This window comes from Delphinapterus leucas, chromosome 6, assembly GCF_059928025.1.
Source record: "Delphinapterus leucas isolate spDelLeu-1000000601 "Yukka" chromosome 6, BTC_Dleu_Yukka2, whole genome shotgun sequence".
In the NCBI taxonomy this organism is placed as follows: domain Eukaryota; kingdom Metazoa; phylum Chordata; class Mammalia; order Artiodactyla; family Monodontidae; genus Delphinapterus; species Delphinapterus leucas.
This window is the reverse complement of record NC_143134.1, coordinates 123,092,527-123,158,555: the sequence shown is the minus strand read 5'-3', so window position 1 is coordinate 123,158,555 and position 66,029 is coordinate 123,092,527. Positions and strand designations below refer to the sequence as shown.

At 56.4% G+C, this 66,029-nt stretch overlaps 6 protein-coding genes and 5 non-coding genes across 16 annotated transcripts; 7 read left to right on the top strand and 4 right to left on the bottom strand.

Moving 5' to 3' along the window:
- Positions 1–19,127: 19,127 nt before the first annotated feature.
- SURF6 (surfeit 6) lies at positions 19,128–30,955 on the bottom strand. The gene is made up of 5 exons (XM_022578241.3): positions 30,646–30,955; positions 29,104–29,301; positions 28,459–28,547; positions 27,202–27,405; positions 19,128–27,099 (listed from the first exon to the last, which is right to left on the bottom strand). Exons 1-5 carry the CDS (start codon positions 30,737–30,739, stop codon positions 26,620–26,622), a joined length of 1,065 nt encoding a protein of 354 aa, XP_022433949.2. The 5' UTR covers positions 30,740–30,955; the 3' UTR covers positions 19,128–26,619.
- Positions 30,956–31,885: 930 nt separating this feature from the next.
- On the bottom strand, positions 31,886–39,123 carry MED22 (mediator complex subunit 22). 3 transcript variants are annotated; one of them, XM_089913997.1, is made up of 5 exons: positions 39,000–39,122; positions 38,228–38,380; positions 36,685–36,765; positions 35,482–35,690; positions 31,886–32,667 (listed from the first exon to the last, which is right to left on the bottom strand). In XM_089913997.1, exons 2-5 carry the CDS (start codon positions 38,348–38,350, stop codon positions 32,478–32,480), a joined length of 603 nt encoding a protein of 200 aa, XP_089770123.1. In that variant the 5' UTR covers positions 38,351–38,380; positions 39,000–39,122; the 3' UTR covers positions 31,886–32,477. The 3 variants fall into 3 exon arrangements, with proteins under 3 accessions (XP_089770123.1, XP_089770124.1, XP_089770125.1); XM_089913998.1 differs by having other exon boundaries at positions 38,969–39,111; XM_089913999.1 differs by having other exon boundaries at positions 32,550–35,690; positions 39,000–39,123.
- Positions 38,349–42,748, top strand: RPL7A (ribosomal protein L7a). Its single transcript, XM_089912662.1, has 9 exons — positions 38,349–39,160; positions 39,325–39,442; positions 39,843–39,963; positions 40,534–40,683; positions 40,983–41,123; positions 41,322–41,401; positions 41,719–41,849; positions 42,346–42,415; positions 42,588–42,748. The coding sequence occupies exons 1-9, from the start codon at positions 38,349–38,351 to the stop codon at positions 42,690–42,692; spliced, it is 1,728 nt and encodes a 575-aa protein (XP_089768788.1). The 3' UTR covers positions 42,693–42,748.
- Positions 39,619–39,693, top strand: LOC115802739 (small nucleolar RNA SNORD24). Its single transcript, XR_004023269.1, has one exon. It is a non-coding gene; the product is annotated as a small nucleolar RNA SNORD24 (small nucleolar RNA).
- On the top strand, positions 40,385–40,455 carry LOC115802740 (small nucleolar RNA SNORD24). Its single transcript, XR_004023270.1, has one exon. It is a non-coding gene; the product is annotated as a small nucleolar RNA SNORD24 (small nucleolar RNA).
- LOC115802735 (small nucleolar RNA SNORD36) lies at positions 41,170–41,244 on the top strand. The gene has a single exon (XR_004023266.1). It is a non-coding gene; the product is annotated as a small nucleolar RNA SNORD36 (small nucleolar RNA).
- On the top strand, positions 41,576–41,648 carry LOC115802736 (small nucleolar RNA SNORD36). The gene has a single exon (XR_004023267.1). It is a non-coding gene; the product is annotated as a small nucleolar RNA SNORD36 (small nucleolar RNA).
- Positions 42,184–42,251, top strand: LOC115802737 (small nucleolar RNA SNORD36). The gene has a single exon (XR_004023268.1). It is a non-coding gene; the product is annotated as a small nucleolar RNA SNORD36 (small nucleolar RNA).
- Positions 42,749–42,944: 196 nt separating the features above from the next.
- SURF1 (SURF1 cytochrome c oxidase assembly factor) lies at positions 42,945–47,168 on the bottom strand. 3 transcript variants are annotated; one of them, XM_089913995.1, is made up of 8 exons: positions 46,963–47,168; positions 45,904–46,037; positions 45,739–45,821; positions 44,679–44,870; positions 43,740–43,812; positions 43,484–43,653; positions 43,200–43,281; positions 42,945–43,120 (listed from the first exon to the last, which is right to left on the bottom strand). In XM_089913995.1, the coding sequence occupies exons 1-7, from the start codon at positions 47,165–47,167 to the stop codon at positions 43,224–43,226; spliced, it is 915 nt and encodes a 304-aa protein (XP_089770121.1). In that variant the 5' UTR covers position 47,168; the 3' UTR covers positions 42,945–43,120; positions 43,200–43,223. The 3 variants fall into 3 exon arrangements, with proteins under 3 accessions (XP_089770121.1, XP_089770120.1, XP_022433962.1); XM_089913994.1 differs by having other exon boundaries at positions 43,491–43,653; XM_022578254.3 differs by lacking the exons at positions 45,739–45,821; positions 45,904–46,037; positions 46,963–47,168 and adding an exon at positions 45,419–45,530 and having other exon boundaries at positions 43,491–43,653.
- A 24-nt stretch (positions 47,169–47,192) lies between these two features.
- On the top strand, positions 47,193–53,393 carry SURF2 (surfeit 2). Of its 2 annotated transcripts, none has more exons than XM_089913993.1 (6): positions 47,193–47,368; positions 47,457–47,611; positions 48,344–48,447; positions 50,527–50,715; positions 50,899–51,059; positions 51,348–53,393. In XM_089913993.1, exons 1-6 carry the CDS (start codon positions 47,291–47,293, stop codon positions 51,426–51,428), a joined length of 768 nt encoding a protein of 255 aa, XP_089770119.1. In that variant the 5' UTR covers positions 47,193–47,290; the 3' UTR covers positions 51,429–53,393. The 2 variants fall into 2 exon arrangements, with proteins under 2 accessions (XP_089770119.1, XP_022433958.1); XM_022578250.2 differs by having other exon boundaries at positions 47,197–47,368; positions 51,345–53,393.
- SURF4 (surfeit 4) lies at positions 51,713–64,001 on the bottom strand. Its single transcript, XM_022578248.3, has 6 exons — positions 63,810–64,001; positions 56,761–56,947; positions 56,051–56,127; positions 55,370–55,413; positions 54,739–54,925; positions 51,713–54,047 (listed from the first exon to the last, which is right to left on the bottom strand). Exons 1-6 carry the CDS (start codon positions 63,855–63,857, stop codon positions 53,781–53,783), a joined length of 810 nt encoding a protein of 269 aa, XP_022433956.1. The 5' UTR covers positions 63,858–64,001; the 3' UTR covers positions 51,713–53,780.
- Between the last annotated feature and the right edge of the window lie 2,028 nt (positions 64,002–66,029).

Here is a 66,029-nt window from a genome sequence, read left to right as displayed (position 1 = left end):
CTGTGTTGGGTCTTCATTGCTGCGTGCAGGCTTTCCCTAGTTGTGGCGAGCGGGGGCTACTCTTCCTTGTGGAGCACGGGATCTAGGCACACGGGCCTCAGTAGTTGTGGGACACGGGCTCAGTAGTTGTGGCTCATAGGCCCTAGAGCAGAGGCTCAGGAGTTGTGGCCCACGGGCTTAGTTGCTCCATGGAACATGGGATCTTCCCAGACCAGGGCTTGAACCCGTGTCCCCTGCATTGGCAGGCGGATTCTTAACCACTGCGCCACAGGGAAGCCCCAATCAATGTTTTCTAAACTGACAAAGAACAAACACATGCAATTCCAATGAGAGGAGATACACATGGTCAGTATATGTCAGAGATGCTTTACCTCCCAATGAAGACACACGCAAATGTGTGTCACAGCCATTTGTACCGATGGGTTCCCCCAGAGCACCCTCTCTCCCAGTGGGTGTGACCACTGCAAAGCTGGCCCTGCCCTCCAGCCACCAGGCCCCAACACAGACTCCAGCACCAGCGACAGCTCCCCTTCCAGGTGCTGTGACCAGCTCAGGTGGGGCCCTGACCTCGGCAGTGGGGACACCAGCCTGAAGTGGGGAGATGAGCTTTACCCAGAAAGAAGGGGCCTTCCCAGTGCTCCCTGACAGCCCTTCCCAGCCCTTCCCTTCTTGGGGCCAGTGTTCCTCACTCCACACCCTCAGAAAGGCCAAGAAGCCCAGGAGCTGGATGCTGGCTCAGGGAGCTCTGCAGGGTCAGAGAGTCTGCAGATCGCGCCACACCCCACAGTCAAGGAAGTTGACCTCCCCGAGGTCCCCAAAGATCTCTGGCATCGGCTCGGCCTCCAGCAGCACCTCGTCTTCAGCATCAGGAAGCCCGTGGAGCCTCGGGCACACGCGGGCTGTGTCTCAGGATCTGCAACATAGACCATCACTGTCTCGCTCCATCCAGCAGGTGGACGATGCTACCGCCCACATGTCAGCCTGGACATGAGAACAGCGACACGCACAAGAGCTCCATGCTGAGCTGGGTGGGCGGGCGTCCCCTTGGTCCCCTTGGTCCCTCACTCACGGCCTCTGGGTACAGAACCCTCCTGAACGGCTACTTGGACAAGAGGCCGTCTGCGGACCCTCCAGGCCGCGTGCCCAGCCCTGGGAGGAGGCAGATGACCCCACGGCCCCACTGTGTGCAGGAGGAAACTGAGGCAGCCTCCTCACTCCTGGTCCCCCCGGGCTCAGTGAGGGTGAAGAGCAATGATTCTGAGCCCCCGTTCGCGGCTGGACTTGGTCACTCAGAGCTGAGTGACCTTCAGTGCTGGGGCCGCTGCTCCCCTACAAAGTGGGGCGAAATCACTGAGTGCCCAGAGGGCTCCCTAATAACAGTAAGTGCCCCCAACACTCGCCCATCGGGGTAGTGGGCCCCCGCCAGCCCCTCCTCCTCCAGCCAGGACCGCAGCCAGTGACAGGCTGGACCTTGTGTCCTGAGGTCCTCTGATGCCTCCAGTTCCCTCTGCCCTGTTTATGGGCCGAGCTGGACCCTGGGATGGAATCTGGGGACCAGGAGAGCGGGTGGGGGTATATTCAGTAACCCTCGTGTCCCCAGATGTCCAACCACCTAGCCGTGTGTCCCGAAGCCCACTTATCTGGATGTGGTGGTCCAAGGGCTGAGGACACGGGGGTCATAGAGCAGCTGGTAGGGTTTGGGACACGGGCGCCCGCCACGTGGGAAGCCGTTGGTGCTGCGCCTGCGCGCTGTGGGGCCGGGTCATGTGCTCGCGCGGTCTGGGGGCCTGTGTGCGCGCCCCGCAGGGAACGTGAGGTCAGACCGCCCCGCAGGAGGGAGGCATCTGTGGCCTCAAGTTCATCCTCGCCCCAATCATCCAGGGCGGAGAGCCTGGACCATCACCGGGCTGGGCTGGACTGATCCCGTTTCATACCCAACTCCTCATATTACCAAAACGCAAGTCCGTGTGCCCGACGCACGGTGAGGCCAAACAATACCAAAACGCCAGAATTTGGAACAGAGAAAGGTTTATTGCAGGGCCATGCAAGGCGACGGGTGGCTCATGCCTTAAAAACCCCAAACTCCCTGAAAGCTGTCAGCAAAGCCCTTTAATAGGAAAGGTGAGGGAGCAGCCTGCTTAGTTGCTGCAGACTTCTTGGTGTCAGATCCCTTGTTCTTGAGGTCAGGTCCAAGTCAGGTAATGATGCTCCTATAAATCTCCACCAAACAAATGTTACTCTCAGAAAAGGGAAGGTCCCAGGGCGCAACTTTCACTCTTTGAGGTCCAGGCCCGGCTGAGAGAAGGGGGTCCCTGCGGGGTGGGAGGATACCCTGCCCCAGAGCGTTCGTCCAGCACCCAGTCTGGGTCCTCCCGCCAGTGCCCAGGCCCGGCTGAAGAGGCAGATCTCAGTTGGCGGCTCCCTCAGGGCCGGGTCCCCAGACCCCGCCCAGCTGTCACCGCTGAGGGAGCCAGGCACCCAGGACCCAACTGGCCCTCAGGCTCCTCAGGCCGCTTAAACGGTGGGGGCCGGGTCCCCCAGACTGTGTCCCATGCAAACTGCCTCTGCCATTAGGTCGCAGAGGCAGGGATGGGGGAGAGGGTCCCTGCCGCCTCAGGGCCTGGGACCCCCCAGTGGGCGACCTTGGCGAGGGCTCTGGAGCCCTGCAGGACGCACCCCCAGCCTGTTCGCTGGGCCCCCCAGCTGACCTGCCAGCCCAGGGCCGCGTGAGCTGGAGGGCCCCGGGGAGGAGGCCGGGATCTGTTTCTTACCTCACTCTCCACCTGACGACCACCGCTCCCCCGACCATTGGCTCAGTGCCCCGCTAAGTGTCGCTCCTTGACAGTTGCTTGCTTGGGGGCGGGGCCACTGCGGCGCTAACCAATGGCTGAGCAGGACCTTTAACCCCGCTTTAACCGGCGTTCGTGGTCTCCCGGTAACCGTTGCCTGGTAACGGGGTGGGTAGCTGTGCACAGCGATGGCGGAGTGCTAAGGGCTGCGCATTGCAGCGCTCTGTTACACTCATGGGACAGTGGGAAACTGAGGCCGGGAGAGGCAGGACCGTTCCGGGACCCAGGAGGTGGGCAGAGTCCACAGGAGCAGGGAGGGTTCCCGCCTCCCCGGCCAGCCTCAATCTCCCATGGGGTTTGCACTGGGATGAGAGGCCCTCAGATCCTGGAGGACCACTGCCCACCCCTCCCACGTGGGGCCCATTCCTCTGGGCCTCCCCACAATAGCGTGCGCGCGCGCGCACACACACACACACACACACACACACACACACACACACACACACATACTCTGACTGCCCTGCCGGGGATCAGAAGGGGAGTACATACAGGGGAGGTGAGGGGGTGAGAAGAAGGAGGTTGGGGGCAGCTCTGCCACGGGGCAGGGGTATCCAGTATCCTAGCAACATGCCCGGGCCTATAGCATGGGAAGGGGAGAGATGCCAGGGCAGGGGGTCCCCAGGGTGCCCAAGGGGCCGCCTGGCCTCGCCACCCCTGGAGCTGCCTGGAGAAGACAGGGTCTGGGGCCCTGTGTCCACTACTATGGGCACCGTGAAGTACGACGAGACCCCCTCCCTACTGTGGAAGGGCTGCAGGAGAGGAGGCCTCAGCCTACTTCTCTGTAAAGTGGGTGCACAGACGGGGTGATCCCTAGGGTCCATAAGCTTGCAGAGGCGTCTGCGGGCCTTGGTTCTCCATCCCTGACCCACTCTGCTCCAAGTCCTTGGAAAATGCTTTCTACCCCCTGAGGCCCTTCGGAGCAGGGGACAGACCTGGGGGACAGGGGACCTGGGGTGCAGAAGGTGGCAGAGACTGGACCACTCGTCGGGGACCAGGGACAAGACTCTCCTTGTTGGCGCCTGGGGGTCCGCATTTGGAAGTGGGTGGAGTCACTGCCCTGGTTGGAGTGAGGAGGCCTCCGGAGTGAACTGGACACCAGGACAGTGGAGGGAAGGAGGGGAGCAAGAGGGGCTCTGAGGTCCCTCTCATCCCCCAGGAGCCGGCAGGTCCCGCTCGTTTGCCCCCTCGGCCCTGGTGGAACCACCGCTTTGAGGACCCCCAACAAGTTCTGTGGTTAGTTTTCTGGTCTCCTGTCTGGGGCTGCAGTTCCGAGGCTGACCACCAGGGGGCGGGCTGTGCGCACTCTACTGGATGGAGCAACTGGAGCAGGGAAGGGACACCCGGGGTCATTCTGGGCGTCCCCCTGCCGCGGACCCAACAGGCACCTTTTATTGTTAGCTTCCAGGCCCACAGTGGGAGCTGCTCAGAGGCGGGAGGGGGCTCTGAGACCCTCTATAGATCATTCAGCTGCCGTCCCCCCTGCGCTCACCCTGAGCAGGGGCCCTGTTAGCCCTGGGGCGGTGCTGACATGACGGATGGTCCCTGCCCTGCAGGAGCTCACAGCCTGGAGGGGCAGATGGACAAGAGCAGGAAAGCAAATCCACGTGGGAGAGAAGAGCAAGTGCTCTAGGGAATGAGTCAGGGTCCTGGAAGGAGGGCCAGGAGCCCCTGGGGGTCTAAAAGGCTCCCTGGTGACATTGATGCCGGGACCAGAAAGACAAGAGCAGCCAGCCCTGCACACTCTGTGACAGTGAGCTGGGGTGGGGTGGGGGGGGGCGGAGCTCAAAGGTGCAGAGACTCGGAGGCAGAAGAGAATCTGGCCGGAGAGCAGGCGAGACAGGAGCCAGTGTGGCTGGAGAGAGCTGGGAGGAGAGGAGGTGGGGGGATGGGGGAGGCAGGGCCAGACCCGGGGCCGGAAGGACGTCCCGGTGTCTGTGCCATGCGACAGCATCCCCTAACGTAGCGCGTACAAGGACAAACACTGACCCTCTCAGTGTCTGTGACCAGGAGGCAGGCTCAGCTCAGCTGGGAGCCTCCGCCCCGAGGTCCCCCAGGAGGCTGGGCTGTGGCCTCAGCTGAGGCTCAGTCAGGGAGGGGTCTGTGTCTGAGATCATTCTCGGGTTACTGGCGGGATTCAGTTTGGACGGGGGCTCGGGTCTTTCCTGTCTGTGGGCCGGGACCCAGTGTCGGTTCTTTGCACTGGAGCCTCTTAGGGCAGCTCGTTAATACCTGATTGCTTCTCTAGAACATTGGACCAGAGACAGAGAGACAGAGACAGGGAGAGAGAATGAACACAGGAGGGAGGGAACCAAGCAGAAAGTCACAGACTTTTCATAAACCAGTCTTGGAAACAACCTCCCATCCCTTTTGCCCAATTCTGTTAGTTTGAACCCAGTCCCAAAGCCCATCCACCCTCAGGGGAGGGATGACACAGGCATGTGTGACAGAGGCAGGGACTCTGGGAGCCGTCGTGGGGCGGCCCACCCACAGGCCGAGGTGAGACGCCTGGACCTGAGTTTAAACATGACAGGAGGACCTGGAAGGTTGCTGCTAGAGGGGGATGATGTCAGGGTGTCTTTACTTTCACCCCTCCCGGGGGGTACTGAGAAAGAGATAGGAGGGGAAGCGACTGTCCCTAGACCCCCGGGCAGACGCAGGCCTGTGTGAGGTGTGCTCTGTGCTACACCAGCCCTTCCTGTGGGCCTCCCACTGCCAAGCCTGTGATGAGCCCTGTGTGATCCCAGCCCAGGTGTTCATAGGTGTCTACGCCTGATGACGTTTCTAGGAAGTAGACGTTAGAATGACCCCACTGTGCAGGTGGGGAGACCGGTGAGGCCCTGAGAGGCACACAGCCTGTCCAGGGTCACATCACTGGTGACAAGGGGGAGCCGGGTCTGAACCCAGCTGTGTCCCCAGAGCTGGGGTCCTGGAGGCACCCAGGCCTCCCTGTTGGTGTCACCGTGCAGGGACACAGCATGGGGTGGGGGTGAGCAGTCAGCAGCCCAGAAGGGCCCTTGGGGAGCTCATGTCTGAGCAGGAAGCCCGAGTATGGGGACCCCAGGAAGTGACCTCACTCCCCCGTCGACAGAGCCCCACAGAACTTGGAACCCGGTCACCAGGCACCACGTTCTAGAGAAGCCCCTGGCCAGCTCGCTCGGCCAGAGCCCTGGAATGAGCAGCGTGTCCTCCTGCTGCGTCCTGATGTCCTGAGGCCGTGGTCACAGACGCGTCTGGCCATTTGCCTGGAGGCACCCTTAGGTGACACAGGTAGGCCCAGGGCAGCCCAGTCCCAACCAGGCCGCCTCTGGGGTCCCACCTGGGGAGCTCTGTGTCCCCTCCCCATGTGCACGGAAGGGAGGGTTCGTGTCAAGTTGGCCTGCCCCGATGAGGAGCCAGAAGTCTGGTGGGCCTGTCGTGTTGACCCCCCAGGTCAAGGTGACTGGGTGGGATGTGCGGAGCTGGGGCGGCGCCCTTCTGCCCGAGGTCTATCCCCAGTCCTGGATGTGGGTCTCACTTCGTCCTGGGCAGAGGTGCAGAAACTCTCTGCTCTGAGAGGAGAAGTTCCAGTGGGCGGAGAAACATCAACTGTCCTCGCAGGAGAATCCACGCAGGAGATCAGCTGGGGTCTGTGGTCGTCGGGGACACACACTCCATTTTTCTGATCGAGGGTAAGTCGCCACACCACCATGAAGGGCCAGCACAGACAGGCTGGGAGTGAGGGCCCGGCAGTGGCCTGGGTGGCCACCCACACCAGGTCCTGCAGGAGACCCAGAGCCGGCTCAGGACCCACCACCCCTGCAGGGGGAACCGTCACCTGCACTGACGCCTGTAGGAGACCTGAAGATGGCGGAGACCTACCAGGCCTACGGAGAGAGCCATCACCTGCACCTGTACCTGCTCCTCTAAGTAACCCAGAGCCAGCCTAGGACCGGCCACCCCTGCAGCTCTGGCACTACCCTTAGTGCCGGTTCCCAACCCACTCCCCCACCAGAACTTTCCTTCTCCTCCCCCGTTATTGTCTGAGTTTTTTTTTCCTAATCTGTTTTTTCATTTTACATTTTATCAATATACAGTGTCAGTTTTAGGCTTTAAATTTAAAAGAATAAAATCTAAGCTTTCACCATTTAAAATTTAACGATCTATGAGCACTAAGTACTTTCACAGCTCTGTGCAACCTTCACCACTCTCGAGGTGCAGAATATTTCATCCAAAGGAAACCCTGTACCAAAAGCACTCACTCCCCGTCCCTCCTTCCTCAGACCCTGACAGCCCCTAATCTGGTTTCTCTCTCTCTTTCTTTACCTGTTCTTTTTTTAAAATTTTTATTTTAATTTATTTTTTTTTGCGGTATGCGGGCCTCTCACTGCTGTGGCCTCTCCCGTTGAGGAGCACAGGCTCCGGACGCGCAGGCTCAGCGGCCATGGCTCACGGGCCCAGCGGCTCCACGGCACGTGGGATCTTCCCGGACCGGGGCACAAACCCGCGTCCCCTGCATCGGCAGGCGGACTCTCAACCACTGCGCCACCAGGGAAGCCCTATCATGATTTTTTAAATAGTGAGTATATGATGTTTAAGAAATCTTTGCCTGTCCCAAGATCTTGAAAATATCCTAAGTTATACATTAGTAAGATTATTACTAATAAATTTAAGTTATATATTAGTAAGATTACTGCTTGAAATTTTCACACTTATATGTAAAATCCACCTGGTAGTGGTTTTTGTTTATGCTGTGAGGTAAGAGTAAAGATGAATTTTTCCAATATGGATAACAGGCGGACCCTGGGCCATTTATTATCTATACTTAGAAGTACCCTCTCCCACTGCTCTGAAACACCTTCAACGTAAAATGTCCACATGAGTGACTCTGTGTTGGACTTTATTTAAATGGAATCAAACAATGTACTCTTTCATTGTGGTAAAAAATCATAACATTTAATTTACCATTTTAATTGTAGAGATCAATAGTCTTAAGTGTATTTACACTGTTGTGAAACAAGTCTCCAGAGCATTTAATCTTGCAAACCTGAAACACTGTGCCCTAAACAACACTCCCCCTTCTCCCCTGCCCCGAGCTCCTGGTAACCACCGTTCTAGCTTCCAGTTCCATGAATAAGGCTACTTTATGTAACACCTAGAAGTGGCTTCAAACAGTGTTTGCCTTTTGGGCACTGGGTTATTTCATTTAGCATAATGTCCTCAAGGCTCGTCTATGATGTATGCATATGTCAGGATTTCCTTCCTTTTTAAGGTTGAATAATATTCCATTATATAGATATACCACATTTTCTTTATTCAGTCACGTGTTGGTGGACATCCGGGATGCTTCTACCACTTGGCTGTTGTGAATAGTGCTGCTGTGAACTTGGGTGTGCAAATTACTCTTCCAGACCCTGCTTTCAATTCTTCTGAATATATGCACAGAGGTGGGATTGCTGGATTATATGGTAGCTGCATTTTGAATTTCTTGAGATGCCTCCGCACTGTTTTCCACAGGTGTTCCAACTTCTCCATATCTTTGCCAACATTTTTCTTTCTTTTTAAATTAATTAGCCATCCTAATGAGGGTGAGATTATATCTGCTTGTGTCTTGGGTTTATATCTCTCTAATGATTAGGGATATTGAGCATATTTTCAAATGCTTGTTGGCCATCTGTATGTCATCTTTGGAGAAATGTCTATTCAAGTCCTTTGCCCATTTTTAATAAGGTTGTTTTTGTTATTGCACCGTAGGAGTATTTGTTCCTCCTGGATGTTAACCCATTATTAGATACATGATTTGCAAATATTCTCTCCCACTCTGTGGGTTGCCGTTTCACCTGTTGTGCCCTTTGATGCACAATGGTTTTGACTTTGACGTGGTCCTCTTCGACTATTTCGTTGTTGATGTTGTTTTCTGTGACTTTGCTGTCGTATCCAGGAAATCCTTATCAATCTAATGTCATGAAGCATTTCCCTTCTGTTTTCTTTTGGGAGTTTCACAACTTTTGGACTTTCACTTAGGACTTTAATCCGTTTTGAGTCAATTTTTGTATGGTATACTATAAAGATCCAACTTCATTTTCTGCACGTAGACATCCAGTTTTCCCAGCATCATTTGTTGAAGAGACTGTCCTTTCCCCATTGTGTGCCTTGGTTCCCTTATTGAAGGTCACTTGAACGTATACACAAGGCTTCATCTACGGGACATCTGTGCTACCTTTTAGCCTATTTGCCTTTCTGCCAGTACCACATGGTCTTAATTAATGAAGATCTGTAATGTGTCTTGAAGTCAGGAAGTGTGTATTCTCCTGTGTTGTTCTTTTAAACTTTGTTTTGGCTACTCAGGTTCCCTTGAGCCTGCATATGAATTTTAGATAAATATTTCCATTTCTGAAAAAAAAGTCATGGGGATTGTTATGGGTTGTATTGAATCTGTAGATCATTTTGGTAGTATGAACAATATTGTCTTCCAGTCTGTGCACAGGTGTCTTTCCAATTATGGATCTTTAATTTCTTTCCACAATGTTATGTAATTCTCATTGTACAAGGCTTTCATCTCCTTGGTTGGGTTTATTCCTAAGTATTTTATTCTTTTTGATGCTATTGTAAATGGAATTGTTTTCTTAATTTCTTTTTTGGATCGTTGTTAGTATATAGAAATGTCGCTAATTGTTGTGGGGTGAATTTGTGTCCTACAACTTTGCTGAATTACTTTATTAGTTCTACAGGGTTTTGTTTGGTGGAATCTTTAAGAGTTCCCACATACAAGAGCAGGTTATCTGTGCACAGATATGATTAACTTCTTCCTTTCCAATTTGGATGCCTTTTCTTTTTCTTGCTTAACTGCCCTTGCTGGGACCTTCCAATACTTTGTTCAATAGAAATGGCAAAAGCAGGCATCATTGCCTTGTTCTTGATTTTAGAGGAAAATATTCCAATCTTTCACCGTTCACTATTATGTTAAATGTGGCTTTTTCAGAAATGGTCTTTATTATGTTGAGGTAGTTTCCTTCTATTCCTAGTTTGTTGAGTATTTTTATCATTAAAAGGTATTGACGGCTTCCCTGGTGGCGCAGTGGTTGAGAGTCCGCCTGCCGACGCAGGGGACGCGGGTTCGTGCCCCGGTCCGGAAAGATCCCACATGCCGCGGAGCGGCTGGGCCCGTGAGCCATGGCCGCTGAGCCTGCGCGTCCGGAGCCTGTGCTCCGCAACGGGAGAGGCCACAACAGTGAGAGGCCCGCGTACCGCAAAAAAAAAAAAAAAAAGGTATTGAATCTTGTCAAATCCCTTTTCCACATCAGTTGAGGTGATCATTTGGATTGTGTCCATCTGTGAACGAGCTGCAGTGTACTGATTATTTTTTGTATTCTCAGCCATCCTCACAATGTACTCTTTTATGTCTGGCTTCCATCAACATGCTTGTAAGATTCATAAATGTCTGGATGCCTGAGTTGGAGATGGACTCCGCACTCTTCTGTTGTTCTGTCGTCTGTCCTCACACCACTGCCTCACTGCCTTCATTACTGTACCCGAACACAAGTCTGGCTGTCTGGTGGCATAACTGTGTTCTTCTTCAAGATTATCCTGAGTACTCTTGCTCCTTTGTATTCCGTATAAATTGTGAGATCACCTCATCGGTTTCCACAAAGAGATAACTGCTGAGCTATTTCGTAGAAATTGTATTTCTAGTGATCAAACTGGGGAGAACTGACAACTTAACCATACACAGTCTGCGGGGAGACGCCGTAACTTTAGAAAAAGGTCGTGATAACCCACATGTCAGGCAAAGGGGCTAACAATCCCCGCATCTAAAGAGTTTCATGAAGTCGATAAAAAAAAGAGCAACGAATGTTGAAAAGTGGGCAAGAAACATTACCGGACACAGTGTTAAACACGTGAAAATGTCCTCAGTCTTAGTCATGATATGGCAAAATTTCAAATCTAAATGTTCGAAAATACATCCTGAAGCTGTGTAGAATGGGAAGTTGACTCATTGCTGGTGGGCGTATAAGTTACCTTCCAATGGAGGCAGTTTGGTCACGTCTGTCAGAATTACAAATGCATTTACCCTCTGACTCAGCAATTCCAGTGCAGGGAGTTCATCCCGTAGAAGCACCTCTACACTTGCCATGTGTACACGTTATTCACTGCACCTTCCTCACAGGAGCAAAAGATTGGAAATGTCCCAGTTCCCTCCAGTAGGAGAGGGGATAAATAACGAACATGCACACGATGAAATACGATGTAGCTGGGGAAGAAAGTAGGAAGAAGAGTGAGGGGAGGAAGATCTTTAAGGAGCCATTTGGAGGGATGTCCCTCTGGTTCGGAGTGCAGGCGGCACTGACCCTCACTGGACAGTCCCTCAGACTCTGAGCTGCCTTTTTCAAGTACCTTGAGGAGTACACCTTGACCTGTGTGTCATCAATGCCCTGATCTTTATGTCCACTGGGGGTCAGAGCTGAAAGCTTCTGGCCCAGCTCTGCCACTGACCAAAAGGGGACCTCTAACCAGTCCCCTATAATAACATTGTCTAGTGCCCCTGGAAAACTCAACCCCCAGCCCTACGGGATTCCAGCAAGAAGACAGATAATGGGGAGTTCTTCCTTGTGCGTCTCAGAGGGTTAGGATCAACTTCATGGAGGAACCTAGGGACAAAGATATTCACAAGCCCATTTATGGATGGAAAAACTGGGGACAGTGAAGGGAGCAGTACATGAGCAGCATGGATGCTCAGACCAAGGATCTCACATCCCCTCCGCCACAGTCCCTACCCAGGTTGGTCCTGAGCTGCTGGACAGGGACGCCTACAGAACCTGCTGCTCCCAACTGAGCTGGGACACTTGACCCGAATTCCTCATCTAACCCCTGCTCCAGTCAGCTCCGTGCTTGTTCAGTTCTGTATTATCAGGCCTCCAGGAGAATGCCTGGTGTATAGTAGGCGCTTAAAGCTTTAATGATGCAATGTAATCCTTCCAACAGCACTGCGAGGTAGATGAGGACACTGAGGCATAAAGATGTCTTGTGTTCATTTACTCTTGCATGCATTCGGCACCTGTGCACTGCTCCCTGCTGTGTGCAGGCACCTGGAATATCATAGTATTTTATATCCTAGACACCATCCTGCCCTCGGAGCTCACAGCATAACAGGTGGGACAGCATCTCACCCACAGCAACTAAAAGGGGGGCTACAAAGCTAGAGCATCTCTAGCACAAGATCTTGCACCAGCTGTGGAGCTAGAGCTAGCTCTGGTATCAGCTGCAGAGCTAGAGCCACTTAAGCACTAGAACTTGCACCCTCTGTACACCGGTGCCCGCTCTGGTACCAACTATTGAGCTAGAGCTTGTGCCAGCTCCAGACTAGAGCAACATCCAGCTCAAACACTTGGACCAGCTCCAGAATAAGAGTGAGCTCTGGTTTTAACTCCAGAGCTAAGGCCATCTCCATCACCCAGTCTCCCACCAATTCTGGCACCATTGCCAGAGTTAGAGCCATCCCCAGTATTAGAGCCAATTCTAGAAGCAGCTCTAGCGCTACTGTGAAAGGCTGTGAGATATTTCTTCCTTTGGGAGGTCACATGGAAAGGCAGTCAGGTTGGTCATCTTTTCTCTTCCTGTTCCTTCAGTGCCATCTCAAAATCTAGAGCTGATCTGGCTCCAGCACCAGGCCTATTACAATCTGAGATCTAGATCCAGCTGCAGAAACAGCTACGGAACTAAAAGCAGCTCTAGAGCCAGAGTCATTTGTGTCATTGTCTGTAGCGCCACCTTCAGCAGCAGCCCTGGAGCCGGCACCTACTGCACAGTCGTTAGAGCAGCAACTTGGAGCTACGGCCAGCTTGTGCACCAGGTCCAGGAGGAGAGCTAGTGCCATCGCAGGACTGCTTGCCACCTGTGTAACTAAAGCTAGGTCTGATACATGCAGCAAAGCTAGTGTCACCTCGACCTACAAAGCTAGAGCTACTGAAAGCACCACAGTGCGCACCAACTGTGGACTAATGTCAGCTCTGCCACCAGCTACAGAACTAAAGCCCCTTCCACCCAAACACTTGGACTCGCCCCGTAGTGGAAGCCTTTACAGTTTCTGGTTCTTGCACCAAATCTGGAAACGGTGCCAGAGAGTAGAGTCAGCTCAGAACTAGAGCCAATTCTAGAAGCAGCTCCAGCACCACGACCCGAGGCAGAGCCTGCTCCAACCCCAGCTGGGGCACAGCTCCTGGGCCAGGTCCACAGCCAGAGCCGGCAGCATCTCCAACCCCAGCTGAAGCACCAGCTCCAGTGCCAGCGCCACCTCTGCAACACCTTCAACACCAGCAACACCAGCTCCGGCAGCAGAGCTCACTCACCTCGCCCACGAAGGCAATTTTTTCTTACTTTTCTCTTTTATGTGATCTTTGGGGTTTTTTTTTATATTTCATGTTAAAATTCAATTAAAATTAGCCTTGTTATTATTTTAAATCGTACAATTCAGCAGCATTAACCGTTCTGTGCACCATCACCCTCTCGTTCCAGACATTTTCATCACCCCAATGGGAACCCTGTACCCATCAGGCAGTCACGGCCCAAGCCCCACTCTCTCAACCCCTGACAGCCACTAATCTGCTTCCTGTCTCTGTGCGTTTCCCTCTCCCTGCCCTGCAGCCCCCTCCTGAGTTCAACTGCCCCTCCCATAACCCTCCCCAACAGAGGTGAAGACCCTTGGGAATGCCAACACGTTCTATGCTATGCGCTCTACCATTGACTCCGACTGTGTCCTGACAAAGACGACCTCCAGCAAAGGGGTGAAGGTCAGGCTTGGAGCCAACTCAACCCTCCTCCACCTGAAGCAGAAGGGACTCGAGATTGCAAAGGGCGTCTTCTAATTGGTCCTTAGCACTGGCCAGTCACATGGCTGCCCTCCCCAGCAACTGTCGGGCTAGATAACTAACCACTTACCAACTGGAGTGACAAAGGTCAGGTGGATACCTTCCCACTGACCTGCCAGTCCCGGTCACCCCCCAGGCCCAGTTTCACCCTGAACTTCTCCTGCTGCCGGCAGGCTGGCATGACCTCCAGTAGACCACATGTGGCCTCAGGTGCCTCCTGATCTCCGGGATCCAAAGGACGAGCTGACTTTGCCAAGGAGCGCTACCCATGGGCACTGAGCCCCGTGCACCCCCCAGGCACTGCCCGCTGTGCACTTTCCTCACAAGTTCCTAGTACGGGTCGCTGCCACTTGTGACCACGAGTCCCACAGAGCACCCACTCACCCTGTGGATCTAGCCACTGCAAAGCCGGCCCCGCCACCCAGTCACCAGGTCCCCAGCCCAGAGTTCAGAACCAGGGACAGCTCCCGCCCAGCGACCTCTGCAGCAGGGCCTTTGCCCATGTGCTCACTGCACACTCGGCTAGCTCCTCCAAATTCAAAGCGGAGGAGATAATATGAGCTTTGACACAGAGTCCCCTGATGCCCAGGAAAAGAAGATCACTGCCCCTCCCCTTCTCCCTGACAGCCCTTCCCAGCCCCTCCGTTCCTGGTACCAGAGTTCCCCACTCTACACTCACAAAAGGGGCCAGGAAGCCCCAGCTCCTGAACAGAGCTTCTAGAAGCTCATGAGCTGCTCGCTAGCCTGGGGTGCCCTGCAGGGTCCAGAGAATCGGCTGACCATGCTTCCCACCACAATTACAGAAAAGACCTGGTATCGGCTTGGTCCCCGGCATCACCTCCCGCTTTTGAGCCTCAACCACACACCCACAAACTCTCTGTCTCAGGGGTCTGCAACCACAGGTCCTCACTGCAGCTCTCCATCCAGCACGTGGGCAACACTGCATCACCCACATCAGCCTGCACATGGACAATGGCAACATGTACTAGAGCATCCTTGCGAGCTTGGCAACGCCCAGCCTGCGGGCGTTGAAGAGGATACAGACCTCTTCCGAATGGCTGCTTTGACAATGAGCCCAACTGGGCCTTCCTGGCAGCATGCCCATCCCTGAGAGAGGGGATGCCATAGCCCCACATAGTACACAGGAGCAAACTGAGGCAGGCCTCATCTAGAACCAGGACCAGCTCCAACAACAACTGCAAGAGTCAGAGGCAATGCCAGGTTCAGAGGACGAACCACTGGCTCTAGCATGAGCCCCAGTGTTAAAGCCCAGGCTGGCACCAGCTCTTGAAGCAGCTCCAGAGCTACAGCAGCTCTGGCACCACCGCCAGGGGTAGAGACAGCTCCAGCATCCACTCTAGCACCGAAACTAGATGTAGAAAAACCTCTGTACCAGTCTGAACACAAACTACAGAGATAGAGGCAGTTTTATTATGAACTCCTGTGAAAACTCCAGCGATAGTTCTAGCACCAGACCTAGAAATAGAACCAGCTCAAATCAGAGTCTGCTCCAGAGCCAGCTCTAGCACTAGTTCCATGCTAGAGCCTGTGTAAGCCCCAGAGCCAACAGCGGCTGTAACAGCAGCTCTAGTTCCAACACCAAAGCTAGGAGTAGCTCAGGCACCAGCATTACCAGCATCCAGAGATAGGGACTGCTCCATCACCAGCTCTGGTGTCAGCTCCATTGCCAGCTCTAGAGCCGGAACCTGCTCCAACAGCAATTCCAGAGGTAGCACGAGTATAAGTCTCAGAACTAAAACCAGCTCCAGGTCCAGCTCTCGCACCACCTCCTGCCCTAGAGCCAGCCCTGGAACCCATTGCAGAGCTACGGCTGGTGCAGTCTACACAGCAAGAGTCAACACTAGCACCAGCTCTGGAGCTTCAGCCTGTGCCAGTCACCGACCCACAGTGACAGTAAGCTCTGTACCCACCTCCAGTAACGGCTCATAAAATACAGCCAGTGCCACCTCCAGAACCAGAGTCTTCCTGTCCTCACCTGTGAGGGCATCCTTTTCCTGCTTTTCTGTCTTTTTTTTCTTTTCATATACTGTATGGTTACCTGTATTTTGTGTGTTAACTTTCATATAAAAGTTCATATTACATGTACCCCTACGTTCACGGCAGCACTGTTCACAGTAGCCAAGACATGGAAACAACCTAAATGTCCATCGACAGAGGAATGGATAAAGAAGATGTGGTACATGTATACAATGGAATATTACTCAGCCATAAGAAAAGAATGAAATCATGCCATTTGCAGCAACATGGATGGACCTAGAGATTGCCTTACTAAGTGAAGTAAGTCGGAAAGAGAAAAACACCATATGGTATCATTTCTACATGGAATCTAAAATACGGCACAAGTTAACTTATCTACAAAACAGAAACAGACTCACAGACACAGAGGAAAGACTTGTGGTTGCCAAGGGGGAGGGGGGAGGGGGAGGATTGGGTTGGGAGTTGGGGCTGAGCAGATGCGAGCTGTTATGTGTAGAATGGATAGACGACAAGGTCCTATTTATAGCACAGGGAACCGTATTCAGTATCCTGGGATAAAGCATAAGGGAAAAGCATAAGTGTATTTACAGCAGAAACTAACACAACACCGTACGTGAACTACACTTCCATAAAAATAAATAAATAAGTTTATCTTTTCAAACATAGTTAGCTGTACGATTCGGTGGCATTAACTACATTTCATTTACTATGCTGTGCACCTTCACCCCTATCTAGTTCCACATTTTCCTCACCCCCAAAAGAAACCCCATACCCATGAAGCATTCCCTGCCTGTTCCCCACTCCCGCTACTCCACGGCAGCCCCGCCCCAGCAATGTATGAGGATTCCAATTTCCCAAAATTCTCTCCAACGTTTGTTATTTTCTGCTTTTCAATTCTAGCTGTCCCAGTGGGTGTGACGCGGTGTCATTGTGGTGTTTGCATTTCCCTCATATCTAGTGATGTTGCGCATCCTTCCATGTGCCTAATGGGCCATTTGTGTATCTTCTTTGGAGAAATGTCTATTATTTTTAATTAAGTTGTGTTTATGCCCTTGAGTATAGGAGTCTTTATATATATTCTGGATACAAGATCTTTATCAGATTTATTATTTTCAAATATTTTAATCCATTATATGGGTTCTCTTTATACGCTCGACATTGTCCTTTCACTCACAAAAGTTTTTCATTTTGATAAAGTCCAACTTAATCTGTTTTTTCTTTTGTCTCTCATACAATTGGTATCATATTAAATATACCATTGCCGAATCCAAGGGTATGAAATTTAGCTCTATGTTTTCTTCTAAGATGCTTTAGTTTTAGGTCTTAAATTTAGGTCATTGATCCATCTGGAGTGAATTTTTTATATGATGCAAGGTAAGGCTCCAGCTTTACTCTACTGCGTGTGGGCATTCAGTTTCCTATCACCATTTGTTGAAGAAACTGTTTCTCTTTCATTGAATGACCTTGATATCCACATTCAAAACCAATTGCTTGGGTTCATTTCTTGATTCTTAATTCTATTTTATTGATATATGTCTTGCCTAGTTGCTTTTGCCAAATTTCCATTACAATATTGAAATGAAAAGCAAACGTGGGCATCACTGACTGACTCCGGTTCTTAGGGAGAAAGCCTTCAATCTTTCTCCGCTGAGTAGAATGTACACGTGAGATTTTCATAAACAGTCTATATCATGTGAAGGAAATGTTTTCTAGTTCCATTTTATTGAGATCACTTATTATAAAAAGGTTTGGGTTCCTTCAAATGCTTGAATGTTTTCTTTACATCAATTGAAATGATCGTGTGTTTTTTCTGATGTGTCGTGTGACACTGATTAATTTAGCTATGTTAAACAGCCCTTTGTTCCAGGGATAAATCATGCTTGGTCATGATGACAGTCCTTTCAATATGCTGACAGGTTTTGTTTGCCAGTATTTTACTGAGGATTTTTGCATCTCTATTCATAATGGATTTTGGCCTGTAGACGTCTTTTCTTGTGATGCCTTTGGAATCAAGTTAATGCTGGCATCACAGTGAATTTAAGTGTTCCTTCCTCCTGTTTTTTTGTTTGCTTGTTTTGTTTTGTCTTTAAGAGTTTGGGAAGAATTGGTGTTATATCTTTAAGTGTTTGAGACAAAACACCAATGAAGGCATCAGGTTCTGGGCTTTTCTTTGTTGGGAAGTTCTTATCACTGCTTCAGTCTACTCACTTATTATAGGTCTACTCAGGTTTTCTATTTCTTCTTGAGTCAGTTTTGGTAGTTTGTGTGTTTCTAGGAATTTTTCCGTCTCATCTAGGTTAAGCGACTTGTTCCATAAAATTGTCCCGTATGTGTCAAATTTTGTAAATCTTTAAAAGAAAGAACTGTTGGTTTCATTGACTATCTCAAGTGCTCCTCTGTTCTGTTTATCTCTGCTCTAAGTTTCATTATTTCCTTTGTTCTGCTAACTTTAGGTTTACTTGGCTCTTCTTTGCCTAGCTAATCAAAGGCGTTTTCTCACCAGCCCCAAACAACAGCCGGTCACAGGGCCTCTCCCCAGGTCTGCATTGTTGGGTAGATAATTACAGACTGGAGTGGACCAGGCTACCAGGCACTCTCCACCCCAACTGGCAGTCCAGGCCACTCCCAGACTACAGTTTCACCCTGAATCTCTCCTGCCCCCATGCTTTGATGCCTGCCCATCGACAGGCTGACCTGGCCTCTCACAGACCACAGCCTTAGGTGTTCTCTGTGCTCTGGGAACAAGAGGACTTGCTGAATTTTGCAAAGGAACACTGCCCACGGGCACAGAGCCCTATCCGCCACCACCAGGCACTGCTTCTGTGCACTTCCCTCACACCTTCCTATGTTTGGGTCACTGGTACCTATGCCCACGGGCACCCAAGAGCATCCATCACCCAGTAGATCTGACAACAGATCTTTCAGTCCAGCCACCAGTCCCCAACATGGAGCCCAGGACCAGCAGAAGCTCCTATTCCAGGTTCTGGCATCAGCTAAGGAGATGCCCTGAACTGAACCGTTGGGACGTTGGGACGTTGTTCACACGCTCAGTGTGCACTCCAGCCCCAGGCAGAGAGGATCAACCTGAGCTTTTCCACGAGTCCCCTGGTGGCCAGGAGAGGATGACTTCCCCACCCCTTCTCCCTGACAGGCCTTCCCAGTTCCCGTGTATCTCAATGCATACCCAAAGGGGACGAAGCCGGGTTGGAGAAGACGCCCCAGTTCCTAGAAGCCCCTGAAGTTGGATGTTTCAATCCGGGCGGACTGTGGCCTCTCACCGTCTACCTGGAGAATAGGCCTCACCAGCCTCGCCGGACTCTGCTCCAGCACGAGAGAGGCACGTCGGCGAAAACCTGGCAAAGTGCTCGATAGTGGGAGCGTCTGCCATCCCCCTCTTCGTTTTGACTACTATTGTCAACCGTGCGCTCTCAGCTAAATCAAAGCTCTCCTTTAAACTAAAGGTGACAAAGCACAAGGGCTCCAATCCTCTTGTCATCGGCAGGCGGACTCTCAACCACTGCGCCACCAGGGAAGCCCTAAACTTTTCTTTCTTGAGAGCAGTTTCAGGTTCATAGAAAAGCTGAGTGGAAAGTACAAAGAGTTCCCATAGAACCTCTTGACTCCACACACAAAACCTCGCCCACTACTGGCATCCTGAACCATAGAATATGATCAATGAACCTACACGGACACATCATTATCACCCAAAGCCCACAGTTTACATCAGGACTCACGCTTGGTGCTGTACCTTCTATGGGCTTTGACAAATGTATAATGACACGTACCCACCATTACAGTATCATACAGAATTGTTTCACTGCCCTAAACGTCCTCTATGCTCTGCCTGTTCATCCCTCCACCTCCCCTTAACCCCTGGCAACCACTGATCTTTCTACTGTCTGCATAGTTTTGCCTTTTCCAGAATGTCGTAAATACCTGGAATCATTCCGTCTGTAGCCTTTTCAGACTGGCTTCCTTCACTTACTGTTATGTACTTAGGGTTCCCCCCTGTCTTTTTCTTAACTTGATAGCTCACTTCCTTTCAGGGCTGAATAATATTCCACTGTGTGCATGAACCAACAGCTATCTGTCCGTTCACCTACTGAAGGTCATCTTAGTTGCTAAGTTCTGGCAATTATAAATAAAGCTGTTATAAACATCCCTGTGTAGGATTTTGTACGGATATAAATTTTCACTTCATTTGGGTGAATACTAAGGAGTATGATTGCTGGGTCATATGGTAAGAGTCTGTTTTTTTGTTTTGTAAAAAACTGCCACACTGTCTTCCAAAGTGGCCGCACCGCTGTGCGTTCCCACCGGCGATGAGTGAGAGCTCCCGTTGCGCCGCAGCCTCACAGCATTTGGTGGTGTCAGCGTCCTGCATTTTGGTCATTCTAATAGGTGTGTTAGTGATATCTAGTTGTTGTTCTTAATTTGCATTTCCCTAACGATATATGATGCTGAGCATCTTTTCATATGCTCATTTGCCATCTGAATCTCTTCTCTGGTGAGCTAGCTGTTATGTCTTTTGCCCATTTTGAATCAGGTTGCTCATTTTGTGATTGCCGAGTTTTAAGAGGATTTTGTTTTGTTTTGTTTTTTGTGTATTCTGGATAACGGTCCTTTATCAGATGTATCTTTTGCAAGTATTTTCTCCCAGTCTATGGCTTCCACAGAGCAGAAATTTTTAATGAAGTCTAGCTTATCAATTACTTCTTTCATGTATCATGCCTTTGAGGTTGTACCTAAAAAGTCATCACCATACCCAAGATCATTTAACTTGTCTACTGTTACTTTCTAGGAGTTTTATAGTTTTGAATTTTACGTTTAGATCTATGATCCATTTTGAGTTAATTCTTGTGTAAGACGTAAGGTCTGTACATCTAGGTTCTTTTTTTGCAAGTGGATGTCCAGTTTTTCCTACACCATTTGTTGAAAAGACTATCTTTCTTCCATTGTATTTCTTTTGCTCCTTTTTCAAAGATTAGTTGACTATATTTTTGCGGGTGTATTTCTTTGCCCTCTACTATATTGATCTATTTGTCTATTCTTTCACCAATACCATGCTGTCTTGATTACTGCAGCCTCACTATAGTCTTGAAGTTGGGTGGTGTCAGTCCTCCAACTGTGTCCTTCTCTTTTAATATTGAGTGGCTATTCTGGGTCTTTTGCCTCTCCACATAAACTTCAGAATCAGTCTGTCAATGTCCAAAAACTAACTTGCTGGGAATGCGCTGAATCTGGGAAGAATTGACATCTTGACAACACTGAGTCTTCTGATCCATGAACACAGAATCTCTATTTATTTAGTTCTTCCTCGGTAACTTTCATCAGAGTTTTGATATATAGATCAAATATACAGTTTGTTAGACTTATACCTAATTACTTCATTTCGGGGGTGCTAACTGCTAACCTAAAGGAATAAGACAGCCAGTTATTTTACCAACAAAAAGAGCTTATTCAGGAGCAGCAAAGACTTGTAATTCAGGACATGTAACTATGGTGAACCACATGCAAGTCTGGTAAAGCAAAGGAGAAGAAGTTTTATGGAGCAGAAGGGCACGTTGGAAAGGGCTACTACAAATAAAAAGTCCAATGGAGTAAACTGGGGTTTGAAGTATAGTGGCCTTTCAGTAGCTGAGTTGTGACGGTCTGACACTGAGCTATTGCCAGGCAAGGAGAAATCCCCTCTTCCCCCTGCTGGCAGTAGTGGTATCGCTTCCTGCCCGAGACGCAAGGTACATCTCTTCCTGTTGGCATCTGTATTGATGTTGAGTGACGTGTGCACGACAGCTCCCTATTCTGGCCTCCCAACTCCATGTTAGTGAGGTTTCCCTTTACAGGCACACCTCCTCTTACTGCACTTCCCTTTATTGAACTTCACAGACGCTGCATTTCTTACAAATTGAAGGTTGGTGGCAACCCTGCATCAAGCACGTCTATTGGCACCATTTCTCCAACAGCATTGGCTTACTTCATGTCTCTGTGTCACATTTTGGTAATTCTCACAATATTTAAAAAACGTTCACTGTTATATTTGTTACGGTTTGTGGTCAGTGATCTTTTACAACTCGCTGAAGGCTCAGAGGGTGGTTAGCATTTTTTAGCAATATTTTAAATTAAGGCTGCACATTTTTTTAGATATAATGCTATTGCACATTTAACAATTGGCTACGGTATAGTGTAAACATAACTTTTACATGCACTGGGAAACTGTTAATTTTCACATAGTGTAAATGGCAATGTATTTTTTTGTTTGTTTTGCTTTGTTGGCCGTGTGGCATGTGGGAATCTTAGTTCCCCAACCAGGGATCGAAACCACGCTCCCTGCCGTGGAAGCACAGTCTTAACCACTCGACAGCCAGGGAAGTCCCAATGGTAATGTATTTTTAATTTCAAAGTCCACTTGTTCACAGGAACACTTGTTAGATAAGAAAGCAATTTGGTTTTTTACAATATTTACGTTGTATCCTGCAACCTTGATACAATCATTTGTTTCAGGTTTTTCTGTCAATTCTTCTGGACGTTTACATAGACGATCATGTCATTTGCAAAGACAGTTTGATTTCTTCCTTCCCAATCTGCATGTATTTTTCTTTTTCTTGTCCTGTCGCATGTGCTAGGACTTCTCTATTATGACACTGAAAAGCAGTGATGAGAAGGGACATTTTTGCCTTGTTCCTGATCTTAGCAGGAAAACTTCTGAGTTTTTCGCTGTTAAGTATGATGCTATCTGTACGTTTGGGGTAAATGTTATTTATCCAGTTGAGGAAGTTTTTCTCTATTCCTAGTTGCTAAGACATATCCAGTGATCAGTCTGGCTTTAAACTACTGGTCTTATTTGTTAAAAAGTACTTTTCTTAATGCAACATAACATGACCTCTCATGAGTGACTTAGGGAAAATCTGGGATTTGTTATCTGGCTGGAGTTTAGCTGACGGTAGTAGAAACTTGGTTAGTACCAGGGGATGGGACCCTGGATATATTGGCACACAGCTGCAAAACAACTTATCTGGAGATGTGGTCACCTGAGACAAATATCTTTTGAAGGCGAGACTTTGAGAGACTAGCTGAACACCACCTTGAGAAATGAGAAAGGCTTGAGAAACTCCAGGACTGCAGGGGGGGGGGGCGGCTCCTTTAACAGTGCTGGGTAGTCAACAGAAAGACAGGGATAGGCTCAAAGTCCTCAATTTTTAGCTTAAGACATGGACTGCGAATCAGGGACTTCCTATTACTCTGCAGAAAAACCTCTCATATGGTTTTCAGCTGCAAGATTGAGTTACCTGAACACCCAAGTTTTAGCTAGCCCATCAGCAAATCCTACCAACAGGCGAATTCACCACCTTACCAGGTCTCTCATGGAAAAGCTGGAGTACTGACCAGCCCTCAGAATTGAAATGGGGATATTTGGGGCAACGTTGGATGCCTCAGGTACCCTGAATACCCAACCTCACCAAGGCTCACTTTGAGAAATCAGTCCCTCCTCCCTCGGCTGACAAGGCTGTGCCTTGCTTGAACTCTTATCTGAGGAAGTTACCTCCAAGGAGAAGCCAGTCTCCTCAAACTCACTCCCATCTCACCTCGTCTCTAGACTGCAAAGTACAGTCGGATCTCAGCAGGTCCCAAGTGGCCAGTTACAAAGTCCAACCCAGAAGCAGCTTTGAACAAGTACCTGCTGCTTTACATTGGAAAAAAATCAGGGAAGCGTGTGGGAGCTGATTCTAGAAGTGCTTGGCCAAGAAAGGCGGGGTGCAGTTTCAGAGGGGGCTCCACCCATAAGCAGGACTCAGAGTGGGCTAGCTAGGGAACTGGAAAGGATCCGATCATTTCCTTTGTTGCTTGAGCAAAACCTGGAGCCCACAGTGGCCCATGCTGAGGTGAGTGAACCTTCCAGAAATCCCTTGGAATGACACAGAGGTAAGAACTCTTTCTTCTACGCTACTCTCTACCAGGAGCGAGGCAGGCTTGTTGGAAGGTCTTAACAATGTTACCTGCTATCCACCCCACAGGTGGTCTGGGGAGGGTACAGAAGACTCATCCTTTGAGGAGGTACTAGAAAAGCACTGTGAACAGAGTAGAGAAGCACCACGGTGGCCCTTCCCTGAAGGCTGGATGGAATGCCACGGGAGATGCAGGGGTAGAACCATGCTCTTGGGCCAGCAGATCCTGGGACCTGAGGGTGGCAGGGAACACCTTACTTCCACAGGCCATGTACGCGAGGTTCCCACAGTTGTCAGGCTAGTGCAATGGACTGGGTGCGCCAACCCACGGGGGGTCTGGAGACAGCTCTCTGCCCTCTGCACCCCGACGCAGGTCTGGTGAACAGAAGCTTCACTTGAGCTACTCAGTTGCATGTAGCCCCTCACTGAATTTCTAACCATGTGTTAGTTCAACTTCTGGAGCCCCTAAGTAGAAAGAAAGGTTGACTGGGAGCCTACTTCCCAGCCTCACCCAAAGGGGCCAGTGGCACAAAACTACCCTGGCCTTGCAGGACTGTTGGAACCCCAGTTCCTGGTGAACCATGGTTCCTGAGCACGTGTCCTGGTTACAGCTATCTCCATCTGATTCACTATGCAACAGGAGGGGGACCTTCTGACTTGGAGACTCTTGCCATTTGGTTCTGAAAATATTTGACATTAGGCCCTTGGAAGTTTTCTCCCATGACTCTGCATTTCATCTTCTGCGCTTGAGGCGCACGGCACCCAAGAGGTGTGCATCGGGCCTCCTAGACTCGTTCTGTAACGTTCTTAACCTCTTCTTCCCTGTTGTCCATATTCCATCGTCCACTACTGCCTCTGGCCATGAGGCGCTTCGGTTGCCACCAAAGTCATGTGCAGCATGTCCTTGCTTCTGTGCATCATCAGCTCCCAGCCCTGGCCAGGGAGGGACACGAGTGGCCAAGCCCAGGGAGGCTGGAGCATTTTCAGTGTTTCAACTTGGATACAGGCTCTGTATCCCACCAGGTGAAGAATTCTCTGTATTTCCTCAGCCTTTCTGCGCTGTATCTCCTATTGTCCAGTGCTGCTTCTAGAAATGGGGTGCTCCTGATGCCACCTGCCACCAAAATGCACCACCTGCTCACCCTGCACACCAGCTACATGAAGCTGGGGACACAGCAGCACTCCAGGCCGGAGGGGCGAGCTTCCTGGACTTCCAGGCTTCAGGGGGAGCACCCAATGATACATCCACCAGGCCTTTTGAGATGCTCCTGCGATTTCCACAGGGGGTTTATACTCTCCCAACTCTGACTGCAACATACGGACAATAATTCGGGAGTAACTGCTGGGTGCAGAGAATGGGACAACAGGATCCTGGAATGATGTGCTAGGTCAAGCAAGATGGCAGGAAATTGTGCTGCATGATGCAATCACTTCCTAAGATGTATAACCAGGAACAGATACACATAAGCACACTTTTAAGGCTACAAAGTGCTTTTGGCACTGCCTTCGCTGTGGCCCACAGATTTTAATGCACAGCACTTTCATTACCTTTCAGTCCTAAACTTTCTCTAACATCCACTAGGGATTACTCTTTGAATCACAGGTAATTTAGAAGTGTGTTTTTAAACTTCCAAACAGGAAATTTTAACAATTACCTCTGAAGTTTTTAAATTGTTCTACGGCCAGATACGATGCCGACGCTTTGAAATATGACTCGCTTTATGGACTAGGAGGTGGTCAGTTTTCACCACTGTTCCACGTGTGCTTGAGGTACATACTGTTTTGTTTTTAAATTTTTGCTGCATCCCGAGGCATGTGGGGTCTTAGTTCCCTGACCAGGGATCAAACCCACACCCCCTGCATTGGAAGCAGAGTCCTAACCACCGGACTACCAGGGAAGTCCCGGTACACACTGTTTTTAGAGGCACTATTCTGTGTCCATCAGATCAAGCTTACAAACGCTCTCGCTGAAACCTTCCCTATGCATCTGATTTTGTCTGCTTGGTGTATCAATTCCTAACGGAGATGTTAAAAATCTCCCACTTTGGTTTGTGAATTGATTTCTCCTTGTAGCGGGGTCAGTTTCTGCTAGACAGATTTGAAGCTGTTCCTGGTGCAGAACTGTTCTACCTTCCAGGTGACCTGCACCCCTTTCATTACGTGGCGACTTTCTTTTCTCTCTACTAGTGCCTTTTACCTTCAAATCTTCATCCTATAATACAGCCACACCAGCTTCCTTTTGGTTACCATCTGTTTCTTAACTGGAGTTTAGTCAAAAGAATTTTATTAACAGTTTTACTGAAATATAATCCACATACCATAAGATTCATTGAGTTTTGTCCCGTGCATTCATCCCGGCTGCCTGCGGGCTTGGACTTAACTGTGCCTCTGACTGTGCACCCTCCATTGGCCTCGCTCGGTTCTAAGTTTTACTCTTTCTCTCCCGCCTCCCCCCAGATCGATAACTGTCCACCCCACTCCGCTGTGCTTCCTGCTAGTTCAGTTTCTACCTTTTACTGGTTACCTTAGGATTTTTAATGTGCACGTCTACCTTAAATTCTAGGTTTCACCCACGTTAGAAATTAACTTCGAATAACTCAATTCCAGGCAGCCGGAGGACGGCCCCGCCGTCTCCCAGTTACCGAGCCCGTCAACTCCACTCCAACGCAGGTTACAGGAGCTGGCTGGTTTTTGTCCTTTTCCAAGTGAGTTTGGGGCAGACACAGCAGTTCCCGCTCCTGTAAACACGGGGGAGGAAGAGGGCGCCAGGGAAGCCCCCCCTCAAGACGCCCCCTCCCTCCTCGCTGCTCCCTCGCCCCCCACCCCGTAACTTTCAGGGAGCGTTCCGGCCTCACAAGAGGAGCCTAGAGCCCCGATTTGGGTCATCCCTCCCCTGGATCCAAAGGCTCTCAAGCACGTGGCGGCGTCCGCTCTCCGCTGGGACCCGGAGCCTGCAGCCACCCAGGTCGGCGTCGGGCATCCGGGCCCTCAGACGAGGCCGGCCCGCTCCAGGTCCTGGGGCAGGATGCGGCCCTTCTTGCGAGCCTTCTCCAGGCGCCGCTCGGCCCTGGCCGCCTTCTTCTTGCGCAGGTTCTGCCGCCGCCTGTCCTGCCGCTGCTGCATCTTCCCCAGCACGTGCGCCGTGCGCTTCTCCCACGCACGCTGCCGCTGCGCCCGCCGCTTCTCCTTGCGCTTCAGGGCCTCCTGCAGCAGGTGCTCGTCGTCGCGGATCTTCACGCCCTCGGCCTTGTACAGCAGGTTGGTCCACTGCATCTTGGCCTCGAGCTCCCGGGCCTGGCCCGCGTCCTGGTCCCGCAGCTCCTCCAGCCGGGCCCGCCGCGCCTGCAGGCGCTCCAACAGCTGCCGGTAGTTCCTGCCCGTCAGCGGCGTCAGGTTCCCCTTCAGCTTCTGCCTCTTCTCCTTCCTACGCTGGGCCTTGCTGCCCGGCTCCTCCTCGCTCACCTCCACCTCGGAGGAAGAGGGCGATGTGAGCTGCGCGCCGCTTCCCGCCCGCCTGGGGCCCACGCACTGCGCCCACCTCCACCTGCCCGACGGCCGCGCAGCGCTCACCTTGTTGAAGAGCAGCCCCGCCTGGACCTGCGCCTCCTCGTGGGGCGCCTCGGGTGGCGGCTTGGCGGCCTCCACCCCCTCGAGGGCCTCGGCCGCCTTCTCCTTTGCTCTCAGTTCCCTCCGCTTCCTCTTCTTCCGGTCGCGCTCCTGCTTCCTCCGGCGTCTTTTCTCCAAAGCAGCTGGAGACAACTCCTTGGCGCTGCCCTGCGGCGCAAGAAGGTGCTCACTCATCAGGTTCTCCCAACCGCGGGGCCCCCAGCCTGGCACATGGAATCAGGGCAGGAAAATGGGCCCGCCACGTGCAGCGTTCCACCCGGAGGTGACCTGGCACCCAAAGTGCACCCAAAACAAGGCCAAGGGGACCCCACGAGAACCGTGCCTTCCGGATCCCAGGCACCTACCATACCGGGGCACTTCCCAAACATGCTGCCTCTAAGTCTCCCCAGTGACCCAATAAGGGACATGTGGTCCTCCATCATTTCAGAGACAAGGACAGGGGGCTTAGCCAAGGCCACCACCCAGATCTTGGCATTGGGTCAGAACACTGCACCTGTGCAGACCACTGCACGATTCTGACCCCTGCGGGGCAGACAACAGTGCTCTGGACCACTGCAGGAAGGCAGGGCCCTCGGGCCTGTCCCAGGACAGTGCAGAAAGAAGCCAGGGGACTGTCCCCACACAGCAGGAGGCTTGGGGGAGGGCCCCAGGAAAACAGGGGGCGGGGGGTGGCGATGCCATCCACGCTGAGGCTGGTTGAGATCCTGGAGCGTCCGTCCCATGCCTGTCACCTTGGGCTGGTCACCTCATCTCAGGCCCTGGCTTACCTCACAGGGCTGTCGTGCATTTAGACGGACAAACGTGCAGGAATTGTCGCCCAGTGTGGGTGTGTTAGCAAAGGCAGCTTTCCCTGAAGGAAGAGGCTGAGCCTCTCTCCAAGGCCGCAGGACAGAAGAGCCTCTCTCCAAGGCCGCAGGACAGAAGAGCCAGAAGCTCAGCGTGGCCAGCAGGAGGGGGACCCTGGGGACCGAGCTCCCCAAGATGACAAGAACTACACCTGACCTCTTGCAAGACAGAGCTGCCGAGGCCCTGGCGGCACCCGCTGCAGGGGCGGGAACAGGGGCTGAGCCCCCCCACGCCTGCCCCGTCAGCCCCATAATAGCTGGCAGAGCTGGGGCTGACCTCAGCAAGCAGCTGAGCGTCTTCTCTCCAGGCAGGGTGCGGGAACCACCACAGGACCCAGAGGTCTCCTCCACCTACCTGGCCCCGCGCCTCCCGGATCTTCTCATGCAGGCGCTGCCGCAGAACGTCCAAGGCAAATAAAGAGCCAGGCTCACTGGCCAGGCCATCTGCAAAGAAGCAGTCAGAAGAACAAAAGGAGACTCCCCCACCCCCCGACCTTCCTGTGCCCTCCCCAAGGGCCCAGCTTCGAAGCCTGAGTCTCCATACACTGCCCCCCTCCAGTGACCACTCGTGGATCTGCAGGTCAGTTCCAGTAAATTCTACCCTACCTCTTCAAGCTGGACTGGCCTCCAGGGCAGGACATCCTCACGAAGTGCGGCCCAAACCCATCTCCCACTTCTTCCACCTTCTGCAGTGCCCCCCCAGAGCCAGAGACAGCTCTCACACCACTTCAGGGACGTGAGGGCAGTAAAGCTCTACAAGCCAAGCTGCTGCAGGACCTCAGTGGGACATGGCCTTGCCCCTCGCCATCCCAGTTACTACGCGGCCTGGAACTACTGTGCACTTCCTGAGATTCCCATCCACCCACAGGGGCCCCGTGATCTGTCCTCTGAAAACGCGCTCTTCGGGAAGTCTCACACGATCTGATCGTGCCGTTATGACCAGAGAGGCCCACTTTTGTATCTGTCCCAGACCCCAGTCGACCCTGCCCACCCCCCTCACCCGCAGGGGCCCCGGTCGAGCTGGGGGCCTCATCCTCCTTCTCCTTGGCTGCCACTGGCGTCCTGGCTTGAGACTTCTCCGCAGGGGCCTGGGCCTTGGGTTCTGCAGCCTTCTCCTCCCGCTCCCGGGACTTCTTCTGTGCTCTCTTCCTCTTCTTTTTGGGGGGCCTAGCAGCTTCTGAGACTTGAGTTTTGCCAGCTGAAACACAAAATGAGAAAGGGCTGCCACTCCAATCCCTGTGACCCATTCAATAGACAGGAAGGTCTTGCAGAGGCTTCGGTCCTAGAAGAATGCCAAAAGCCCATCAGGATGGGGGATATGGAGACCCTCATCCGTTGAGCTCAGAACCACAAACTTCCTAGAAAGCAGACTAGCCACACTCATCAAAACCCTGCAAAGCACCCACACGCTGCCCCAGCAGTCTGCTTGTGAGAACCCATTCTGGGTATGCAGAAAGATGTGGCCTCAGGATGTTCATCGTTACGTCCTTTTTTGAGCGAAAAACTGGTTAAACCTAGACATCCATCTACAACGACAGCGACGGCACCGCCACAAAACAAACTATGATGCACCCAACAAAAGAGAATGGCACAGGCTTTCACTGTAACAGACCGGGAGAGAATTCCCTGGCGGTCCAGGGGTTAAGCGCTCCGCACTGTCACTGCCGAGGGCCTGGATTCAATCCGTGGTCGGGGGCCTAAGACCCCACAAGTGTGTGTGTTGGGGAGGGCACAGAATATTTACATTCTACAAGGAAAATGAGAGTTGAGTACACAAGGTAGGAGCCAAATTGTTTCAGTGAGAAACGCTCAGAAAAAGTTTTAGAAAGACACAGATCTAACTAGTAACTGAGTGGTGAAAAAATTCACTTAACTTCATTTTTCTACGATGAACACATTTTCCTTGTATAAAAAGAAAAGGTCGTTTTCCCACTGGTAGGTCCACGGCAGACGTGCCCACTCTCCCCTCCTCTGCGCCAGGGCAGGCCAATTACTGTCTGTTTCACCTACTTGTGTACCTGCCTCCTGAGGGGACCCTTGTCACCACTGCCGTGTAAACTCCCGTTAGCAGGACCCATCTTCTTCTTCCTTCTCCCCACACCACCACCAGGCCCATAGTACTGGGCTGAAAAAGTAATTTTTTCATCATCACTCATACCTGTCTTCCCACCCGGCGTGGAGGGCTGGCTAAGCCTGTTCACGATGCCCAACGGCAGGGCAACCGTTCCACGGGGTCACCTCCTCCAAACCCCGGCCGAGCTTCCAGCCCGGAGGGCGCACAGCTGAATCCCTCAGACTCCCAGACGGACGCTCCCAACGAACAAGGGAAATGGCGTTGCCTTTAAGCATCCCTTACAACACTTCCCTCTAATATTTCACAGGCTTGTTTCACGCATCTACGTGCCTACTCCACCTGAAGGCTACTCAGGTGCGGTGTGGGGCACACACCGACCTCCGCCGCGGAGGGGAGTGGGGACGCTGGGGGGTGGAGGGGCGCCCCCTTCCGAAGCCCTCCCAGTCCCGGCCGGGGGCTGCGCTTTACCCGACTTGCGCTTCTGTGGCTCGGGGCTGGGCTGGGAGCAGATCTTCTTGGCCAGGCTCTGGAGGTAGGCGTCCTTCGCAAGCAGAGAAGCCATGGCTGGAGGTGCGGGGGTCGGGCGGGGCTCGCTCCGGGGTCCTACTCGCGGGGAGGAGAGCCGGGGTGCAGCGTCCCTCGCCGGCACCGGCAGCCACAGACATATACCCTGCTCCCGGCCGGCGCGACCCTCTCCCCTTCCGCTGCGCTCGCCGGAAACCAGCACGTGGGCAGGCGCGGCCAGCCGAGCGCCGAGCAGCCAGCGCGCGACGCTCGATTAACCAGGTGGCTCCAACGGAAGAGGCACGGGGGGCGGGGCGCAAAGCATTATGGGGCGGGGGCGGGGGCGGGGACCGCGCCCGGCACGGGGACCGCGCCCGGCACGGGGTAGGTGGTCGGTACCCATAAGGGGGGGACAGGAACAGATCCGCAGGAATTTAGTTCTCTGGGGACTCAGACCCCAAGTGGAAGCTGGCGAGATCGCGTTCGTTCAGAAAGGACTGCGCGCCGGGCAGGTTCCAAGGCCCCGGGGTACAAGCGTTGAAGAAAACACAGCAGCGTCCTCATCGAGTTTATGTTTCAGTGGTGATTGCTAATAAATTCAGAGTGACGTGGCGGGTCGTGGGTTGGCATGTCCTCTGTACACTGGGACGGTGATCTCCCTCTGGGAGGGAGATAAAGCACGCCGGTGACAGGGCTTGGGATTGATGTCCCGGCTCTTCTGGGGTGACACCCGCCCCCCGCTTCTCAGGTGAGCCTGGCTCCAGGCACTGCGCCTAGCGTTCCACCTGGGTTGAGTCCTGAACCTCCCACTTCACTTCCCAGCTCCATGACATGAGCACAGCACTACAACCCCTTGCAAGCCCGTGGTCGCCCCTCCCTGAGATGCCAATAGCGAGCACCGACTCGGGGTGCAACCAGACGCACGCCGCCTAGGCCACGTGGTATGCAATAATGGCAGCTTTTCATGCATTCACCAAACATTAGGGCCCTTCTAGGTCCTAGACAGCTCTTTCTAGGCAATGGAAATGCAGCCATGACTCCGAGCTGACAAAACCCCTGCTTGCCCAGAGCCCCCGTGAGAAGGCTGACCTGGAGCCCAATGTTGTCCAGGCAGAGCCCAGGGGCTGTTTTCCGACAGCCACCGAGACCAAGGGTGGTCCAAAACTGATTGGGGCTGAGCAAGAAAAGGAACCGACCAAAGCAAAAGGGTGGAGCTGGCTTTATTCAACAGCCTCATCACAAAAAGAACCAAAACGTGTGCAGCAGCGGAATTAGGAAGGACCCTGCCTGACTTCTGCAAGAGTGGGCAGCCCCCTTTCCCCACAGCCCTGCAGGGGCAGTCAGCTAGCGCAGGGAGCCTCAGGGCAAGGTAGCGGGCAGAGCTCTGCATGGGGGCCTGGCCTTGGCTAGTACTGTCCACTCTGAGCACTTGCGTCCTCCATTGTAAACATCACGCTCAGGTCAGGTCTCCCAAGGCTGGGCATCCTCCCTGCCCCGCCGTTAGGTCCTCAACGGGACAAACTATCCTGGAAACTTCCTTCCAGCCAGCCAGGAAGGTAGCAAATAAAAGGTGACAAGAGGAAGGATGGGCCCCCCTGGCATGGCTGGGGGTATTTGCTTTCCCCCAACACTCCTAGGTGGGCTGTCCCTGGGCTGACACGGTTCCGAAAGAGGCCACGGCAGCTCCCCAAGTGGGCCCCAAGGCTGAAGGGAGCTGAGGCTGTGGTGGGCCCAGAGGGGAACACTGCACTTCATTCCTAAGGTCTAGGGGCCCGGGGAGAGGAGCCCTGGGAGGCTCAGGCGTGCTCTGCGGGGCCGGGGCCACCGGCGTGGGAGTGGGCAGGGGCTGCAGCCTGCAGGGGGCCAGCACTGGGCTCCGGGGACGCCGGCAGAGGGACTGAGAGGCCGTCGGCGGAGTCTGTGTCGAGGTCCAGCCTCCAGTAAGCTTCACACAGAGGCAGATCATTAGCTTCGCAAAGACTTGAGCTTTTCCACCACCAGAAACCCAGGGAGAGACAGGAGCAGGCAGTGAGGGAAGCCAGGGAGGGAAAGCGAGACAGAAGCAGAGTTAAGGAAACAGACCACACCCCAGGCCGGCCTTCCCCTCCTCTCCTCGGTGCTGGCCCCTCCGTCAAGCGGCCCGGCTGAGGGCGAGGCGCGGGCGGCTGCCCCTGCTTCCGGGTCCTCCGGAGAATCCGAAAGGGCACCTTCTGGGACCAGCCACCAGCAGGCTGTGACCTCGGCTGGTCCCTTCCACTGACCAACCGGTGTCCCTCCTGCCAAGTGGCGTTCCTGGTCCCTGCCGCCACCTCCTGTCCTGGCTCCAGCTGCCCTCCTCCCGCAGGGAGCTGCCAGCCTAGCCACACGCTCCCACCAGCTGCAGGAACCAGCGTCCAGAGCTCGCTATGGCCTCCTCGGTCCCAAGGCCCCTGAGGGCAGAGAGCCTGTCGTCCTTCTGGGTCTGGCCCTGGCTGGGACTCAGCCTCAATGGGGTGGCAGTTAGGAGCAGAGGCCCTGGTGTTCTGTGTGACCTCAAACAGGCCCCCGGCCCCTCGAACTTAGTCTCCTGTCTCTAATAAGGGGACAGCAGGGCCGGCCTCTCAGGGCGAGGACGCAGGTGAAGGGCACGGCTCGTGAAGGCTGTCAAGGGGGCGACTAGAGCATGTCCCGTTCCCACACTCGTCTCCATGGCTTTCTCCCGAATCCTGCCCTGCCTCTCGCTCCCTCCCTTACTCCTGCCCTCGGCGTTCAGTCTCAGAAACCATCCTGGACACAGAGCGGAGTCTCAAGGAGAGTGGAGGGCAAGAGGCCGAGAAAGAGCAAGTCGTGAGCAGAAAGCAGGGGAGTGAGCGTAGAGATGGGGGTGCAGGAGATGGGGGTGCAGGCAGCCGGGACGCACAGGGAGGACAGGGGATGGGCTGAGCGCTGGTGGCCGGGGAGATGGGGGTGCAGGCAGCCGGGACGCACAGGGAAGACGAGGGACGGGCTGAGCGCTGATGGCCGGGTAGATGGGGGTGCAGGCAGCCGGGACGCACAGGGAGGACGGGGGACGGGCTGAGCGCTGGTGGCCGGGGAGATGGGGGTGCAGGCAGCCGGGACACACGGGGAGGACGGGCTGAGCGCTGGTGGCCGGGGAGATGGGGGTGCAGGCAGCCGGGACTCACGGGGAGGACGGAGGACGGGCTGAGCGCTGGTGGCCGGGGAGATGGGGGTGCAAGCAGCCGGGACGCACGGGGAGGAGGGAGGACGGGCTGAGCGCTGGTGGCCGGGGTTGGGGGCCAAGCAGGGAGGCGCTGACAGCCCGCGGGCCCAGCCTCAGCCGAGCCCCAGCCACTTACAGGCATTTACAGACGAGAGAGGAACTCAGCCTCTCGAGGCAACGGGAACAGCGGGAAGGGACCCCAGGCCGGACCAGAAACCCCTCTGGGTGAACCAGAGACTGCCGGGCCCAGAGCCAGGACGCGAGGAGCCTGGCTCTCAGAGCCCCTGGGTTCCCCTGCGGCCCTGCCCCTCTGGCCCTCAGCCTCAAGAGGCAGCGCTGCATTGCTGGCCTGCAGCTGCTCAGTCCAGGGGCTTGGCCCTTGGGGGCAGCAAGGGGACAAACACGGGGACATAGGGGACAAGCAGGGCTGTGAGCAACGTCCCCAGCAGGGTCTGAAACCCCCCAGGGACCCACTTGGGACCCCTCTCTGAAGGCCTGGTATGTAGGAGGCACCTGCCGCGTGTCTGCTGAGCCGTGGGTATCAGGGACTAGAGAAGGCCCCAGAACCCTCTGGAAGAGGCTAGACCGCTCCCTCTGGGCAGTGACACTCTGTCCCTTCCCGCAAAGGCCAAGATGGGCGGGGACCATGAGGGGTGGCACTGAGTCCAGCGCAGTGAAACCAAGCCCCAGATCACTGGCTCTGGGCGTCTGTGGCCCCAGCATGGCTGCCACGGGACAGAAAGGAGCGCTGAAAATCCATGACAGGAAGGACACATTTGTCAGGCAAGGGCGAGAGGGGGTGTGGACTCCGTGTCTGCTGGACCGAGTGTCAATCTTTCCAAGCTAATGGGGACAGAGATGTGGGATCTCTCCAGCCTCAGTTTCCCCAAATGTAAATTACACCTGGACTCTGATTTCTGAGGCCCCCTCCAGGTCAAACCGCCTCAGGTCTCAGGATTCTAAGCGGCCACACGAGGGCTGGGGTGACAGGTCTTGCTCCTGCTGTATCCCTGGGGCTCAGCATGGGCCTGGCATGTAGGAGGGCTGTGGTCTGTGAACAAGGCTGAGCTGAATGGGGGCTCAGTGGTCCAAGTTCCCAGGCCTGGCTTTCAAGGCCATCCTCTGCTTGGGTTTTCTCCTCCTCCTTCCCAGAAACCCCCACCCCTGACACACACGGTGGGTATTCAGTGACCCCCGTATGGAACTACATCCCTGGGCAAGCACTGGAGTCCTGGACATGAGCCTGGGTGGCCAAGAGAGCGAGCCCCGCCTTGGCTGGAATGTTTAGGTATTGCTTAGACAGCTAACAGGGACAGACAAGCCCCCAGACAGAAATGCTGGCTTGGCCCTCCCAACCCTTGCGGCTCTGTGATTTTCATCCCGATGCCCGGGCCCCGGTCGACGGCGTAGGTTGTCTGTAGATCAGACGCTCTGACCATGAGGTCTCCTCTGAAACCCAGGCAAAGGGCTCTGTCGCCAAGACCGGGAAGGGTTTGGAAGAACGGGACCTTCGGGCTGCCAGGTGGGGCTGGGCCCCCCCCGCTGGCCGGGCCCAGGTCCACAGGTCCGCTGTGCACGGGGTCCAGCCCTATTTGTACCTGGACGAGTAGTACTCCTCCTCCAGCTCGTAGAGGTCTGTGGAGACCTCGTCCCGCAGGGCGATGAGCTTCCGGTCACACCCCTCCTGCAGGGCCCGCAGCTGCTGGCTGCGCTCATCGATGGCCTCACTCACCGCCCGGAAGTCGCTGAGGATGAGGAGCTGCTTGAGGTCGGACACCAGCCTCATCAGGGACTCACCGGCTCGGACCTACGCGGATGCGGGCGGGGCAGCGCAGTGAGGGACCGACAGCAGCCCGCCTCCCTGTGCCTGGCGCGGGATAAGCAATGGCCTCAGCTGCCTCACCTGCCAAGTGGGACCGCGGCACTAACACAGGGTCATTGTGAGAAGTGAGGAAACTAGAGCATAAGCTACAGGGGACGGGGGGAGGGGAGGGGGAGGGAGGGGAGGGGACGGGGGAGGAGACGGGGGAGGTGAGGGGGAGGGAGGGGAGGGGACGAGGGAGGGGACGGGGGAGGGGAGGGAGGGGGAGGGGAGAGGGAGGGGGAGGGGAGGGGGAGGGGAGGGGAGAGGGAGGGGAGGGGAGAGGGAGGGGAGGGGAGAGGGAGGGGAGGGGAGAGGGAGGGCAGGGGAGGGGGGAGGGCAGGGGAGGGGAGGCAGGGTCCCTGGCACCAAGGCAGGTGCCGTCAGCCCCCCAGTCCCCATGCGCCCCTGGCCTCTGCCTTCTGCTCCTGCTGATACGATCACCAAGCTCACGTGCTATTCAAGCACACATTCTGCTTCTCAAAACCTCGAACCCCAGATCCAACTACCACCCCATTCAACCTCCTGCCCTGCTCTTCCTCAGGTGCAGCACATCTGCCAGTTGTGGGGGGGGATTCCTTTAGGACCTTGTCCTGTGCATTTTCATCCGGGGGCACAGACCTATGGAAATACTTGGTTGCCCTGCTTGTTCTGTGACATCGAAAGGGATCAAAATGCACGTCCCGTTTCATCTGGCCATTTGCTTCCCGCACTTGTAAAGAACCTTCAGCGAGGAAGGGGTGACCTCTTTCCAACCACCGCCCAGCACTCGACAGGATGGCCGTGGCCGGCTACCTGCCAGCCCCTTACGCGGCTGCCGTGGACAGCCCTCCTCTCGAGCGGAGTCTCCTGAGAAGTGGTTTGCCCCCCACCCAGGGAACCCCAGTGGGGACCACAAGGTTCCTGGAGCCCGGGCTGTCCCCTCCACCTGGTGACTCACGATGTTGGCGGCTCGCACGTGCATCTCGTAATTATCCTGCTCACCCTGAGTGGCCCTCGACACCTGCGTCTCGTCCTCAATCTGGAGGGCAAACAAGAAAGCCTAGAATGGGCAGGCGCCCCGGCCCTCAGGCACCTGGCAGTGGCGGCATGACCGCACTCGCCACACCCTGTGGCCTATCGTGCCCTCTGCGCACTGGGCGCTGCCAACCAGACCTCGGGCCGCGTGCACCGTCACCCCCTCTAGCTCTGTTCTAAGGAGATGACAGGCACCTTCACCAGGACCAGCGGATGCCTAACTACACCAGCCGCTGTGCCAGGTGCGGGGAGGTGTTGATCCTGTCTTTTTTGGGGTATGGAGTCCTGTTCAGCACAGACGGCGTCCCTAGCTCAGGTGCTCACTGACCTGCTAAATGGATCAATAAAACGACAATGTGTTTTTTCAAGTGACCGTTTGCCGGGTACTTCCTGGGCGCCAGGCACTGTGTTAGGCACTTGACCATCACCTTAGGAAACTCACAGAAGCCTGGACCGCCATCCCTGGTTTACAGGCGGGGAAACCTGAGGCCGGGACAGACCTGAGCACACTCAAGGTGTCTCAGGCAGTAAATGGCGGAGCCAGGAGTCCTGCCCCGCCCGTCGCCTGTTAGGCTGCTAACTGTCCCAACCCACCCACCAGGCCAGGGTCCGGGCAGGGGTCAGGGCACCCTAGGCGGTTAGGAGCCAGACTTCCCGGGTTCAAATCCCAGCCCTGCCAGTTATGAGCAGAATGACTTTGGGCAGGTTGGTAAACCTGAGCCTCAGTTTCCCCCTGTGAAAAGGGAGAGGACAACAATGGTACCTGCCCCGTAGAGTTCTTGTGAAGATTAAATGGGACGGGACACAAAGGGCCCTCTCGGCTTGGCCTGACACGTGGTGAGCACTAAATAAACTCTAGCTTTCATCGTCACTCTCAATGCTCAAACAAGCCTTACAGGTCTGCAGCGGTCATGCAAAGATCCTGCCCCAATCCGGTCAGCGGGCTTGCCTGACCGGAACCAGACACTGACCACTCTACCCACCTGGGAGGCCTTCCCCGGCTTCTCTCCCTGACCGCGTGCGCTCGCAATAATCCCCATGGTAACCGCTTTACACAGATAAACTCCTCCAGTCATCACAAGGACCCTACGATGCAGGGGAAACTGAGGCACTGAGAAGTCAAGACCTCATCCAAGCCCTTGCTGCTAGTAAGTGATGCTGGACGTTGGATCCCGGCAATGTGACTGGAGTCCCCTACAACTGCCTCACCAGGACCTGTAATTGGCCAGTTTATTTATCTGTTGACCTGTTTGTTATTGTCAGTCCCCTTGCGGCTCTCCCAAATGTTCTCCCCATGGGGACAAGGGTTCCCTGGTATATCGCCATCACCTGGCCCGGAGCAGCCATGTTGAGTGGATGCTGTTGCAAGCAGACACCCTGGCTCCGTTCACCACTGTCCACAATCTCTAGACCCTGCTACTTCCCTTGGTCTCAGAAGGGGCAGCAGACCGGCGGCCCCCACCCACCTTGGCGGTCTTGATGATCTCAGTGAAGTTGTCCATGATGGACTTGACATCATCCTTGAGCCGCTTGTTGTAAGACTGCAGCAGCGTCTCCTTGCTTTGCGGCAGGGCTCTCTGCTGGGCCATGGCGGGGCCTCGGGCAAAGACAGGGGGCACCTGGGGCCCAGAGTCTGGTGTGAGCGAGCGAACCCCAGCCTCCCACCCTCCAGGCCCCCGCCTCGGCAGGACCCGCAGCTCTCCGGGGATTCCCTGTCTGCCAAACACACTCGTCCAAGCATCCGCACACAGTGCACTGCGGCGTCTCCTCCGGCCCGCGCCCCTTCCCCGGAACCCCGACGACACCCTGATGGGCTCCGGCGCAGCCTTCTCAGAGGCCAGGCCCACGCACGTCCCCCACCTGCCCTGGCCAGCCGCTTCCCCGCCAGCACTTCTGCCCTACTCCTCACCCGAGGAGCCGCTCGGATCCTACCCCACCTCCTCCAAACGCACTTGGCCTTCACCCCCAATCCGCCGCCCTCGTCTCCACGCCGGGACCCCCGGGGGCCGCACCACGGGACCTCTTGGGCTCCTGAGCTCCGGGGTCTCTGCTGGGACCACCCTCCCGCCCCGCGCCAGGTGCCTCCGGGCTGCGCGTGCTCCGGCCCGGGTGGCCCCCCGACCGAACTCGCGGTTCTTAAGCCACTTTGGAGTAAATCGCACGAGAAGATCGCCGACACCGCCGCCACGCCGCCCCAACGCCCACACCTGGTCCGCAGAGCCGGGGACCGGCGGGTACCTGGCCAGGGCGGGCTGGGGACGAGCGCGCGCCCTTCCGGAGAAGTCCCGGCTCCCCGGCGCCTCTCCGCGTCCCTTTCCAAGCAGCTCAGACCCGTCGTCCGGCTCTAGGCGCCGCCCGCCGGGCGGAAGAAAGTTCTGTCGCTTTAAATCCGAAATCCCGTACAGGCTTTAGTTCTCGCGATCTCCGAGGTCGCATACATATTACCCACAATTCCCTTTCCTTTCTTTCTCCGCCAACCGTTCAAGATGGTGAGTGTGCTTGGTGCCGGCGATGCTGGCTTTCGGATCCGGGCTCTATCCGCTGCCATCCTTCTCGAGGCGTGACCGCGCAGGGATCCCTCCACGACCCAGCGCGAGAGGAGCCCCGCGGGGCCTCGCTTCGAGGCACTGGGGCCGCATAGACTCCTCGGCAGCCGGGCCTGGGGAGGAGGAGGATCCGGGGTGCGCAGCGCCGCCATGCGGGGCTCGTGGCTGACGGGGCCGAGGCGCTCCAGCGCCCCGGGGGCTCTTCCGTCCCGGGGGCCGCCTGGGGTCTTGGGCAGGGGGTTTTCAGTCTTTGCCTCTGCTGTTTGGAGCCTGCCGCGCTCCGAAAGGGGCCGCGGGGCGGTTGAGGCTCGTGCAGGTGATGTGAAAGAATATTTGCTATCTGAGTGGCGGTGAGGACGTCTCTAACCACCGAGATCGCTGATGCACGAGCGGGGGGGCGGTCCCTGGGCCCGCGGCGCCTGCGGCTGGGGCCCGGTTTGCTCACGGGGATGCTGGGGGCCGGCTCGGGACCCACCCCTCTTAAGAGAGACTGTTGGGGAGGCGGCGGTTGAACTGGGTGTTTCCTTTTGCCCAGCCGAAGGGAAAGAAGGCCAAGGGTAAGAAGGTGGCCCCGGCCCCTGCTGTGGTGAAGAAGCAGGAGGCGAAGAAGGTGGTCAACCCCTTGTTCGAGAAAAGGCCCAAGAATTTTGGCATTGGTGAGTAAGAGACGGGAAATGTTGAAAGCGGCTGTTTAAATGGTATCCCCCAACGAAGAAAAGCGGCTGGTTGAACAGAAGGTTATGTTTTGGCCTTGCTAGAATTCAGTGAGTTTGGAGTCGAGGCTACCTGGATGGGGATTCTCGCGTTTTCGCCGCTTTCTAGCTGTAACCCGGCTCGGCTCTTAATCTCTCCCTCTGAGAGGGGGCAGTGACGGCGCATCCTTCGTGGCCGCGCTGTAAGGGCCTGAGCGTGTGGCAGTGTGGAGCCCAGATACTGGCCTTGGGATTCAGCTGGGCCGTCACGAAACCAGCTCTGCCAGAGCGGAGGCGGTGGGACTGCGGTACTGACATGCGCCTTGGCTGCTTGTTGAATGAGGAGAGGTGTCGCTAGTGTCCCCTGTGATCCTAGGTGTTGGCGTGCAGGTGATGCAAAAGAATGTTTGCTGAGACGTGGTGATGCCACTTGAAAGCACCGAGATCGCTGATGCACCTACGCCCTTCTGAGTGGCCCTAAACACGAACTGGACGGGGAGTTTGAGCCTCACAGTGTTGCCCTTTACTTCTCAGGACAGGACATCCAGCCCAAAAGGGACCTCACCCGCTTTGTCAAATGGCCCCGCTACATCCGCCTGCAGCGGCAAAGGGCTATCCTCTATAAGCGGCTGAAAGTACCTCCCGCCATTAACCAATTCACCCAGGCCTTGGACCGCCAAACAGGTGAGGTCCTGTGGCAGAAGCGCAGCGTGGGGAAGGGATTTCTTGGGCACGGTTGCCACCTTTACTGGGACACTGGTAGAGCTGAGGCCTGTAAAGGGGCCGTGGGTATCTTCAGTACGTTAGTTTATTAAAACGTAGGATTCCTTGTCTAGTGTCCAGAACGTGATATACTGAAGAGATAACGTATACGATCTGAGGTCTCTTGAAGTGCAGTTGTATTCAGGACAGTGACCTAGCATTTATACGGTTAAGTGATGTAATCTTTTAAACTACCGACTTGACTGGCAGTTTTTTTTCAGCTACTCAACTGCTTAAGCTGGCCCACAAGTACAGACCAGAGACAAAGCAAGTGAAGAAGCAGAGGTTGCTGGCCCGAGCTGAGAAGAAAGCTGCGGGCAAAGGGGATGTCCCCACCAAGAGGCCACCTGTCCTCCGAGCAGGTGAGTGGGCCCCTCCTTGAAGAGGCTGAATGGTGGGGCAGGCTCTTGGCGATGATGCATGAACTTCTTCACCTGGAATCGCTGTGAAGAGTAAAATCCGAGCTTTTTAACCCTGAGTCATGGCGGGGCCCCCGGTGCAAGTGCTGTTGTGCCCAGAAGCCCCACCCCTCTGCCACACAGACTGCTTGTATGTTCTAGGGGTTAATACTGTCACCACCTTGGTGGAGAACAAGAAGGCTCAGCTGGTGGTAATCGCACATGACGTGGATCCCATCGAGGTATGTGTGACTTGTTCTCAAGCGTTGACTGCTGGACTGAGATTGGTTGGGTCCTTGTTTGTACCAGGAAGACAGCTCAAAGCTAAATACTCGGTCTGGCAGAGGCCCTAGCAGGGTGGAGAGCACTGTCAGCTTTCCGTCTAAGGAGTCCTGACAGGAGCCATCTCGTGGCTGTTGCAATGATGTGACACTCTCACTGAATTACACCTTGAAGTACAAGTGTAGGAGCTTTTTAACCCTGAGCAATTGCTACCACGTTAGCTTTTAAGTTACTGCTTTTGCTCAAGATACTCTCTAGAGCTAACGCTGTCTTCCAGCTGGTGGTTTTCCTGCCTGCCCTGTGCCGTAAGATGGGGGTTCCCTACTGCATCATCAAGGGCAAGGCTAGGCTGGGGCGTCTGGTCCACAGGAAGACCTGCACCACCGTGGCCTTCACACAAGTCAACTCGTAAGTGTGCAGTGTAGCCCAGAATTCCCAAGAATCACTAGGGGACAGCCTTCCCCCACCCCCAAGTTTGCTTAATTTCTCGGGATCTTAGCTTAAAGACCAACCTTAAAATACTTTTTTCGGGCTTCCCTGGTGGCGCAGTGGTTGAGAGTCCGCCTGCCGACGCAGGGGACGCGGGTTCGTGCCCCGGTCCGGGAGGATCCCACATGCCGCGGAGCGGCTGGGCCCGTGAGCCATGGCCGCTGAGCCTGCGCGTCCGGAGCCTGTGCTCCGCAGCGGGAGAGGCCGCAGCAGAGGCCCGCGTGCCGCAAAAAAAATACTTTTTTCTGAACTTCTGCCGATGATGGTTATGAATTTCTTCACCTGAATAAACCATGTTGTCATGTTGTCGTCTGAGGCAGGAGGTTTGTGTTGGAGCTAAAAAGGGAGTCGCTGCTGCCTTCTGGAAGGGTAACTGAGAGGCCAATGACCCCCATTTTCCCCTCTGCCTTGTTAGGGAAGACAAAGGTGCTCTGGCTAAGCTGGTGGAAGCCATCAGGACCAATTACAACGACAGATACGATGAGGTAGGTAGCACACTCACACAGAATACTGTCTTCTGGTAAAAGCTGCGTCTTAGTCAGAAACTGCCTGGCTCTCGGCTCTTTCTGAGCAGTTGTATTTGCCAGTCAACTTGGAACAACCCAATAGAATGCGTGAAATGACCCGCCGAGCTGACTGCCTGTCTTCTTGTTACAGATCCGCCGTCACTGGGGAGGCAACATCCTGGGTCCCAAATCAGTGGCTCGCATCGCCAAGCTGGAAAAGGCAAAGGCCAAAGAACTGGCCACCAAACTGGGCTAAGCGTACACTATTGATTTTTCTGTACATAAAAATAATAATAAAAAACCTCTTCTTCAGCCAGTGTTGGGCATTTTGGGCTAAAAGGTTGGGGCAGTGGCAAGTGAACCCTGCGTCCTTATCCCTCATAGGGCAGCACTTGTGTGTTGGTCCAGTTTTGAAAAGGCCAAGCGGTACTTGATACCTTGAATACACTGAACCAAGCCCGGATCTTAGATCGACTAGTTCATTTGGGTGGAAGGAAGGCGGTACACATGCGGTGTCGAGATTTATTTATACCAGTAACACGTTATCAGCCTAAAGTCGAGTCTCTTGAAATGGCTTCAGCTGTTCAGGGACTGGGCTACATCCGCCAGCCTCCTCACACACCAGGAGTCCGGCTTAGGAATTTCTTAAACCACAGGTACGAGGTGGCCGCGCAGAGTCCGTACCTTGGGTTGAAAGAAAGTGAGCGCTGTCGGGGCTGAAGGGAGGGTGGGGCGAGCAGGAGTGGGCGGAGCCCGGGCTCACCAGGTGATGATGTACTGCATATGCTCATTCCTCAGGGCCACTCTGGTCTGCCCTCCAATGGGTCCTCCAGGGACTGTGCTCTCTGCGGGGACAGTGGGCTGTGTCCTCACCGGGGCCTGTGCTACCAGCTGCTTGGCACTTAGTGGCCAGTCAGCCAGCCCCCTCGTGTCGCCCTCCTCTTAGCGCCTGTCAAGCACACTCCCGCTCCACCAAGACGAGCGCTGGGGCGGAAGTGCCGGGGAGCTGTCCAGGGTCAAGAGGAAGCTAGAACAGGGCCTGCTCACGACGTACTGAAGTCGGCATCTATGAAGATGGGCTCCGCGCCTGTGAGCCGGGCCATGGCCTCCAGGTCCCGGTAATGCCAGTGGTTCCTTGCGGGATTATTCTCGGGAACAAAGGGCTTCCTGGTCTCCGACAGCCTCACCATCCCGACTAGGTCCACTTCTCCCTCAACCTGCCCAGGAAGGTGTGAGATGCTCTGTGGGGCCCTGCATGGAGCCTGCATTGGTTCCTACAGGGGAACGGGTTCACGCCCCTTACCTGGCCTTTGCGCCGCGTATCTGGATTCACTTTCTTCCTGGGCACAAACCCTCTGTTTACCAGGATGGTGACTCTAGAGTAGTAAGAGCGTGCTGTTTCAGGTAGGGGATGGTTTTTGAATAAAGGTGGTCACTAATGGTCACTCTGGCACCTCCCTCCCGGACCACGGGTAAGGGTTTACGGGTTAGTAGAGCTAGCTGGAGCGGGGGAGGGGTGCCTGCGACCCTGAGTGCTGTAGGTTCACGGCCTCTGCGCCACCGCCGCCGTCACCAGCAGCGGCAGCCTCTGCTTGCTGTGTGCTCCACCTGCCGCACACGCCCCGCCGCCTCCAACTGCTGCCTCGCGTGTCTGCTCACAATCTCCCATCCTAACCAGGGGCGTCCCCGAGCCGCAGCGTCGGGGCCCATCCCAGACCTAAAACCAGAAAGCTGGGGGCTGACAAGGGACCTGGGGTTTCATTTGTATGTTACCGTTGGGAAGCTGCTCTACTTACCGGTCTTGCACTTGCAGAGCCCCCAACGTGTACATGTCACCTTCCCCTGGGATACTCCGCCCATCTCCTCACTCACTATTTGACCCAAAGAGCCCAGGGAAGCCTTCCTCGAGTCGACTCCCCCCCTGCAGGGCTGGGGGTTCCTTTCTCGTGAGTTCCTCTGCCGGCCCCTCAGGCTGCACCCTAAGCGGTAAACGTGTGCGCCATGCATGGACGGCTTCTCCAGAGCCTGTTTTGTTCACCTCTCCTTCCTGCAGAGCTCAACAGGCAGGCGTTGTTCAGTCATAAGTCAATTGGCTTAATAATGTCAGAATTACACATTTCAAACTCCCAAGGAGTCGAGCTTATCTGGGTTTCTTGGATTCCCCAGGGCTGGGGGCTGAGAATGAAGGAGATGGGAAGGACCGCATCTGCCAGGCCGGTCAGCTCCCCCGCGTCCCACTCACCCCAGGGCAGTGCAGTGGAAGGGAGTGACCACGTAGGCACCACTCCCAGCCGCCGCCGAGAGCCGGCCGGCCTCCCGGGCCTCCCGGGCCGGGTCCACCAGGGTCCGTGGCATCATGTACAGCTCTTTAGAGTGGTCAAAGTGCCCCCTGACCTTCACTGGCCGGTACTCCAGGTTCTTCAGTTCCATCGGGCTACAAGAGAGGGGAGGAGCTGAGACCAAGCAAGGTTTGGCAGGAAGACAGACCCTCTCAAGGGTCTGCAAACCACGAAGCCCACCGTGGCCTGAGAAGCAATGTAGAAGGGGACACACCGCCACAGTGGGGTCTGCGTGATGCGCCCTCCAAAGGGGGAAGCTGATCCCTTTGATGCCACATGGGAACGTGGATCTGTGCTGCCCAACAGTCCATGTTTTCAAGAAAAGCTTAAAGCTGTGGCCTCCCGTGTGAACACGATAAAATACGTGGGCCAAAACCGTCGTCTGCAAGCCGAATGTGACCCACTTGTTTGCTCCTCTGTCTGGAAAGCTTTGTGATTTTAGCTGGCACTCTTAGGACAGTGCCTTTTTTTTGGCTGTGCCGCACAGCTTGTGGGATCTCAGTTCCCTGACCAGGGATGGAACCAGGGCCCCCTGCGGTGGAAGCCTGGGGTTCTAACCACTGGACCACCAGGGAATTCCTAGGACAGTGCTTTTAAATGAGGGGAGAAGGCAGTCGACTGCCTGCGCGTTTTCTCACAGTACCATTCTCATGTCCAGACTTGACATGTGCGTGCCCTCCCCTCCAGCTAGGAATTACTGCTGCAGAAAGCCGTCAGCACTGTGCGGGGGTCCCTCAGCTACACTGGGCCTGGAAAAGGCGCGAAACCCAGGTTCAAAGATCTGTCTGTGTACGTTATGTCAGGCAGCTTCACAAGGGCAGTCGGGTGTCAACAGGAAGCCTAGCAGGACCACTGATTTTGAGGGCTCCCATCAGGGTCGGGAAGGGTGGCAGCAGCCAGGCCCCACTGCTGACCTCACCTGAGCCCCAGCCCCGGGGGGGTGGGGCGGCCTCACACACTCACTCTGCGGGCAGTGGGATGGGCTCGGCCATAACTCTAGACTCTAGTTCTGCGATCAGCTGTAGCTTCCACTTCCGGCGCTGGACCTACGGACACAGGGCATAAGCCCGAGCAGGTGGCAGCAGAGTCAAGGGCTGAGAGCCAGGAGCGCGAGAAGTCAGGCTTTACCTGCCACGTCCCCAGGCCAAAGGCAGTCACAGGTATGAGAAGCAGAAACCACTGGAGGAAGGAGTCGTCTTCCGTTTTTGCGGCAGTTGCTTCGGCTGAAGAGCTGCCACACCTGCTGGGCCTCCAGACCAACCCTAGTAGATGTCACAACACGGGCATGGGGCCGGAAGCCCTGGAACAAAGAACTGGAGCAGACAACTCCTTGAAGCTGCCATGACTACCGGAGAGAACGTGATACAGGAAGAGGGCCCAGGCCACCACGTGCAGTCGGGAGCCCACCAGCAGCACATGCGTCCAGCCCAGCTCCTAACCCAGTGCCCAGCGCATGACACCCACTCAGTGGACATTCACCCACTGAATGAGATCCAGGGCTTAGTCCTGGCTCTGCCACCAACCATGACCCTGGGTAACTCATGGAACCACCTCTCGCCTTTTGTGCAAGAATATGCTGAGATGTACCCTGTCACGAAGGTGCACGGGTGCAGGCTACTGCGCTCCGCAGGCTGACTGTGATACACTCTGGAGAGTGGTTTACAGAACTCAGAACAGCTGTTCTTTTTCATCGTTCATAAATTTAAGGTCGGCAAAACAAACACAGGAAGTACATTTAGGCTCTCAGAGGGTGAGTCCCATCAACGGAAAGCATTACGGGCCTGGAGGATGGTAAAAAGGCAGGCCTGGAGCAGGCTTGCGACGTGCCTTTACAGTGTGCACGGCACTCTACAGACAAGTACCCTTTGCTGTGCCTTGGAGGCAACATGCAAACTGTGGTGATTAGCTAGGCTTTCCTTTAGGAGCCCACACAGTTTCCGTCCTGGGTTGGCCCCGCATCAGCCCGAGGAGCCGTGGGGCGGTTATGGCACGTCTCGGGACGAGCGTGTCCGGCGGCAGCGCGGACGACAGCGCCCGCCAGAGCCCGCGCGCACCCAGGGCCCGACTCAGAGGCTCGGGCGGCAGTTCCCGGGCTTATCGTGACGCCACGCGCCCCGGCAAAGCGGAGGCACGGACGGACGGGGCGGCTTTCCCAGATGCCGAGGGCATCCCTGGACGAGTCCTCACCTGGGCGCGAGATGACCCCAAGGGCGCTCCTCCGGACGGCGCGGGCCGGGGCCTGCGGAGACGCGAGGGGCCGGCTGAGCTCGTTCAGCCCGGGCGCGCGCCCCCAGCCCGGCCACCCCGCTCCGCTCACCGGCCCCGTGCCCGCCGCCCGCAGCAGCGACCCCAGCCCCGCCGCTCGCAGCCCCAGCCCCCGCGCCGCCGCCATCTCCCCGCCCGAGCGCGCGCTTCCGGGATCTGGAGGCGTCTGCTTCCGGGGCGCCGCCCGGCCCCGCCCCCGGCCCACGTGGTTCGAGCGACGTTCGGCCTCCAGCTCCGCGCGCGCCGAGCCATGATCGAGCCGCCGGCCGACGTATGCGCCTTCCTGCGGGAGCATCCGAGCCTGCGGCTGGAGCCCGGCGCCCGCAAGGTGGGCGGGGAGCACAGGACCCCCCGCGACGGGCCCCGGGCCCTCAGACCGCCCAGACCCCCTGACCGCCCCGCCTTCCCGCCCGCAGGTGAGGTGCGCTCTGACGGGCCACGAGCTGCCCTGCCGCCTGCCGGAGCTCCAGGTCTACACCCGCGGCAAGAAGTACCGGCGGCTGGTCCGCGCCTCCCCGGCCTTCGACTACGCCGAGTTCGAGCCGCACATTGTGCCCAGCACCAAGAACCCGTACGTGGCTGGGCCTGGCCGGGGCGGGCCCGACACTGCCCCGGAGGCCTAGGGTGGGACAGTTCCTAGTGCTGAGTCTGGCCGGAGCTGGGTAGACTCCAAAGCCCCGACCCCTCCCCGCTGGGTGAGCGCTCCTCAAAGACGCGGCCTGTTCTGCAGCGCCCACCCTCCCGTGAGATAGGAGACCTGAGATCAGGTGGGCGTCCTGGAGCTGTGAGTCACCTGGGATCTCAAGTGAGGCCCGTCCCCCGTGCACGTTTGCTTTTTTGTAAACGTGAGGTCTGTCACCTGGGCCTGGCTGCTTCAAGAGGATTGGAGCGCTTGTGCTTGGTCACCTGAGGTTCTGAACGCGGTCGTTTCCCTATCTTTAGTTTAAAGGAGAGGTTTGATTTAGCTGAGAGCGCACGGTTGACAATAGTAGTCAAAACGAAGAGGGGCTTGGCAGACGCTCCCACTGTCGAGCACTTTGCCATGCTTTCGCCGACGTGCCTCTCTCGTGCTGGAGCAGAGTCCGGCGAGGCTGGTGAGGCCTGTATTCCAGGTAGACGGTGAGAGGCCGCAGTCCGCCTGGATGAGTGCTTCTCCAACCCGGCTGCGGACTGCAGTTGCTTGGGAGCTTTTAAGAATCCTGATGCCCCAGCCACGTGGTAGACCTCCCCTGTCAGTCTGTCGGGGGGAGGCCAGGGTGGAGAACCATGGGTCTGGATCCTTGCTTGTGAACTGTCCCCTTAGGCACCAGCTGTTCTGCAAACTCACCCTGCGGCACATCAACAAGTCCCCAGAGCACGTGCTGAGGCACACCCAGGGCCGGCGGTACCAGAGGGCGCTGCAGAAATGTAAGTAGCCGAGGCGGAACACGGGTGTCTGGGTGCTTGCCTGCCCTCCCCCAGGACCAGTGCCCCTAGAACGCAGAAGCGGCACCTTTGGTGGTACTTGGTGGATGCAGTGGTTCGGGTCCCAGTACAGTGAGGGGAGAGGGACGACGGTAGAGACGGTGCAGAGCCAGAGGCAGACTCCGAAGTGATGCAGGTTGTGTTAAGTGCTGTGAAGGAGACAGTGCCAAGCGAGGCAGGTGGACCTGTCTTATGCAGGGTTTCTCTTTAGACTGAGACTTGAGGGACTGCGGGGGGTGGGGGCGGGGAGAGTGCTTCGCTTGGCTAGGGGGGTGTCTGGAGGACGGCCATTGTGCCACCAGGCAAAGTGGGGTTAGAAAGGCGGGTGGGGACGAGACCACAGTGGGTCTTGGCAGCCGTGGAGTGGGGATGCCCTGGAAGGGTTAAAGCAGGGACTGGCCTGATCTGTTTGTGTCTCAGGATCACATGTTGCTGCCAGGGGAGAGGGGAGGGGAGGGGAGGGGAGGGGCGGGGCCACCCGGTTGCTGTGCAGTCACCCAGGTGAAGATGCCGGTGGCTGGGGTCACCAGGTGCTGGCAGGGCAGATGGAGGGATGTGGGAGGTTTCTAACGGTTTTGTGGATAGAATCAGTGGACGGGGGCAGTGAGGGAGAGGGGGAAACCGGCTGTGCTTCCCAGGGTCCTGGTGTGACAACTGGTGGCTGATGACGTCACGAGGGTGGGAGAGTGGAGTCTGAAGAATGGCCTTCTGGGGAAGAGCACAGGTTCCTTCGAACGTCACAGGTGGAGGTGGATCAGGGAGGGTGGCTGTTGAGAACACGGACCAGCCCTCAGATGACGCAGATCAGTGACACACACACGGCGTCTGCATCCCGCGGAGCTGGGTGACAGGGCCGGGCCTGAGCTCAGAGGAGCCCCATGCGGTCGTGTCTGAGGCAGAGAGGAGTCGCAGGGACGAAGCGGTAGCCTCGTCAGACGGCCCCGAAGGGCAGGTGCGGACGGAAGAGTGAGCCGAGATCTGACGGAGGCAGCTGAGGTGGCAAGGTGGCGACAGAGCCAGGCCAGAGCGGGCCAGGAGGCTCGAGCCTCCCCGCGAGTGAGCGAGGCGGGGGCCGGGGGAACGGCTGGGCGGGCCTGGGGACTGGAAGGAAGGTGAAGGAGGACGAGCCCGGAGGCCTTGCTTCCCGGTGAAGAGGTGAGGCTGCGAGCGCGGCGCTGAGGGGCCTGCGGAGGCAGGACACGGGGTCCCCGGGCACCTTGCTTCCCGCAGCCGCGCTCAGCTGCTCGGCGAGGGCGGGAAGGGGCTGCGTTTCCCCACGAGTAGGGAGCGGTTCCGATGCCGGGCCGGGGCGCCTGGCCACGCGCAGGCTCCGCTCTGCTGATGACAGGGCCGCTGTGCGGCCGTGGAGGGGGCGGCAGAGGGGCAGCCGGGGATGGGGCCCCGCAGGTGGGCGGTGACGAGAGAGCCGGGGCCCAGCAGGGCCCGTCCACCCCGTGAGTGACGATGGCCGGAGTTGGGGGACAGTGAGAGCCGATGGAGGGCGAGCTCCAGCAGCCGGCTGCCCCAAGTCCTCGGTGCAGGAGGGGCCGGTGTGGCTCCAGCGAGGCTTCTCCGTGGAGGCCTCGTCCCCGCCCTCTGCTCTGAGCCAAGAGTCGGCAAGGGCCAGGCACCAACTTCCGCTGAGCCCCGCCATCCAGCGGGGGTCCTGGCCGCTGTGCCTGAGGGGACTTCAGTCTCCGGGGGACAGGCTGGCCCGGCTTCCTGTGCCCGCTCAGCGCCCTCCCAGCCGTGGCTGGCTGGAGCCAGAGAACAGATGCTCCAGGCGCGTCCTAGTCGGGGAAGAGGGAGGCCTTCGCCACCCTCCTGCCCCGGGCCCGCGTCCCCACGCGCCCCCCTGCTCTCCCGGAAGGAACCCGGCTGGCGGCGCTCGCCTTCCTCTGCCGATCTTACCTGTGGGGGGAGGGTTCTGGGGGCCCTGGCAGAGCTCAGCTCTCTTCCCGTTCCCGGAGGGCTGTGGGGAGACGAGGCGGGAACCGGGCAGCGTGCGCGTCTGTCTCCCAGATGAGGAGTGCCAGAAGCAGCGCGTGGAGTTCGTGCCCGCCTGTGCCGGCGGCAGGTGTAGGAGGAGGGGAGCCCGGCAGGACAGTGGCGGGCCGCCCCGCCCTAGAGAAGCCTTCTGGGAACCCGCGTCCAGCGATGACGGCGCCGCCCCAAGTGACAGTGACGACAGCATGACAGACCTGTACCCACGTAAGCCGGGACGCGCCCCCTCTCCCTGCCCATCCTCTGGATTCGGGTTGCGACCGTCCGCTCCGTTTCTGTCAGCCGTGAGCAGCTCCCTCCCGCCGTGTGTCCTCCGGTCCTGGGCCCGGCTGACCCCCGGCACGGGTGGCGGACTCGACCTAAAACGGCCCAAACCTCTGCTCCTTCCAGCCGAGCTATTCACCAAAAAGGACCTGGGAGGGACCGAGCACGGGGACAGCACCGATGGCTTTCTGACAGGGGATGAGGACGAGAAGCCAAGACGCCGCAGAGAGACGGGCCCTGGGGACAGCGAGGCCGTGGGCCGGGAGCGGGTCCCCAAGCGTGGGAAGGTGGGGTGCCACCCCCAGGGCTGCCGGCGTGGCAGCGGCTGCTTCTAGCTATGGTTTCAGCTTCTTTAAAAAAACACCTTTCTCACAACCGAAATCTCAAGCTGACGATACGCTAAGAGAGGCTGCTCTAATGGGGGCGGGGGGCTGCTTCCTGGTTTGCTGCCCAGGAGTTTCCACTAAAGCCTCTTCCTCTCTGCGGGCCGGGATTGCGGGGGCCGGGCTTACAGCACCCCTGCGTCAGATCAGAACGCCTCCACTGATCGGGATTCTCTGTTTGTGCCGCAGAAGCAGTCCGGCTCGTTGAAAAAGAAGTCCAAGAGTCATCACTGCAAACCTAAGAGCTTCAGCTCTTTCAAACAGTCAGGTTAATGGAAAGTCGCTGGAGAAAACGCATCTTGAGAGCCTTTCGAGAACCCTCCCGGCATGCACGCCATGTTCCTCTTCGAGGTGCCCGCCGCGCGTCCTCCCAACTGGTGGGATGTCCATCCACTCCTCGTTTGCTGCCCCAGAAGGCCGGGCCGGGGGGGGTCTGACCCGCGGATGTCAGGGTCTCACCCCCACCCCCAGGAAGCAGCAGGGACCCCGGAGGGGGCACCGAGGAGAGCCCTGGCCAGTCCCCACCTGGCTGGACGACACCAGAGGATCACACTGCATACAACAAATGCCACTATTTATTTTGACATGTCTCCAAAAATCAAAATGTTTTCAAACACAACTAAGATATAAAATACAGCATAAAATGAGATTCATAACTATCTCCCCCATAAAGCAAATAATTTTTCAGAAATCGTTGCGCCAGAACCAGTTGGTAGATCCTGTTTTTCTCTTCTCCCCGAGTAGGCATCGACCCCCGGCCCGAGCACTAGCCCACGCAGGGCCAGGGGAGGCGGGACTGGTGGCCACGACGCCACCTGGCCACCAGGGTCAATCTGAGTTTTTACAAACCAGAAAGGTCTTCCTAGCAGGGAGCCGAAGAAGACCTGTACCCTGCCAAAAACAGTGTCACGGAGCAACTGCGACCTGGCCGAGAGCGCCATTCATCAGGGCCACCATGCTGGGGTAACGGGGAGGGGGGTGTAGATCACGACGCCACCCTGCCCAGGTTGCGACACTGAGTCAGAACACCCCCTTGGTGTGGGAGCATCCCAGTGACTGAAGTAGAAAAGTCCTCTGAACTTATAAATACTCGGGGAGTAGGGCCACCAGGAGAGGGATTGGGAGCATCTTGGGTTGAGCCTCTGCAGTGGCGGGGACACAGGACGGTGCTGGAAAGGTGCAAGCTCACTGGTGGGTAAGAGCCGGCCTCCCCCCTGCCCTGGGAAGCTGACCAGGGGCTTCGCTGGGGCGGGGCGGGTTGCTCCCCACCTCACCCTGGCTCTGGCCTGGAAGGTAGACGTGGATCTGGGTTCAGGACTGGCCCCAGCAGCCCTGGGGAGGCCCTCAGGCTTGCACCCCTAGCTGAGCAAACCGGAGAAGGGGAGATCGGCCCCAAGGCAAGGCTTGCGAGAGGCCTCCAAGGAGGGGAGTTCGCCAGCCTCACCACGTCGGTCTGACCCTGACTCCCCATGGGAGGCGCAGAGGCATCGCTAGGAGGCGGACGAGTGGAGAACAGCAAGAAGCACTCAGCCCCAGGAAGAGAAACAGTATAAGGCAATGTTAGGAAACTTGAGATACAGGCTCAAGAGCCAATCGGTAAGGCATCACAAATCGTAAAAAGTAATTTGGGCTGCATTCAGCATAGCAAATAGACAATCTGAGCAAGCCGCAGCCTCGTGAAGATGGGGGAGTGGTGGCCGCACGGCCTGGGGAGCCCCGGGAGAGGGGGGCAGACGAGCGGGCAGCGCCGGCCTGGCTCTGGCTGTGGCCCTGGAGCAGCTCAGCGTGAGGTAACCGGTCTGAGCGCCCCGCTCTGGCCCGGCCCCGCGGTGGCAGCTGCCCCCCACCGAGCTGGGCACGCATGCGGCTGAGGCCCGCGTGCTGCCGGGCCCGGGGGGCGGGTCCCTGCGGGCTCCGGGCAGCCTCCCCGTGGGCCACCGTCCGCACCTTGAGCCACTACCGCTCCCAAGGCGTCGCCCCATAAAAGCGGCACCAATCCGAGTCGAGGCCCTGATGAACGCCTCTCGCCGCACCTTCGCTGCCCCTCCAACACTGCCTTATGCTTTGGGTCTGGGGTTCTCTATATGCTCTCGCTGTCCCTATAAAGTATCACAACGCGGGGCAGAAACAACGGGGAAGGCACTGGTGCGAGTCTGAACCAGTGTGTTGATGCTGGGCTGGGCCACCCCAAATCATCGAGTAGTTTTAGCTAAAAACGTAAACTTTAAAAAAAAATAAGAGGGAGACTGCTTTGAATGATACACAAATGTATCTGCTCACAGTACAGCTTGAAGGTCCCCCACCCCAAAAAAGAAACCAAAAAAAAACCAGGACTGAGAGGCCACAGCCAAGCAAGCTGCTCACTCCACGAAGCCACGGCCGGCCTTGGGGAGGGAGGTGCTGACCACGGGCCGGCCGGCTCTGCATGGTCAGACACCAGGCTGTGGGGTCCAGAGCAGATTTAGCCATCAATTATCAGGTGTCCGCAAATAAAGTTCTCAAAACATCTGTGCCTTTACCAAGGGAGGGGAGGGAAGAGGATACAGAAATGCTGGCAGTTACGGCGAATCCACCCCGAACCAGTCCTCGACGGCCACGGGTCCCAGCCAGGCGGGGAGGGGTCTGTTACCACTCTTTCTTCTTCTCGTCCATGGACACGCCCCCGGGGCCCAGGGCCACCACCAGGAGCAAGCCTCCGATCACCGACATGGTCTGGAAGAAGTCATACTTGAGGAAGTCGTGCATGGGCTTGTAGGCGGGAATGGTCCAGAAAGCGTTGAAATACACGTTGATGGCAAACAGCCACACGACGAGAGTCAAAGCGGCCAGCTTGGTTTTAAAGCCAATGGCCACCAAAATCATCAGAGCCGTGCCCACGATGTTCTGGAGAATCTGCACGGGTTGGAAGGTAAGCAATGGAAATAAACAGGCAGGTTCCAGCTGCCCGTGGGCCAGGGTGGAGTGACTCAGGGCGTGCCGAGAGCCGGCATTACAAGCAGGGAAGAAAATCATGTCTCCTGCGATGGGGGCAGCAGCGAAAGCAATGCTTTGAAAACTGAGAAAGGTTTGGGGAAGGGTCGGTCTCCAAAGAACAGACTGGGATTTACCGGGACCTGCCCCAGTCTGAGCCTGGTGGACCTGCCAGTCACAACCACAGTCCCCGGCGCTGCTTAGAGCCAAACGCTCCCCCCCTCCCCAGCACCAGGAGCCCCTCCTGGGGACCCCGCCCGGCCGGGGCCCCCCAGCTCTGTAAGCTACTGGGGGACAAGGACAAAGCCTTCGACTCTGCAGCCCCAACAAAAAGGACACGATCAAGGCAGGAGTGTGAGGAAGGAAAGAGAAACAGGAGCCTGTGCCACCAGGAACCTTCACCAGCAGCCTGGACGGACCCTTCAGCGAGGTCAGGGAGATTCGGGACCTAATTTGTTGGAAAGGCAGCTTCTCGGTGCATAAGAGCTTGGCAGCGTTGTTTCCTTTAACAGGATCATCCCAATGGCCCCTCAGCTATGCTTAGTGCACAGCTGGGAAGAGAGGGGGCAGCACCCCTTCTAGAAGGACAGGGACCCCGACCAGGAACACTCACCGAGAAGAAGCTGGCGTCGAAGTGAAGGAGGGTCATGAACATCAGGACCAGCAAGACCCGGCCTCCGAGCTGCATGTACTGTCTGGGGGAGCTCTCGCGCACGGTGGGGACGCCCGCGAACATGCTCTTCCCTTCGGAACGGGACTCCGCCAGGAGAAGCAACAAGCCTCCTCCCAGGGCCAGGTTCCTGAGGAACGGACACGCCACGCTAGTCGCTCAGGCTCATCAGGCTCTGTGAGCGCCCGGCGGACCACATTGGGAGACGCCGGCAGGAGCAGGGACTCTGGTGACACCCACGGACAGGGAAGCCCCACGCGACCGGAGACACAGATGCCTCCGCGCCACCCTCGGGATGGCCTGGCCTGGGCTCTCCTGCTGACCAGCTGGGTCCCTGGGAGCCAGTACTTCACTTGGGCCCTCGTCGCCCTCATGAGATACGGGGTCGGGAGGGATGACCTCATTCTCACCTCTGTCCTGGGGGCTGTGGGTGGGGAAGGAAAAGGCTTCACCAACGTCCGCTACAGATTCTAAGAAGCATGGTTTGGACCCAAAGAAACTTACTTCAACCCACAGTTACTGAGTTTAGAAACACGAGGAAAGCGCACTAAGTCGCCAGCCAGAAGGCACCTACCTCATGAGGAACTTCAAGTCCCATAAAATGCTGTAGGCAATCGTCTAAGGAGAACAGAGAAGAGAGAAACTTGAGTCTCGGCATTTTCAGACAGATCTGTATTTCTACAGAATGAACAGTGTCAGGCAGTTCTTCCAGTGTAGGTGAGAATCTAAATACAAGACACAAAGAACCCTCTCAGGACCCCGACGGCCCCAAGCTCAGCGTCTCTCGGGGCAGCGGTGGCCCCGGATCCAACAAGCCCTTGCCTCCTCAGGGCGGGGCCCAGGACGTTCTGGAGAACGCAGCGGCTCTGAGACACCAGTCTGCAGTAGATGTGTGGGACACATCTCACGTGAGTAGCTAGGTGCTCTTCTTTATGAAGTAAGACGCTAACGACACAGTGTCCTGGCTGCAGCCGACCCCGTGACTTGTCCCCTTGTCACAGGGAACTCAGGAAAGTGGCAAAAGGTGGATGCCCGGAGTTCGGCCCCTTCCCAGGGCGCTCGGCTGTCTGGCTCTCCTGAGTTTCCACGGCTGGCATGAAGGAAACTCCAGCAATTTCTCAGAAGAGAAAAGGAGTTCCAGGCAGACACACAGAGGGCTGAAAGGGGAGTGAGCCTGAGTCCTCACAAATGCCTTTTCGCCAGCAGCTCTGCTCTAACCAGAGCGAGAGTGAGACCCCAGCCACGTGCCGTTTACCTGCAGCGCGATGATGCCGAAGAGCCCAAAGCAGGCGTACTGCACGAAGTTCCTACTCAGCACCAGGATGCAGCCGGCTGCAAAGGAGAAGGGCGAGGGTCAGGGGACCGCGGCCACCTCACCTGGCCCTCCGGCGCAGCGGGAGCCCAACCGCCCGCCCCCAAGCAAAAAGCATCTTCTGGGAGGATTCATGGTAGGCACGGGCCACACACACGCGTCCACTGGCCTTTACTCATCAAAAACACTGGTCCGGAAAGTGGGTCCCTTGCTTACAGAGTCACTCACTGTCCATCAGAAAGAAGCTCAACTGTGGGGCTTCGGGACAGGCTGGCAAGTGCAAGTCCCGTCCTTGCCCCCTAACGTGCGAGAGGGAGCGCTGCTGCCGCAAGACGGCCAACAGGGGCGGAAGGCAGACCCGAGGCCGACGCAGCTGCTCTGGTGTCTGATGCGCCCCCTTCTCCGTTTACCCGTTGGTCCTTTCCAGACACCCTGGGTTTGGGGTGCCTCAGCTCCTCGCTGGCCCACCCAGGTGCCCCCATCTCCAGCACCTCCCGCTCTGGGCACTGATCACAGGGCCTCAAAGCAACGCAGCCAGGACCCAACACAGAGCACGCACCCGCGCGCCGGCAGGCCCAACTGCCGGGCCCGGGCTGCTGGCCTGGCGCGAGGAGCTACAGACGCACAGGCCCCCGAGCGCCGGCGCCACTCACTCAGCTGTCCGAGCAGGTTGAGGAGCACAAAGGAGGAGGCCAGCAGGTAGCCACAGCTCCAGGTGGTGTCGATGTAGTCCCGCTGCTCGCCCCACTGGAACCACATGCGGACGCCGTCCTCCAGGAAGGTGCTGGTCAGGCAGAGGCGCGCCACGTGTGGCAGGTACTGCTTGGTGACTCGCAGGAACTGCGGGGCCGCGGAAAGCCGAGGGTCAGGGGCCCGGCGCCCGCTCCCAGCACCGCCCAGGCCTCCGCCCGGGAGACGAAGGAGCCCGAAGGCGATGCCCCGGGCCCAACCCGACCTCCTCCGCCATCTCAGCTGACGTGTGTGTGGCAACTACAGTCGTCACGCGTGGACTGCCACAGGACACAGGGCGTGGGCAAGGCAGACCCGCCCAGCGACAGAGTGGACCGGCCCTCGGAGGTGACCCGTCGAGGGTGTCTCCGCCGCGGCACTACTGCCTCCGCACCAGCTCGCTCTCTGTCGTGGGGCGTCCTGCGCCGAGGGCTGCAAGCAGCCTCCCCGGCCTCTCTGCCCACCAGCTGCCATGAGCGGCCCCGCTCCGACCGCGACAGCCCGACACCTCCAGACACGGCCGCCTGCCCCCTGCAAGCCGCGCCACTTAAGATGGGTGATTAGGGCACAAAGAGGCAAGGCGAGACTGAGGTACAAATGTCATTCGGGTGAACTGCACGCACTTTCTCTTACCAGGCATTCGAAGCTGAGGTACAAAGGGAAAGAAACCCTATGACACACGCTAACACAGCAGGAACTCAGGAGAAAGATCGGAGACCCACCCACACGAGTGACATGTCAGGAGCCAGAGTCTAAAGGGCAGCGGTGAGTCTGACTCCTCAAAGGGACACAGCTGAACGTCACAGCCCCTCTTAGGCCGACTAAACCTGTCGCTGCAATAAACAGAGGCGTATGTAGGAGCGTCCCTTCATTTTTGGTGCTCTGAAGAGCTGCTTACAGGTCCTAGGAGGCACGAAAGCTGCCCGACAGGGTTAACGAGCCTCGGGCTTAGACCAGCCTTTAGTTCGTCAGCTCTGGCTCGGTCTGCACAGAGACGCCTCCCCTCCTCCGGGGACCTGGGCCACAGCAGCCTGGCCTGGCCGGCCTGGGAGCGGAGGAGAGAGAGGTGACAAGCCAGGTGTCCACTCTCCTCCAGTCCTGGAGCTTGAGCCCCGAGGTGACGCGTTTGCTCAGCCCCTGACCCCCACGGAAGCGGTGCCGGAGTCACAGTGAGGGGAAGACAGACGCGCAGACAGGCAAGCACGCAGGTACGGGCACAGAAGCACAGGCGGAGACCGGAGCTCAGGGTTCTCATCCTGGCTCTGATACCCACCAGCCAGCACACTGTGGACTGGAGACGGACTGAGTTACTTTGGGGGGAAGGGGAGTGGTCTCTACCATCCTTCTAAAAGTGAGGACGGCTGTGTCCATGGTGGCGAAGATTCTTTCCAACTTTGATGAGCAGAGGAGAAAAAGAAAGGGAAAGGACCCTGTTTTAAAAAAAAAAAGAGGTCCCAAATACTCCTATATGAATTCTGGAGTCCACGCAGAGAAGAAACACGTCAGATCGGGGGCTGCGGGGACAGCTGATGCCACATGCCCTCCCGTTTCTGCCTCATGGCCCGAATGATTTCGAAATGCCCAGCAACGGTGTAATCACCCAGCCCGTCAAGACACAAAGAGCACCCCCTCAGCTCTGATGCCCTGGCCCTCGTGTCAAGGCCCAGCCCAGAAGCCCGGGAGACGACACTGGCCTCAGCTCGATGTGGAAACCGGGGAGAAGCCACGGCGAGGCCGGCAGAGCCCCGCCGGATGGCTGTGCAGACTCGGACTCCCGGGCGGGGGAGCACGCCCACTGCGCCGCAGCCCACAAGACGAGACAGAGGCAGTGTTTAAAGCCTCCGTGATGCATCTTAATTTGAGTGTCTGGGTCAAGAGGATTAAAGAGCGGCCCAGAGAAGGTTCCCTTCGGACATGTAATTCACTCCTCCCTCTGCATGCAGACACGCCAAGGAGACAGACGTCTCTCTGCTTTGGAAAAGCACAGCAAAAGTTCAGGCATCTGTGCTCTGAACTAAGCACAAATCTGATTTTCAAAGTCATACGTGACCTAGGTTTAGGGCTGACGGTTTTATAAGTCAGGCCGATCCGGAGCCTCTCTTAACCAGCCACGCGCTAATGGGCACCTGTTTGCACTGAACAGGAAAGAAAAAAACTAGGTGTGATATAACATGAGACCAGACCCAATTTTAATCTTATTGCCTACACACATCTTGGTCTCAACGTGTGGCCCCTGAACCCACGTCACGCTGCTTTAGACAGTGTCCTCTCGGCACAGCAGAAGAGCCCCCGAAGCAGGCACCCAGAAGCCACCTGGCCGGTGCGCGTGCTAAGCCGGCCTCCCGCTCACACAAAGGGCCCGAAGGCCGGGGGCTGCCTGCTGCCCGCGCACCCGCGGGGCGGTCAGCCATTCTCTCCACTGGGGTAGCTACACCTGACCTGGGACATAACCCTGGGAATACGGCGATCATGTCCCACAAAGCACGGGAAAACCTACTTTGTCTTAGTATTCAGGACAAAAGGGACCTGAGGAAAGCAGTCTGCAATTCTTATTTCATGAGAACTTAGAGGCGGAGGAAAGAGGCAGTCAGACTTCCTTGATCACCGAGGACCGGGGCTGCCCTTCTCAAGGGCCAGCTCAAGCCTGCGCGTCCCAGATTAGAACCAGCGGCCAGGTGACTTCCCGCACATCAGGCTGAGTCAGGGCTGGTACTGGAGCTCAGTGCCTCACACATGTGCGTCCACCGAGACCCCCGAACCCCCAGTAAGTCTCCCTGAGCACTGCTCTGTAGGGTCACGCAGCACCTCGAGGTCCAGGAAGAGATGTCAGCCGGCCCTGAGCTGGAGAGATGGCCTGGCTTTCTTTACTAAAAACCCACGTGGGACAAAGCGCCTACCAATAGGAAGGCAGCTCCAGGCTGCACCTGACCTTCCGGGAGCAAGCCTCACCAACCACAGCCCCCGCCCGCACGCCTCCACCCCACTGCCCAGAAGAGGCGGGGCGGCTTTTCTGAACCTCCTGTCTAAGACCGGTGAGCGGGGAGAGTGAGCCAGCCGGCTCCCCTCTGCCCTCTCCCCACGCCTTTTCGGCATAAGGCAGGAAGCCCTTGCTGGGGAGGGGGTGACAGAGCAAAGGAACAAGAGGAAAACACTCAGCAGCCACCCACCACTGTCACCAGAACCTACCACACTGACGGTCATCCACGCACTGTTAATCCGGAGTCCTGAGGCCTGGGGGCTGTGTATGCCCGGTTCAGTGTCCTGCCAAGGCCATCCTAGCTCTCCGGCGATTGACCAGAGGCCAAGGGGAGCTCCTGGGGGTGACAGCTTCCAGGACTGGCTCTGTCCTGCCAGAGGACAGGTAAAAACACCAAAGGCCAGGGACCTCCCTGGTGGCGCAATGGTTAAGAATCTACCTGCCAACGCAGGGGACACAGGTTCTATCCCTGGCCCAGGAGGACCCCACATGCCGCGGCACAACCAAGCCCGTGCGCCGCAACTACTGAGCCTGCGCTCTAGAGCCCGCGAGCCACAACTACTGAAGCCCGGGCGCCTACAGCCCGTGCTCCGCAACAAGAGAAGCCACTGCAATTAGAAGCCCGCGCACCGCAACAGAGTAGCCCCTCCCTGCTCGCCGCAACTAGAGAAAGCCTGTGCGCAGCAACGAAGACCCAATGCAGCCGAAAATAAGTAAATAAATAAATAAATTTATTTAAAAAAAAAATACCAAAGGCCACACTGGAGAGCAAGGCCTCATGCAGCTTATCTGTCACCTTGGTGACGAACCACCAGGTAGAACCCATTAAGTGCTAATACTCCTATTTACTGGTGCAAATGTGCTTGCAAGTTACAGTCTGCAGACTGGCAGCGAGCTCCAGCTGCAGGGCACGTGCATAATTTTGGACTGCCGAGTTCATTAGTCTCTGGCTCCTTCAGACCAGTGTCAGATGGCTTCCGAATGCCCAGCTCCAGCACAGAGCACTCTCAGTACCTTCTCCAGCAGGAGGCCACGCAGGGCAGGGAGCCTGATGCCAAAGAGGCAGCTCGGGCACAGCCTGCCAGCGGGAAGTAACCAGACCACTCACGCTGCGCTCGCGCCTCTGCAGACCTGAAGGCAAGGTCGCAGGACGGCCAAGCCACGCGTGGACTCAACATATTGACCCACCACGTGCTGCGCGAGACCACACAGACCTCCCTCTCCGCATCTAAAGGTGGAAACGCTATGGCCAAGCTCCGGGATCCAGGGGCGGCAGAAGTCGTATATGCGGAGGACCTGGCCCAGTGCGGGTGTGTCGAAGGTTCGGGATTGCTGTCATGACTCTCAGAGGACACACGGCCCTTTTGAGGTCCCGTTCACGGCAGCCCAGACTTTCTGGCCACATCCTGTCACTTAACTTTTGCTTTTGTCTTCTGAAGACAAGGTTAGAAAAGACAAATATGTCATATTATATGATCAGTGACTCTGATGCCATTTCCCCAGTCCCTTCAAATTAGATCATTTTCATCTTAAAAGCCGGACTCGCAGCACCTTTATTGTTTTAGTACTATGTGGGTAAATGTTAAAAACAAAAGCGCCACCCCAGATTTTGTCCACAGGAAGCCACTGCTTTGGCTCTGCACCCCACTGTCTGTCCACATCCTCCTCTCGCACCAAGCCTGCCGCCAGAAGAGGCTCCTAACTCTGGCTGTGACAGACGCTGTGACAGACGCTGAGCCCCGCCCTCCTGAGCCACCCAGAGGGGTCCGCTGACAGCTGTCACCATCGAGGTGGGCTCTGCTGCTGAAAAACTGACAGCAGGGGCCTGCACTGCCCGACAGACGCGGCCTCGGTCCACGCTATTTCTCCGTTTTTTAAGGCAGCGCGCGCCCTCTTACGACGCTAGTGCTTTGTGCGGTTCCCTTCATTTGTACCCGGAGAGGAACACCAGGCTTTAGAAGCACGCTGTGTGTGGTACTAGCCTCGAGGTCAGAGACTGGGCTTCTCCCAGGGCCATGGCCCCAGGCCAGTCCAGGAGCCTCAGCAGGCCCGGCCTCCCTTCCCATAGTAAACTGGTGCAGGCCAACCCTGTGTGCCCCTCAAGGGCCTTTCTGGTTCCAAGATTCTGCTTCTCTCATTGAAGGCAAACAAAATGGAGAAAAAGAAGAAAGGATTACGTAAAAAGAGTCTGGTGGGGTTTTTTTGTTTTTATTTTGGCAGTAGGAGGGTTTATCATTCGACAGTTGGCAGCAACCTGACTGGAGACATTTTATCTAGATTCGGTTATGAAATTCACTTGCAAAACCAGGGTTTTTCCGGGCTGCAGAGTGCGTGTACAAGGCTCTCATGACTCCCTTGGCTAAAAGGAGCCATCGCCTTAGGTAGTTGCTCCTTGGGGGAACAAAATTGGGTCACTACGGTTATGGCAATGAAAACCGACAAACTAAGCAAGCCTCCTTGGTTTTTGAGAGCTTTCGATATGAATTGTTTTTGAGAGGGATACAATTTTTGGATTGTGTCTGTAAACACAAAATCACGACCTTAGGAAAAACTGTTTCTTCAAGTCGCTATGTGTTATCCCCAAAGTGGTTTTTAAAGTATCAGCTCACAGGAAAGTAGCGCATAGGAGAACCCGACTGGGAGACCACGCAAGAGAGGTATCACCCCTCAAGGGAAACAACAGGAAATCTTGTTCACCAATAACTGATCAGAAGGTGCACACGCGCGCACACACACACACACACACACACACCCTCCAAGAAGCCCAGCCTCAGAGTATGATGAATTAATACCACCCCCATAAAAATAAAAAATTTAACCTCACTACTCTTAACTCTGGCAAAGCCACACACACATTAAGTGAACCAAAGAAAGAATGACAGTTGGGCCAGACATGGATCTTCCGGCAGAGATGGGGCTGTTCGTCTGTAGACATAACGGGGTACTTTTAGAAGTAAAACGTACACGACTGAATAATCACCACCATGTTCTTTGGACCAAGCTTGGTAGAGAGAGAGGGTGGAAACTGTGTCCTTTCCCCTTTCCAGGATCTGGTTCTGTCCATCTAGTTTTTGAACACCTTTAATGGTGACTCAAGGGCCTGTTTCAAGGGCTTCCCTGTAGCTCGGAAGGCCACCTGTACACCCTTGGAAGGGGAAAAACAGGAAGGTAGGCTTCCCCTCCTCCCAGGTTTGTGTACAGACAGATAGATACCCATTCATTTCAGTCTCAGGTCAGAGTCCAAACAGGGAAGGAAAACGCAGGGAAGGGTCAAAGGGACCCCAGGAACCCAACACATCTGGGAAAGAGAAAACAAGTACTGTGGCTTTCTGCAGTGGGGTGCATACCAGGGCGCCCCCTTTCCTCTGGGAGGACCCCAGGCCTCCAGCCTGACCAACCCCCGTTCAGGATCAGCTCCCCAGCCCGCCCCCGAAGAGCGCCCAGTAAAAGGAAAAGCGTGCAGGGACCACCCGACAGTGTAGAATGCAGAGGACGCGCCCCACGCACCCCGGGGCCTCGGGCCCCTTCTCCGGAGCCGGGGAGGCAGCCGCTGACACCCCTCGGCTTCTAGGATGGCCCGGGCCGGGCTGGGGAGGACGGGCCCACCGAGCTGGGCGCCGAAGCAGGGGCCCGGGAACACACCCAGAACCCGGGTGGGGGGGCGGCGCAAGGGCAGGCTGGGCCCGGAGGCCGGGTTTGGGGGTGCCCCCGGCCGGGACGGGCGGCGAGCCCAGGAGGGAGGGCCCTGGTTGGGGGAGGGGGCGCGATCCCTCCGGTGGGATCGGGAGTGAGGGCACGGCCCAGGCCTCGGGGCGGCCCTGCGGGCCGGGGGCCGGCTCTGGGGGCGGCCGGGGTCTCGGGGCCGGGCCCGGGGGGTGCAGGCGGGCCGGGCGGGGTCCCCGGGGGGAATCCAGGAGAGGGGGCCGAGGGGGGCCGGGGGAGGAGGCTCCGGGCGGGAGGCCCGGGGGAGGGGCCGGCCGAGCCCGCAGGCCGCACCTGGTCTGCGAAGTCCTCGGCCGTGCCCATTAGGTCGTTCTGGCCCATGGCGGCGGCGGGAGGCTCGGCTAGCTCGCTCGCTCGCTCCCTCGGCGCTCGGCCCGTCGGCGCCCGCGCCTGCGCCCGCTGCGGCCTCCACACGAAGTGCCGGCGGCCGGCCTCGCTCCTCGTCCGCGGCTCCAGCGGCTGCCACGTAGGCCAAGCCTTAAAGGGGCCGCGCCGCGGGGCCCGCCCCGGCCGCGCCTTAAAGGGGCCGCGCGCCGCCCGCCGCGCTCAGGCCCCGCCCACCGCACTTGAGGCCCCGCCCTCCCCGCTCGAGGCTCCGCCCGCTCCTCCCTGAGGGCCGGCCTGCTGGAGACGCGCGGGTGCCCCAGCGGACACTGTGACACTGTTCGGGCAGGGAGGGTCCCCGGATGAGGCCAGCACCCGGGACTGAAGGGCGCCCCCAGGGTGGGGGATGGGCGCTCACCGGACGCGGTCCAGACTGAGCATGCTCAGTTCAGGGTCCGACTCGGCTGGGGCTAGCGGTGCGCCCCAGCGCCCAGTGGTGGGACAGGGAGGCCGGGAGTCTCCCCGCAAGACACAATGGAAAAGTACCAGGTGCCGAGTTGTCCGCTGGTGGGGAGGCGGGGGCGACGAGGGGCCGACGGTCAGGGGCGAGCCCAGGACCTGGATCTCCGGCCGCCACCCCTGGCCCCCTACCGGTTTAACGGTCACGAGGGGCCAGGGGCCAGGTCCGACCCCAGGGAGGCAAGGGGCCTGTGTTGCGGCCAGTATCTGCCTCTAGCTCATAGGGTGACCTCCGGTACCTCCAGACGTGACCTCCGGGGTGCCCTTTGCCCCTCTGGGCCTGGGTTTCCCCCTTTCTAAAATGGTGGATGAAATTAAGGCCTCTCCAGTCTGAATATGGGAAGATGGAGGACACCTTCATCCTTTTCACCCATGGGTCCATGTGCTTCGGCCCATAGAGACAGGACACCCTAGAACGTTCAGAATTCATAATCAGACGCCCCCAAACTCCTAAAACACCCCATCAGTAGTCCCTCGCTGGGGGAACTCGGACCTTTTCCAGGGCCTGTGAAAATGTTTAGGACGTGAAAAATTCACAGAACAAAAGGAAAGCTGCAAATGAATGTTTAAATGCATAAGATGTCAATTTTTTTAACTGTTAGTCAGTCTCTGTAAAAAATTCATCAATTTGATGATAATCGGTCGGTTAGATTTTTCTCACTTTGTGAGAATCCCCTTTGTGTGGGAGACTGTGGGGTGTCAGCCAGTGGTAAAGCCGGTGAGCTTCTGGGTGACCAGAGAATTTTAAAAGTAGTTACTTTTAAAGGCGGCGGGGGAAAGACTTGATCCGAAGACAGGGGTGCATTTTACTGTTTAATTTGCCCCCTAAGAATGCTTAAGTGTGCATCCTTACACTAGCGTAAGCGGCTCAGCACAACGCCCCTGTTATTCCCTGAGCAGGATTCAGGCTGCCACACGGGCTGGATTACAGAATCCTGAAACTTTTCTGAACTCTGAGAATCCTTAGACACGGGGCTCTACCCCCTATGTGCCCTCCTCGGCATCCTGCCCCCTTCTCCCCATCCTCTGATGACTGTAATCCCATCATCCACGCTCACCTATCCCTCAGCCTCCTTGCGCAGAGTTCTGGCATGGCGGCCATCTCTCTGCAGGTCTGGCTCTATGCGCCAGCTCTGGAGTCAGACCCCAGAGTTCCAGTCGACTCCCAGCCCTCTCAGTTATTAGTGTTGTAGCCTCAGGCAAGGACCCTGCTCCCTGTGCCTCAGTTTCCTCCAGTGTAAACAAGGAGATAGCAACAGCACCGACTGCATGGGTGGCTGTAAAGTGCTTGGCATGTGCCAGGCACACACATGGCTGTGACTATGACTGCACCAATTATGGACCAGTTACTTTCTTGTTTGGATGCCCAGTTTGGAGGTGGATGCTGGAAGCTGGGATCCTAGGGGGCTAGAGAGAGTGAAGAAACCCTCTGCCCCAGGGAGGTGCTGGTGCTTGGATGCCTTGCAGGTCCTCACCACAGACTGGAGAAGGGGTGTGGGGTGGTGGACAGAGCCCCAGAATCGACCTCAAAGAGATGGGCTCGGGTTCTGCCTTCACAGGCCTCCAAAGCATTCTGGGCCATTTCCTTGTTTGCCAGCCCACGAGGGAAATTAGTTAGGAGGACCGGAAAAGACACCGGAGGTGGGCACA

Coding starts and splice junctions, on each gene's coding strand:
- SURF1 (XM_089913994.1), bottom strand. CDS start 47,167: ATGGCGGCGGCGCGGGGGCTGGGGCTGCGAGCGGCGGGGCTGGGGTCG. Junction 46,038..46,962: donor TGGGGTCATCTCGCGCCCAG/GTGAGGACTCGT, acceptor GACATCTACTAG/GGTTGGTCTGGAGGCCCAGC. Junction 43,813..44,678: donor TTCCACTGCACTGCCCTGGG/GTGAGTGGGACG, acceptor TTACTACTCTAG/AGTCACCATCCTGGTAAACA.
- RPL7A (XM_089912662.1), top strand. CDS start 38,349: ATGGCGGGGCCTCGGGCAAAGACAGGGGGCACCTGGGGCCCAGAGTCT. Junction 39,161..39,324: donor CGCTTTAAATCCGAAATCCC/GTACAGGCTTTA, acceptor TCTCGAGGCGTG/ACCGCGCAGGGATCCCTCCA. Junction 39,443..39,842: donor GGGGAGGAGGAGGATCCGGG/GTGCGCAGCGCC, acceptor CCTTTTGCCCAG/CCGAAGGGAAAGAAGGCCAA.
- SURF6 (XM_022578241.3), bottom strand. CDS start 30,739: ATGGCTTCTCTGCTTGCGAAGGACGCCTACCTCCAGAGCCTGGCCAAG. Junction 28,548..29,103: donor CTCGACCGGGGCCCCTGCGG/GTGAGGGGGGTG, acceptor GCTTCTTTGCAG/ATGGCCTGGCCAGTGAGCCT. Junction 27,100..27,201: donor CGGGGCTGCTCTTCAACAAG/GTGAGCGCTGCG, acceptor TCTTCCTCCGAG/GTGGAGGTGAGCGAGGAGGA.
- SURF4 (XM_022578248.3), bottom strand. CDS start 63,857: ATGGGCCAGAACGACCTAATGGGCACGGCCGAGGACTTCGCAGACCAG. Junction 56,948..63,809: donor CCGAGGACTTCGCAGACCAG/GTGCGGCCTGCG, acceptor GCGGCCCCGCAG/TTCCTGCGAGTCACCAAGCA. Junction 56,128..56,760: donor CAACCTGCTCGGACAGCTGA/GTGAGTGGCGCC, acceptor TCTCCTTTGCAG/CCGGCTGCATCCTGGTGCTG.
- MED22 (XM_089913997.1), bottom strand. CDS start 38,350: ATGGCCCAGCAGAGAGCCCTGCCGCAAAGCAAGGAGACGCTGCTGCAG. Junction 36,766..38,227: donor AGATCATCAAGACCGCCAAG/GTGGGTGGGGGC, acceptor TTTGCCCTCCAG/ATTGAGGACGAGACGCAGGT. Junction 35,691..36,684: donor ACGTGCGAGCCGCCAACATC/GTGAGTCACCAG, acceptor GCATCCGCGTAG/GTCCGAGCCGGTGAGTCCCT.
- SURF2 (XM_022578250.2), top strand. CDS start 47,291: ATGATCGAGCCGCCGGCCGACGTATGCGCCTTCCTGCGGGAGCATCCG. Junction 47,369..47,456: donor TGGAGCCCGGCGCCCGCAAG/GTGGGCGGGGAG, acceptor TCCCGCCCGCAG/GTGAGGTGCGCTCTGACGGG. Junction 47,612..48,343: donor GTGCCCAGCACCAAGAACCC/GTACGTGGCTGG, acceptor CTGTCCCCTTAG/GCACCAGCTGTTCTGCAAAC.